The sequence below is a fragment of the Anser anser genome (genome assembly GCF_964211835.1).
Source record: "Anser anser genome assembly, chromosome: 8".
NCBI classification, from domain to species: domain Eukaryota; kingdom Metazoa; phylum Chordata; class Aves; order Anseriformes; family Anatidae; genus Anser; species Anser anser.
The window spans coordinates 19,123,960-19,196,048 of record NC_139728.1 but is presented as its reverse complement, the minus strand read 5'-3'; the positions used below and the strand labels follow the sequence as shown (position 1 = coordinate 19,196,048).

At 35.8% G+C, this 72,089-nt stretch overlaps 2 long non-coding RNA genes across 6 annotated transcripts; one reads left to right on the top strand and one right to left on the bottom strand.

The window, feature by feature from the left end:
- Window positions 1–15,479: 15,479 nt before the first annotated feature.
- LOC310903192 lies at window positions 15,480–28,170 on the bottom strand. Of its 5 annotated transcripts, XR_014587349.1 has the most exons (5): window positions 28,070–28,128; window positions 27,443–27,478; window positions 26,933–27,004; window positions 19,818–19,915; window positions 15,480–18,618 (listed from the first exon to the last, which is right to left on the bottom strand). It is a non-coding gene; the product is annotated as an uncharacterized lncRNA (long non-coding RNA). The 5 variants fall into 5 exon arrangements; XR_014587348.1 differs by lacking the exons at window positions 27,443–27,478; window positions 28,070–28,128 and adding an exon at window positions 28,139–28,166; XR_014587350.1 differs by lacking the exons at window positions 27,443–27,478; window positions 28,070–28,128 and adding an exon at window positions 27,120–27,434.
- A 21,300-nt stretch (window positions 28,171–49,470) lies between these two features.
- On the top strand, window positions 49,471–68,197 carry LOC310903177. The gene is made up of 3 exons (XR_014587334.1): window positions 49,471–50,889; window positions 54,812–54,902; window positions 66,196–68,197. It is a non-coding gene; the product is annotated as an uncharacterized lncRNA (long non-coding RNA).
- The last annotated feature ends 3,892 nt before the right edge of the window (window positions 68,198–72,089 follow it).

Here is a 72,089-nt window from a genome sequence, read left to right as displayed (position 1 = left end):
AATTGTATCCTACTTTGTTACCTTCAATGTGGAAAGAAAAATTTTAAAATAAAATTGCTTTAGCAAATTTCAATATAAGACCACAGAGAACAGAATGTCTGATTGTTTCCTTGACGTAGACCAAGACAGGAGCTGTCAGACTTTAGAAGAACCTGGAAGAGAAATTTTAATAGGGACTGCCCTGGGGGAACTTGCTAACTTGTCTAAAAGGGGTAAACTAACTTAAGCTTGTTCAGCTCTTCATTATTTCCCAAACACCTTGAGGGAAAAAAAAAAAAAAAAAGAAAAAAAAGACTGAAGAAGAGGAGAGGGGGACCATTGGCAGGACATGCTTTGCAGCACAACCTGATCCCCAGAGTTTGGCCTCTGTTATCTTCTTGATCCACAGATCCTTCCTATGCAGCCTGAGCAGCAGTGCTACCTCACAATTTCATGTAAAGGCAGACACAACTAGAGAACACCATGTTGCAGGAGCAATGAAGAATTCCCAGGTCTGAAAAGGCAGCCCCACTTTTTATGTACAAAGGAAGAGTTCCCGGGTCTGACAATACATCCTAGTTTTTTTATGTACAAGCCACTGTTATGATAAAATATAACATTTTATTTAATGAATAATTATTTACATTTCTATGAAACATATTCTAAGTGTCTTTAAAGGAATCTACGTTAACATTAGGGTAAATTTTACCACCATTTCTATGTTTTATAAGGTGGTAATATAATCCAGTGTAGTTTCTGAGTCCCCTCTGAGCTTCACCAGAAGATACAACCTCAAGTACTTACGTCTCCTTAATGTTTTTTGGTTTACAGCCCTTACACAGGGCTCATAAGACCTCTTATGACCATTAGAAATTCTACACAGAAATCTTGCATAGATTTAAGTGACTTATAATGTACGCAGTAAAAATACAAAGGCACATTTTATTCCTCCAGAAAATGAATCCATAAGTTGTTGCTGACTTTAGCTGACCTTCACACAAGTGTTTCATGATCAGTATGGAATGTGGGATGTCTACGTCCGTAAAATGTTTTGTTTGAAAATACAGTCCAATAACATTGATTTATGGTGATGTCTACTCTCTAAACCCTTATGGATACTGCATTTAGAATGAATGAAATAGTGACAGTACATCACTCTGTGTGAGGTGAGTGCTCTTGAAGCATGAATCACACTTACACATGTCTAAGTGGAATCATTTTAGAGACATTAAAGTTCAGAAATGCAGTTTACACTTCAGAATTTCTTTGTAAACAAATGGTTTATTACTGGTTTAACATTTAAATCTCCTGCTTGTGTATTCAGTGCTGTAAAAATGTAAAAAATAAAGAGAAGTTATATGATGACCAGAGATTCAAAAATAACAGTTAAAATTAAAGATTTTATTATTTACAGTTATGCATTTTATTAATACAACCTGCATTAATTGCAGGTTAACTGCAGTATCCTGATGCTGCATCCTGATCCTGATGACAAATCTGGGAGTTAAAATTGAGATTTATATAATGGCAGGTCATTGTTATTTCTCTGCATATGTATGTCTCTGATATTTTGTATTGGAATTCTTTATAAAAAAAAAAAAGACACAGCTATAAGTTCACCTAGTTTTCACAGCAGGCATCAACAGGATGAAATCCTAATAACTGATGAATAGCTCTCCACTATATGTCCCAAGAGAAGGAACAGGAAAAAATAAAAAATAAAAAAAATAACACTAGTGTTACACTGCTGTCTGAAGACCATTTAAAAGCAGCTTGTTAGCTGAACTGAGCAGTAGAAGAGCTTGCAGTTAAACAGCTTTGCTAGCAGGTGTTCCCACTACAGTGGTAAACTCCTAAGTGGTTTAACTCATAACAGACATTACAAAACGTGATGATACAAAAAGACCATTTTTTTTCAGGAGTTACCTATTAGATTGAGATTTTACAAATACACTAATGTATGTATAATAGCAGTATTTTATTTGTGGAGGATATGTTAAGTCGAGAGATTCAAAACGTGATATCATACAAACACACCATAAACAAAGCCAATCCTGCAAAATCTTGCACACATAGTTAGCCTTGCTGAGAACGCATATAATGAAGTCAATCCAAAAGTCTAAAGTTAAGGTGTTTCTGTTCAATTTTTCAGTCCGAATAGAGAGAGAACAAACAACCAAACAAAAAGTTCATAATTGGTGCTACCAAGATATACACAGACTATATAATTTGCAAGAATCTGTCAACATTGTCTCAGAAATTGTCCTTCTAGCTGTGTGGATAAAAGAACTAAAAATGGGCAGAGTCAACACAGGCTTCCCAAGGCCATCTAATGTTTTGCCCCATCTGAGAAGAAGAGTACATTGTATGATTAATCACTTCTTAGATTTTAGCTCATGTTTTTGAGCTTTTCTATGTAGTCCATAGTCTATTTTCTACCCATTCTATATAAAATACCAGCAGACAGCTACTAGGAACCAGACATGAATGCCCTGTCTGAGAGTAAATTACAGTTCCCAACTGCTATGCCACTTCAGGTTCTTTCTTTGAAATATGTTGTAGGTGACTCTAGATTGATGTGGAATTCAATGTCATTATATAATAAAATAGGGACTCTGAAGATATTATATGTCATTTAGTATGAAATTCTTACTCAATCTTCTAGAGAGCTACTTTTTTTCTTTCTTTTTTTCTTTCTTTTTTTTTTTTTCCAGACTCCAGGCCACAGCATTTAGTAGAATTTGTAATGTACTGCTCAATGAAAATCCTAGTTATCTGGTATAATATGAGAAAACCAGAGTAAGAAAAGTACAATACCAGTAACAAATAAGTGACCTAGTGACTCCCTTTACTAAAGGTGGAGCATGAATTTTGTGAACTCTGTCTCTGCAAGCAAGTTTTAACATGTTTTGAATCTTTGGACCACAAGTATTTTGACACTTTTTTTTTTTTTTTTCCAGGAATGACCTAATGACCTTCTTGGCTAGAGGACAGAATTACATAAAAAATTGGGATAATTTATCACAGAGGACATTCTTTTCTTCCAAACATATTCTTCCCTTTCCTCTTTCTCACATGAACTCTCTTAATGCTTTGTATAAGATCATTAACTAAATACACAAAGCATGCTCTCCTGTTTTCTGTACTATATTTTATTTATTTACTATATATATATTTATTGTATTTTATTTTACATATGGTGTAAGATGAAGATCAGGTTTGCTTGACATGGTCTTGCAGTCTGTTGAAAGGCAAAGGTTGCTTTGTCGCTTTTGATTTATCAGGGATAAATCATTCCTAATGGGTAAGTTTTAGCAGAATGTGTTTCTCTAAGTTGTGTCACAGCCACTTGCTCTGCCTGCAGAGCCAGGGTTGTTCTGACCATTCACAGCCCACTCCCTATATGTTGCAGTTGTAGGACTGTGTCACTGGGAACCCCAAAGAACAAGCCAATGATCAAGCGGAAAGTGCAGCCCACTTGAAAAGATGTGCTTGCATTGCTCCTGGAACTATAATAGACCTTTCTTTTCTGAACATTTGTGTAAATATATCAAGCAAATTTTTCAATACCAAAAATATCTCCAGGCCTATACCCAATGAATGACGTCATTTTATTGCAGTAAAAGGATATAGTAGCAGCTAAACTGATGATAAGCAAACCTACCCAATTATAGACTGAGCTGTATGGTAGTTTAAAAAACATTGAGCCACTCTGTACAGCCATGAACTATGATTCACTAATCACCCTCCTTTATACTCTAATCAAAGCAAATATAGCCATCTCAGCTTGTTTTATCCAAACACTTAAAGATTTTCTTCCAGTTATAACCTCCTTACACAATAATTTAACAATTATTTCTCACAAGTATCCCAGTCATCAGTTATTTCAGTGCATTAATAACCCAAATAGAGTTTTCTGTTAGCATAGTAAGAACCATAACCCAGCTTAATAAACCCTTTTGGGGGAGTTACTTAGCTCAGAACATGGTTATTACTTCATCTATTTTTCCACTGAGTAAATCCATATATCTACCTCATTAACAGCACCATTTAGAGTTTGTTCACATCAACATGTGAAAAAAGTCTGTTTCATTAATGTCAGAGGGATGTAATAGACAAGAAATTATATTATTATTATACAAAAAAAAAAAAAAAAAGCATTTGCCTTTGTAGGTTGACTTTCATGACCTAACATTTGCTTTACAAAGTCTGATGGATACCATCAATTCTGCAGGGCAACAGAGGCTGAACAATCCTCTGAAGGTCACACAGGGAGGAGATGACAGAACCAATGTTCCTAGATGTTGTAACTCATGTTTCTTGGCTTTACCCATTAGGCACTGTTTCACATTATAATTTGCTATTCTCTCTTAATACTATCTGGATTAATCATAAATTAGTGGATAAAACAGAACAATGAAAACCTGGTTATTTCTTATCTAGTAATTATGATTTTACTCCATGAACTAGTATGTTAATCAGTTTCCTTTCCCCCAGCTACTTTTTCTTTCATAATTATGCTTGTGCTGGAAAATGGTTGGGTTCTCAAATTACTTGAGTTTCCCTACCTTGGGAAGATAGAGTTAGTTATTTATAGGCACTGAGTCTGGCACCATGCTTCTGAATGACTACTTCCATAACAAGTCTGAGGTCATCATCAGACACAAATGTCGGGACAGAGAATACAGTAAAAATATTCTGTTTCAAACACAGGTCTACCTTAAACTGCTGTGTAATTATGAACTATTTTTTATTATTTTTTATTTTTAGTATCTATCTACAGGAATTTTTTGATAGGTGCTGTTCATTTGAGATTAAAAATAAGGTTAACTTTTATTTTAATATCATGAAAATTATAATTCAATAATCTGAATTGTATGAAGTTCCAAAAGGTTCCAGTTCTATATTATGTTGAGACACATATCTGTCCCAACAGTAGATAGCCCTAAACAGGAATTGGCATGTACTGCAGTAGTAACTGTAGCTATTGCAATAATTAATTAACAAAGACTTTCACAAATAATATTTTATTTCTGTGGTGTACCCAGTTTCATTAATTTAGATTCTTTATTGAGATGGCCATGGGAGCCCTAGGTAAAGTTCTCTTAACATACATAGAAAGTTGGAACACCAGTTGTGACTTTTTGTCATTCTGTAGACTGGTGTTTCTAATTACAACTGTCCTCCAATAATTATATTTTAAGAAAGATAGTGTTGGTTTTTAAGTTATACTGCAAATAAATCATAAATGTTTGTTTAAACAGTGTCATGGCTAAAGAGCTTCATTCTGTGATACTGTCATTAGGTCAGAAGCTAAAAAGGAGGATCTACAAGGCCAATGAACACTGGTATACATAATCCAACACATACCACTACTTACTAACTGATTCGAGAAACAAAAGCAAATATAGTAACACTGTTTGTTAGTGGACAGTAACACCATCTTGGTGTCTTCTGGTTTTTCAGTTAAGATATGTAACAAGTATGTAATTACTTAGTTTTACTAAACAAGAAACAGCTCTACTATTTTGGCCCTAATGTCCTGGATATAGTGAAGGTCTTTATAGCTTTGTGCAGAAGCCTAAATCAGTGATTCAAAATAAAGACAGTCATTCGCATCTACTGTCCTAACCTATTATGCTGCATACTTCAAAATGCTTACTGCAATTTCATTCCCAAAGCAGCTGCCGTTTGCTTAATTTTAAACACAAAGAAACTTTGAGCCTTTGGATAATGACTTCACTAGAGATACTTGAATAGGGAAAACAGCCTATTAATTTGCTGTAGCATCCTCAATTCTCCAAAGACCATAGCTAAAGAACTATTCATTGCAATCTCAATCATTTTAGTAATGTGTGAAGACCAGCAGTTTTATGAAACTGCATATTTTTATGGCAAGGCCTGTTAACGGCTGTCTCCAAACATGACATTGATTATTCATGGAACTTCTTATTCAAAGATATGTTAAACTCTTTTTTTTATTATTTTATTACTTTTTTTTTCTTTCAAGCTAACAGGGAACATCCATCTGATTATCTTTTATTTTAAAACAGTGCCATTAAAAGTTCAGAGTAACCTAACCTGTGGAGTAAGTCTCAAATAGTTAAAGTTTTAATTAAGTTTAGCTAATATAAAAGCATATGTTATATATAAGGTTTTTAACAACTATATAGGAACCCATACTTGGCATTCCTGAGAGAAATGATATGATATTATTATAGCATTATTAAAATATTTTGATATTTTAATATATAATATTTAAAAATCATGATTTTGTTAGTGTGCGTACAGAAAATGCTTTTTACAAAGAATAAGGAGGTGGAAAATAAATAAAGCATGTTGCTTCCCAATAAAATAAAATTAATATGTACAATTTATTAAAACAGGATTTAACCAGATGTTTACTTAGATTTTTGAACAAATTTATATAAGTGTAATATATTGAATTATTCCTATATTTTGGTTTCAGAAAGCCTCAAAATTATCATATTTTCTATGTGGCTGAAGTATTTATCAAGATCTAGCTGCAATATTCCATGGCATTTGCAGGCCAAATGAGAAATTAGTTTTACACAAAATTAGAAACTTCAGACTTCTCCATCCCCCCCCCCAAAAAAAAAAAACAAACAACAAAAAAGCACAACTTGTTGAATGTTCTATGAGTACCCAGATGCTCTCCAAAATATCTAGAAATTATGATAACTCTCACCACCCTTTATTTCTTCAGACTTCAATCCTACAACATTTGTAACAGGTTTCTTCCAAGGATGATTTATTTACCAGACAGATCTTCTAAGGGCTTTCTAAATGCTTACATTGATGATACAGCCTTTGAGTGGAGGAAGGAGGAAAAGAATAGTCTATAGTGCCTATATCCGTATCTCTGGGCAAAGTTAATGCTCTCCTCTTTCAATTTTGGAATTTTTTGGAAGGAGAGTTACATTTATGGAAAAATTTATTGCCAAAATCCAGGAGACCAAAAATGCTTCCTTGTGAAAAACATGCCTTTCAAACAAATTAGAACTTTTGCTGCTTTTAATGCTAGCTATGAAAAGAATGGTACAACTCCTGTTTGCATTTACACAAGAAACAGATTTTCCATTGTTCTGTGAGAAACGAATAAATAAACAAATAAATAAATTTTTAAAAAGGTCCACAAGTTTCAGATAATTGGAGTTTCATATAACCGAGTTTTATTATGAATGGTATTTATTAAGAAGTCTTTTACCCATATATCACCAAAGAAGAGGATAGGAGCAATGGCAAGTGTGTCAAAACCAGGCATGTTTGCATTAAAAGAAGCAGGAAAGCATTAGGGGTGGTGACATCAGGAAAAAAGAAGGAAGATCTGTGAGGAGTGAAAGAAAAGAGACAGGCATAAAACACAAAGCAAAGCAGCAGGCTGAGGTGAAAAAGTGAAAGGGAGGCCTGAGGTAAAAGGTGACAGAGGATCAGAAATTTTAGAAAAAAAGAAGACCCTCATCCCCTCAAGTGTTTCAAAGGAAAGGGGAAACTAGAAAAAAAGGAGCAATAGACTAGTCTAGGAGAGGGAGCATCATATCACAGGGACATATTTTAATACCTGGTGTTGGATTTTACTGCTTGCAAAATTGCCTTTTCAGATAACACACATGAATGGAATTTATAGTGTTTCATTCTTTAATACAAACCATGCTTTCTGCTTTTATCAGTTCCATCCTGCATCTGTTGCAATATTCAGCTCATTTCCCTCTCAGCACATTCATTGCTAAGGCTTTTTGGACAGGAAGAGTAGAGGGGGAAATATTTTAAATGGCTGCAATACTAGTGTCTGGTACAGCTCTGAAAATTGTAGAACACTGCTCCAAAGAACTTCTCTTTTTGCTGCAGCTTTCTATTACAGAGTTAACTACACTCCACTCACTGGATGGAGCACTCCCATCAGTTTGTTCTCTAAATGAGACAGCACTGACAATATTAATAACCCATTAAAATTGAGACTTTGGTATAACCTTCCACCTTCATATAAAGTAAGCTATAACAAACCTGTGAAATCAAATCTTTCCTCCCAATAGGAGACTTAAATTGCAGCCCAAAGAAGATCAGTATTATCCACCCTTTCAGATTTTCCTTACACTAAAGACTTCATAGGAAATTTCCACTCTTAAAGTTCAACAGAGCACATTGATCTGCTGTAGAATAACATACACATATATGGGTGCACACTTTCATATACCCCTTTCTATAGCAATCATAATTAGTATCTTTTCTGACCGTTCCCTGTTAACTGCTCCCTAGAGATACAGGAAATTCTCTCTCTTTGGTATAAAGGAAGCCACAGGAGAATTAAATCTTCAGCAGTATTAATCCAGGTACTTTTAAGTTTATATGGAATTCCCCAAGCAGCAAATGCCTGTCTCTAAGTTCAGTGTTTTTCTGAGCACAATGATGATTCTTTCAAAACTTCTCATGAAAAAATTTTTTGTTCTATATTTTTCTCTGATTTGGAGGCTCGGCTTCAATAGAAAACAAAATTTCAAATTAAAGTTCATTAAAAAAACCTTGGCAAACATTTCAGTTGAAAAGTGTCAAAACAAAATTTTCTGACCTTAACAGAACGTCTTTTTCCTCCTGAAATAAAATTGTCAATTTTGTCAGGTTTCTGTAAAGCATTTTTCTTGGATGCACCGGCATTTTCTAATCTCTGATAAAATGTTCTGTCAAAGTATTCCCAACTGGCCCTGTAATAAGGCAGTAGAGATTTCAACCAGTTGAAGGCAGGTTTGTTTGTTTGTTTGTTTGTTCAGATATAGCCATTATAAGGAGAAAAATGTACATACATAAGCACAGTTTTCTATGTAGACCTTTGTTTTTGTTACTCTTTCCTATGGTTTTCTCCTGGATTAAAAATGAAAGATCAGGATGGGAATGTTCTCTGTTTTGTTTTGTTTTGTTTTGTTTCTTCCAAGTAATCAGTTTAAGTTACTCTGTGAAAACACTAGGAATTAAAAAAAAAAAAAAAAAGTACTACTAGTTGTTCAGGGCCAACCTTTTTGGAGAAGATCTTTGTGGGGTTTTTTTGTGCTTTTTTTTTATTTTATTTTTCCACAGAATAACATGTTATAAAATTGTATGCCATAAACAATAGGAATGTGCTGCAAAATAACTGCTCACAGTACTGGTAGATATTATTGTTATGAACACAGCAATCTACAAATTTAATCATGTTAAAATGAAAAGAAAAAGAAAAGAAAATGTTAAAACATGGTTTGTTTTCTAAAACAAAGCAAAACAAAGCAAAACAAACAAACAAACAAAAACTTCATTTGGCCTATTAACATCCCACATTTCAGCTGTATTTAAAATTTTGACATACATAGGCCAATACCATTTACATGGAAGAAACCCTTTAATGACTGCTCCACTGGTGCTATCCATGTCATGCCTTCCTGGGTCCTCTTTTGAAACTGGTACGCTGAAGTCCCATCTGGTTCTGACGTCAGAGGACTCCAGTGGAGACTGGCATTTTTCCTCTTTGATCTGTAAAGATTTTATTTTTGCTTCATGGATTTTTAAACTGTGCAGTGAAACTGATGAGCAGACCACAAATTCATGCTACCATAAGAGAGAAAATTGGCAAAAGATGACAAAAGACAGTAAGGAAATGAGTAAACAGAACTGGGCTAAGGAATTAAAGTCTCTTCCCATAAAGCATTTTTTTTTTTCCTCTAAAGCTCTCTGTGTAATATTGGCTTTAGTGTCCATTTTAGGCTTCAGTTCAGGATGGATTTATTGAGAGAAGGACAGGAAGGCTGGCATTTCCAAGGCAGTGCAGCAGGATGAGGAGCAGCTGTAGAACCCATCATCCTTAGAGCTGCAGCATCTTGCCCTGGCCAAATCCTGGAAGGGCCAAGGCCTTTCTGCTGTTCATATTTATCCTCAGTGCATCAGAAGCCATTAATGGCCAGCATTGATTTTGTTGCATGCAGATTCTGAACAAATAAAAGTAATTAAAAACATCATTTGAAGAGAATGTTTATGCAGATCTTATCAACAAGAAATGATGCTAGCAAATTAATATAATAGGAATCTGTTAAATAAACTTGTTTGAAAACTTATATGCAGCCCTACTCATTTATCTGAGACTGGAAAATTTTGTTTGCTGTTCTGAATTCAATTCATAATATCTTTTTTTGAGTGTTTAGGTCTGGAAATAGTTTTATGATATGCTCTTCCGTATTTTCAATGTATGCTGTATTACATCACAGCTATTGAACATGATTTGCCTGAAATGCTACTTTCCTGGTTAGTGTCCAACTGATGCTGTTAAACTCCTTTAGATGGTGGACAAGTGAGACAGATGTGGCTGAAAGACCAGGTCAAAACTACCACACCTGCCTTAAGACATATCTGGAGATGTCAGTGCAACTCAAGCTGGACAGATTGTAAATTCATCCTTCTTTTTTTTTTTCTTCCTGCTTTGCCAGAGTGATTCACAGCTTCTTCTCATTTGTTGCAGTAAGTTTATTTTCAGTGAAGTCCAAAGAATTAAAACAAAAACAAAACCAAAAGCACCTACCCAAAAGAGCATGGTGTGGGCAGCCAAGCACTTGTGAAGGAGGGAAAAAAACAATGAAAATTACGTCCAGAAACATCAAGGCCAGAGATTTAGGCTGGTAGGAGGCGTAAGTTACATACATATTTTCTGTGCATGCTAAGACATAAAGCCCATGTACAAGGAAGATAACTGCATTCAAGAAAAAAGATATGCCTTCCTCTTACAGTGTAGTAGATTTTCTCATGTGTAGTAGTGCTTTCTATGAATTTAAAAGTCTCAGAAAATACAGAATGAGGTTTCTAGACTTGTAGTAAAATCAAATTAGAAACACTGTTTCTACCAGGAGCAGCCAGCCTGAAGTAGAAGGAAACGTGACAACTCTTCCCACCCAAGCTTTTTATCTTCCTGAAGACAGCTAAATACAGTCATAAGCAGGGATTCTTTTTTTTTTTTTTCTTTTTGTTTCCTTCTTTCACCTCATGCAATTCTTTTAAAAACTCTTTGCTTTCAACATGGTATTGTTCCAAATCTGAAAGAAGTTTTCAAAATGACTATTTTTTTTCTTTAAGAGGAATTGTGATATGCATTTAATTTCATAAACTTAGATGACATGGGAACAATAGAACAGCTTAAAATTACTTCAAGCATTTCTATCACAGAAAGTGTATGCTGAATAAAACATATAATTTTCAAATTTAATCTCTTGAACTCATATGATTTATAATACTGAGTTTACTCATTGAAAATTAGATACTGTCTGATGGGAAAAAAAAAACACACCCAGAACTTTATGAAATCATAAATGGGAAATTTCCCCCACTTCTTAGTGAAACTCATTCTTATAAATAAGTCATTTAAACATCTGAGGAATATTGTTGAGGTATACAATGAGTAGAGTGACAAGTGTAATCAACTAAGAAGGAACATGAAGACTGGAATATCTGTTCCACCTTACATTCCTCTGTCCAGATACCCACCCTTGCTTGGCTGTGAGATTGGGGTGATGCGTCAGTGACAGATGAAGTTGGTAAGAGGTTATTTTTCTAAGCTGGTGGATAGCGGCTTATTCCTTTATTACTTTTTGCTCAGTATATTCACCTTCAAATATCATCTCTCTTCCTCTTTTTACAGAGGCTTTGCTCCAAGAGAACAAAGCAACTACTACAGATTGTTTTTTTTCTTCCTAAAAGGAAGAAGTTCTTTCTTTCCTTCACTCCATTAACTCAAAAATTCTAGAGTATTAATTGTGTGCATCTTAATGTTATTGCATAGCAAATCTTCCTCATTGATGTCCACTGACCAACTGATGTTTAATAATTTATTACTTCTATGGAATTAAGTATAGACCAGCATCCAATTTTCTATTAATTTGGACCTTATTTGAGAGCTGCTAACTGGAAGTACCAGAATGTACTGCACAGACACTGAATTAGACAAAAACACGTACCTCAAACCAGAAAAGAACAAACCCAAGCGAAGTTAGCATTTGTTTAGAATTAGCTTTTAGCATGTAAACTTTGTGTTTTCACATGATGCAGGCATTCTAAATTTCACTTTATGATAGCTGCAGTTGAAGCACCTAGTAAAAACAAATTACAGCTGGAGATAGTTATTGTCTCATCTGCCTTCTTTATTATCATGTTATCTGCTGGATTTTCCTTCCCACATACTGCAAATAATCCTCAGTACTACACTGTACTTTCCCTATTACCCAGACATCTTAATTCTACAAACTAGTCCTATCTGTCATGATAGGAAGCAGCATTATAGCATAATGAATACTCTTATTTCCTCTAATTTTTAATAAAAAGTTTAAGCAGTTAAACTGTGCAATCCACTGGTGTTCATTAATGACACTGCATATTTTAGTGGTGTATTTATTATGCAGCCATGCAGACAGAGCAGAAAAGATTTTCTGAGGATATTTTTTTAGTCTCCAGTTTCAAATGCTGTAGCCAAAATGTAAAAAGACCTTCTTTACATAGAGGTAGTTTTCAGGGAATTTCCAGATTTACTTTTTTGTACAATTGATGATACCTCTTTTGCTACTTGGAAATGTCTTCCAGAAACATGGACAAATAGATATTTGAGCTTTCTGTTGGTAGAACATGACAATGTTGGGAAACAGTCCCTGTTTTAGGTCTTGGCTGCAGTAGCTCTGAGCAGCAGTGGACCGGAACACAATCCCATTTCCTCTGCCAATGAAGTACTGAAGGGATTGACCTGACCACCATCTTTGATACCCTGGTGATCACCTCCTGTTGAATATATTGGTCAATTATATCAACCTGTATACTTTGGGAACTGCAGATTGGATCTGAGGTGGCCCTTGCACTGTTGGTTATGTCAGCTCTCCCAGCTAATGTGGCTCCACTATATTCATCCTCTACACTTTGCATAACCTTGGTTAGTGTTGCAAAAAGGAATGCACGATTAGCCCTGAAAAACAATTTAGTTTCCACAGTGATTTAATGATAGGCGTCTCTGAGGAAACTTTCCAAAGGTGCCCACAAGAGCTGTTAAATTATTCATTGTGAATAATATTTATTTCAAATACTTTTTGCTGGTTGAAAGTGACTCCTGAGCCAGGCCCTATTGTTTTTCAGGATTATCTCACAAAGAGATAAGATCTCAGGCCCTAGTTTAGTGACAAGTAGTCCACTCAAGCATTTGTCCCCTCCTGTTGAGTACCTGTTGTGTGTGATTTTGCGCATGACACCAGTCAGGACAAATAATCAGATAGAAAGCCAGAAAGAAATAGACATTTAAAAACAGACAAAGAGGAAATGGTGAAAGTATGCAATGCACATTCACACTGAAATTTTAGACCATCATTATTTTTGTTGGAAAAGCTTTTATTCATGTTTTAGGCTCTCCAAATTCTGGCAAATTATATGCCACAAGTAACAAGTGAACTTGCTGTTTCTGTTCCTGCAAATTGTCACATTTCATCAGCATTTTTATTCATTCAGCAAGAGAGTACACTATGATAGTGATGTTTGCAACAAAGATATTTGCCTGTAAGGAGAGCCTGCTCCTTTTCCACTGACTATGCTGGTTACAACTTATAGAGTGGTAATGACTTTCAGTCACTTCCAATCTTGCTAATAAAACTCAACCCAATAATTTAGATATGAAAAACTATCATGTCATTATTACAAAATTCCCGAGCTCCTGCTCCCTCCTGGGACTACTCAAAAATAGGTGTATTTTTGGTACCACAAAATGATAAATTGCAGAATATTTCTAGAGTTTAAATATTTCTGAGGGAGCAATTCTTCACTCCCTGCTGTTTACAAGGGAAATACTGTCTACAAATAATACATTACATTAGCCGTCCTCTTTATCATAAAGCCATGTTGAATACTTGTAACATTTATAAAAAGACACCAACTGATTGCAAGATGAGCGTTACCCTTGAGCAAATTATGAACACATTTATTTCAGTCTTATGCGTTTGAAACTAATTTTCTGGTAATATCAAAAGTGTTCATAGAATTAATTTCCTGTCAGTTCAGCAGTATTCAAGTGAATATTTTATGATTTTGCATTAGCTGTATTTGTCTAGAGTTGTGACATGATCGAGTCATTCTCTGAGGGAAACACATTAATAATTAAACTCTGTCCAATGTGGAGTGCTAAAGATGACAGCATAATTGTACATTTCAGAGACCGTTTCAGAAAGCAGAGAATGAGAATTGCCCTGCCACCATTTAAATGTCAGTTTAGAATTTCTTGCTAAAATTAAAAGACTGTTGCAGAAAACAAAAAGAAAGGATAGAAAGACTGACTGATGTCAAATTTAGCACCTTGTCCCCTTTTTTGCTTTCCCTTTCTTTTAAAAGGTGAGCTAAACATAAATGGCTTTCCAAGAAGTAAAGGAGAAGAGAGAAGGCAGATAAATGATCATCTCTAAGATTTTTCCCCTTTCTTTTGGCGATATAATATCATCACCAGTTGTAGTACTAGAACTGTTTAGATGATAAATGCAATGTGCATAGATTAGCTCCAGAGAAAATAATGCTGCTTAACACTGAAAGCTTTGATTGGTTTCAGCCCTTGCATTTGACTCTTTTTTACCCTGATAACTTCAGCAGTATTTTAAGATTTTAATATACTTTCTAGTCAAAAACCCATGGATAGATCACTGTGTTATTTCTTATTTATGTTTCTTTTTCCGCTTCTGAAGGTACAACATTATTGGGATTAGCTAGGATTTCTCCAAAATTTCTGATGCATATATTTTGGAATCAATGAGAGCTTCCCCCACGAGAAGTGCCTGTACTGTCTTGCAGGAACAGGTGAACCACATTTACAGATTGTGCTTGCAGACCACTTAATGAAAATGTGTCCTTACAAAATTCATAAAGGAGAGACATATCAATGTTTCCATAATTTATTTTTTTCCTGCCACTGCCTGTGACTGACACAGTGCCAAAGAATCCCCATTTTGACTAGAACCCAGGTGACGTTTCCCCCATTCACTGCATCTATTACCATGCTCTCCCTACAGCTTTAGAAATAAGCCCAAATGAGTAAAAATAGCCAGATGGTCTTGGGCAATTAGGAATAACTGAAAGAACAATCTCTTTACAGTCCCTTTGCTTCAGGTCTCTGCCATGCTGCCTCTGTCTTACATTTCCTCTACTCTTGCCTCACTCTCTTGACTCAAGAGCTCATTTACTTTGCTTGCATGTTCTTTTCAGTTGATCCTCTCCTGATAAATCCTTAATTTCTTTTCATATAAAAACATTTAGCAAATCATATCCACTTCCTACCATCTCTGTGTTCACTTTTTTTATACTAAATCTTTTCCTTCACTCATATTTTCCAACTCATCCATTTAGATTATAAGCAGTTTAGGAAAACCATTTGCTCCTCTGCCTCTGTACCTCATCTAGCTATTTGCTATTATTTGTTTATTATGTGTATTATTTGTTATGTGTATTATTATTTAGTTGCTATTTGGCTACTACTGTATGAAACATGATTGATCATAATAATTCATTTCATATCATTCTACCCAGTTACATCCCTATGGTATAATTCAAGAACTATTCAGGGCAAACAGAAGCATTTAACAGACACTATCCCAGTGTTTTAAGGGGCATATTTCAGATTCTTTGTCATACAAGTGAGGGAAAAAAAAAAAAAAAGAAAAAAAATTGATCTAAACTGCGTGCCGAACTCAACATTTGAATCTATTTTATGAACCAGTTGATTGAAAAGAAAGTGAGCAGAAGAGAAATTTCTGTGATGATAAAGGTGATTGATACCCTTTATTATTGTTTATGCAGGCTTATAGCTGGGATCTCTTTAGAAATGCAGTTCTGAAGTACTACTTAATTTTGCATTTGCTAAGGATGGAGTGCACAGCAAACTTAGAATTTTTAACATTATTTTAAAATATTTAAGGAACAGTACAAAAGAACATTTGAATATGAAATACACATGTAAAAAGCTAGTAATTTTGTGCACTTCAATTTGTGCCTGTAGTTACAAAAAAGAGTACCTATACATTACTAAAGACAGTGAATGCTGATGGTGTATTCAGATACATGAAAGACCATAAAAACATGACAATAAAGACTACTTATAAAGCTCTACCATGTGAAACCATGAGTAGGTTAGCCCAGCATCTAGTAATGTGAATAAACACATTTTTTCATGTTAGATAAATAAAATATAATTGTTTCAAATAAGAATCCAAATCTGATTGTATACGATGGCAGTTAAATAACCCATAATGTGTTAAATAACCTATAACAGGTGGTTCATTTTTTTCCTGACATCTGTTTATTTCAGTACAGTACTTGTTTCAGCCATCTATGCTATGTAAATTCAAGTAGACATTAAACCAATTATAAAATCTATGAATCTAGGTACAGTAATAGATGTTAATTCTATGGAATAATTATATCTCACATTTAAAAAAAAATGTTATTTCAGTTTGCAATTAACTTACTTCAGTAAAGAACCCTTAATCTAGAAAAGCATTATTTGACCAGATAAGAAAGCACAACTGACCAGTGCTCCACCAGACCTTTCATTATTTCATTATTTCTGAATGCACTTTCATCACACTTCACAACAATGGATGTCTCTCTCATATTTAGATATTGGAGCTTATGAGAATACTCAATTGCCTTTTTTTTCTTCTTCTTTTTAAATATCTAATTTTATATAATGTGTTAGAATAGATGAAAATGTTTCCAACTGTCATTCTTTGAAATGTGTGTAAATAGGATCACACTTCCTGATCCACTCTGTTAGGAAGCTGATAAATTGTTCAATTTTAAATTTCAAGTGCAGCTAATATTAAGGAAGGTAATAGGCTTCATCAGATATGTTTTTTGCTTAGAAAGAATTTTAAATTGCTCTTCCAGAACCTACTTTGTGGTAATTTTCTTTGATTCTAGTACTCTGAAAGGGTGGGATAACATGATCTTATTGGCATGTGACATGTAGCACTTAAAATTATGCACTTTGTGAACAAAGAACACTACTCACACCTGGGAAACACTTAGTCACTAGGTCTCTTCAATCAAGCTGTGGCCCAGTGAGAACATAGAACACTGAAAACGTGAATCTAGTTTAATAAATATTTATAGACCATAAGTATTCATCAGTAATTAAAATGTTAATGCTATAACAAACTCAAGTATTATGCATGCACACCCTGGGATTAATGCACTATAAAACCTTTCTCTGCAGTAAAAAGGACAGCGAGTGGACTCTTGGTTTCCAGTCAAGTTCAGTGTTTTTAACTAAGGGAAGGTCCATCATAAACTCAGAAGGGGACTTTGTGAGACTCCACAGTATATTTGTAGAAGCAAATATTTGTGAGTTCTGTGATCTATGAATTTTCAGATTGGAAATAAAACCTCTATGCAAACAATGTAGTCCTTTGGGAAGAATAGGAATTGACCATGTCCTAAGTCAAAGTCAGCTCTGAATAAAAAATACTCCCCTCCTTAAAGTAAGAAAAAAAAGGAAATGCCATGTCAGAAAACTCCAAACTCAAAATTATGCTTTGTAACACTTGCAAGGTAATACACAGATCACTGAGCCAGTAGTATCAGCATGAATCTCAGCATGGTTTTCTCTTTTTCAGTCAGGTTCTTCCCCATAATAGCTGTTTACTTCTGTTTTTAGGATTGTTGCAATCCAGTCTAGAGGAGAATCCTTTACTTGATGCACATGGAAGAGCTTATTTGAAGTACAGTGAGTCCTGGAACGAGCAATCTTAGAAATGTAGTATTCTATCTTTTGTGTAACTGAAACATCTATTAAAATGTCAGTTTTATTATGCAATGTCAATGTTGTAGATTTTTTTTTTTTTAGCTCTATTGACATTTTCCTCCTTTTGTTTTACTATACCTGAGAACTTAGTATTGAACATTTGCTTGCACTACAGTCTATGTATATTGTTGCTACAGTTTTCACCCATAAAATTTGTCCTTGTATGCATAGCTAGAACTTCATTAATGCAAAGGGGAACACTTGCATCTGCTATTATTAGTAACATCTAACACACATTGAAGATCTCCTCAAAACCAAAGACAGAACAGCTTCCCTAAACAGCAATTCAAGGCACTCAGGATTTTACTTTTCTTCAGTCACTATGCAAGTATTAAGAAGTTCAGTGGCAACAAATAAGTGTTCCATTCCCTAAACTAGGAGTTTATTACACAAAAATATTAAAAATACCAGTTTATACATACCATTTTTGCATGGAGAAACTATGACTTTTTGGGATAAAAAAGGGATAAAAAACACCTATTCTAGTTAAATACCCTGAAACAGCTTCATTTTGCTTCCTCTAAGTACATCAGGAAGCCTTATAAAACCAACACATTGCCTATCCAAAACATTGGCTATTTAGCTGAAATGAGTCCTGTAGGAATTCATTCTGGATCTTATTTTTCTGCTAATGATGATGATTATGATGAATAACTGTCTTTTGATGTTGCTTTTTCTGCTGATTCCTCAGTTCTTGATAGACATATTCTTGCTATACTTATTGCTGCTGGTCCAACCGCATAATGTGAGGAGAATCCATAGAGATACAAACAAGCTTTTCAGCAACCAAGTGAAGAAACCTGCAATTTTACAAACAGGAAGAAAAATTGCTAGCAATCGCCAAATATTGCAGGATTTATACCATAACAGGCCACTGAAAAACATCCCAAACAAGATATACTTCAACCTGGAACTGGTTCTGTGTTGTAACACTTTAAAGAAATTTGAAGCCATAAGTTTTTTGAAGTTAATTGAAATAGCCGTATACTTTCTAAAGAAACAACAAAGACCTGAAACAAACAAAAAAAAACACACACACAATTGAGGCAGGATCTTTGCTTTATTGGTATTGCTGACCCAAATGTAATTGATGTTGATAACACAAATGGTCACTATTAAAGACAATCTGTGTCATGTCTATTGCTATTATCTTACAGTAGGCAATTCCCAGACATATTTAGATTGCAAGACTTTTGTAAATACTCCAGCTTTTTTGCAATGTGTTTTACAGCAATTAACATTATATTGCTCTCTTTCATGAACAGGACTATCCTAAAATACCTTGAGCACGAAGCAAATGCAAGATAGATGAACATATTAAAAAAATATATAAAATCTTATAAGCAATCACTTTTGATCTAACTAAAATTTTTTTCTAGCTACAAATGTTATTTCTGATCAACTGAAGGAACTAAAAAGATATCAAATGTTTAAATTAGGACTTGTAGTGTCTCATTTATAGGCATCCTAATATCATAAAGATCTAATGACTAGCAAGACACTACATGATAGCAGTATTCCATTAATTTCTTAATAGACTTGTCCTGCAGCACAAAAAGTCCATAATTAGTGCAGCTGATATTTGTGATAATTTAGGAACTTTAGGGAATTAAAGAACTAATGACACATACTTAGAACTTTACAGTATGTCTGCAAGCACGTGCAACTATGTATTTGACCTTGTGGACAAGACTCCTAGTAAATCTCAGATTTGAGCACAGATCTGCTACTCAATCTTAATAGAAGTCTATAATAACTGAAACAGCTTTGGACAGGATGTATCCTGTTCAGGAGAACTGATTTTCTCACCCTTGTCTGCAGGAGGTTTAGTGTCTTTCCACATGCCAATTTCCAGAGACAGAAAAAAAAACACTAGTCGTTTTGGTAAGGAAATACATAAACTCTAAGAATTTTTATTTTTTTTTTTAATGTGGCAGAATTTAGAATTTGGAAATGTAGAAGACAAATGATCATTTTGCTTTCACAGAAGGAATTTTACCTGTTGAACCAGGGTCAGAAATTAAAAGCTTCAATGTTCAGAAATGCAAGCTAAGATGCACAAAAAAGGTCCATGAAGTCTTATGTCCAAATAATATCCTGTAGCAATCAGAAAAAAATGAGAGGATTTTTGTTCTCTTTTTTGATTTTTCAGACACACAAAGACCAATTACTTTATCTGAAAATACATACAGGGACCAATTAAGTGTGACAGCTGAAATGGTAAAATTGAAGGTTTATACCAGAGGTGAGCACAGAATGTTTGGAGACACCATTGTAATACCAGGATACATTTTTTGTTACTCTGAAGACAGCTAGTGGGTTCAGCCTGTTGCAGCATTCTGGCAAGTATGTACTGTGGAAAGCTCAACAGAATTCATAGGATTAACATGCAAAACTGCTGACATTTTTAAAATCTCTAAGGAGTCCAGGTAAATTCAGTAGTTAAATACTGAAGGATATAAATTATTAAATCAATTAAATCAAGGAAATCTAAAATATCTTTGATCTAAGGTAAACAGAAATGAAAAAGAGGATGTGCCTTTTCAGAATAGTATTAGACAATTTATCCTTAAATGGCTGCATACTTCTCCTATTAAAATGACTTGTTTGTACATGTGGAATGAAAGTTAACAAGTGCATGAAAAAAAAATTTTCAATGTAAGAAACAGGCTGCCTGGTCCCCTGCCCTGACCTGGCATGCTCCAATTCTTTGTAAAGAAACAGTTTGCACTGGAGGCCTCCCATGGGCTGGCACATAAATCTTAAAATTATCTTCGAAGCCCATCTGCTGCAGTGCTTCATTTTTAATGAAAATGGAAGGTGCCAGCCATAAGTAGTTTTGATACACCAAGTCTCTCCCATAATGCCAACCTGTTACATCTCATAGGAGTCAATTTAAACAGGCAAATATTTCCGGGACTTATTTATGAACTTAAGATTAAATGATCTTAGATATGAAGTAAAAAGCAAACTACAGACAAAACCCAATTAATAGGCCATTTTGACAATCAGGCAGACAATGTAAGATTGTTAGCTTAGATATGTTCTCATGAGTTTGGTCTATTTTGTTTACCACAGATTTTGTACAGTACCTGTATTTAGATATAAACATATTTCCAAAAAATAACTTTCATTTTTTCTCTTTTCTTTTCAGAAGGCACATGACTTTGTTTCCTAACCAGGTCCAACCCAATACAGACATGACAAACAGTGATGGATGTTAATGTCCAAGAGATTTATTTTTTTTTGTGGGGTTTTATACCTTTCAGACAGTGTAGTAAAGAAGTCAGCATAGAATAAGTAGGAATTAATACTTCTAATATTGCACCAGACATGCCTGTCAGAGTTAACATTTATTATACTTTTTAGTAACAGCCCTTAAAAAGCACTGAAAAGTTTTTCTATAAACGTTTTACCCAGTCATGTGAAAAGTAAAATAAAAATATCCAGATGGTTGGGAGATTGGTCACCATTATGTGATCATTATGTACAGTGTGACAAAAATAATCGTAAGAAAAACTCTAGAAAATATTTGGAATCACATTTCAGAAATTCAGATTTTACTTTCCCCACATTGCAGACCCTGAGAATAGGAGTTTATGTAACCTCTTGCCTCAGAGAAGCAAGGAAATAATAAGGAGGTTAAATCTCAAATATTTAAATAAAGTTTTAAAATCCCAGAAGTAAAGTAAATCCAGGTATTATTGACACATTAGCTGGGTCACTGAACTTACAATTCTGTGGAAATAGAGGTACTAAAGAACTCTGGAACTTGGATTGTTTCTTCAATACTGCCACAGAAGCATTACATATTTATTACACTATCTGGAGTATGATTATTCTATAATCATTTGTATTCCTCCTATAAATCTGAGAAAAGCTCTCTATACAAATGATTAGGGGATTAACTTTCCTTGTGAGTAGGTTCACATTATGCATGGTCAAAGTCATATCACAGACACACATGGAAAGAAACATTTCAAGGGTTATAATTACATTCACATGTTGGCTAATTGGGCCCTCAGGGGCCCAGCTCCTAATTATAAGAGGGTAGGCAGGAAAATACCAGCAAAAAAAAAAAAAAAGTATGTATAGAATGAGTATGAGATTAAATGGGCTATGCTGGCTGTATAAAAGCCGTAAAACTTGATAGGAAAGGAATGCAGTTACTTGCCAAGTATCTCTAAACCATAAAGATATTTTTTTTAATGTCATTATCAGAAAAAGATGGGAGGAGGCTGTGTTGTTTTAGAGGAAGTCTGCAAACATCTATTGTAGCCTCAAGAAGAATTTCTTCCTAATTGTAAGTGTATCAAGTAATGATTGAGTCAGATGAGAAAGAAGGGGGGGGAAGAGTAACTTCTTACAGTGACTTTGATATCCAAAGAAGGTGAAAGAAACTTAAAGGAAAAGATGAGGATGATAGTTGAATGCTCATGTGCACGTCACTGAGACCTACTAATCAGAAATGAAATGCTCTAAAAAGTTTAGATAATCATTAATTAAAATTGTATAAGCTTTAATGGCTCTATTTATTAGTTTAGCTAAGGGCAGTGTTTTTATCTCCCATAACTGAAAACTATAGTTTATTACCTTGGTTATACACAAGTAAAAAATATAGGCTTTACTTTTGTTCCATGTCTCTCAGGGGGGAATGCATATAAAAGTATAAATTATAGAACTTTTACAAGGTTGTAATTCATTTTATTTCACAAATGGTATCCTTTTGACATATCTATAAAAGTCTCACTGTTTATAGTATATGTGTAGGTATTACATTACGCCTCATAACAGATACTAGCAAGAACCCTGAAGCTGAATAAGAACAAGATTGTCTGTATCTCTTAAACCTGTCACTTTAATTTTCCACTCTAGACAGTGCCATACAAGTAGCCTGACGTAAGTTCCTGGTTGCTGTTAGACCACAGTCTTGTAACATTTTGAATTTAGTACCTAATCAAATTGTTTTGCTTTCAGTACTATTATCTTGATTTATAAAAATGGGTATATGGTACCTTTGCTAAGTATACCCAAAGGAAGAGTATTTTACAGCATTCTAAATGCAAATCCTGTTTTCTTATTTATGCTGTGGCCCATGTAACACCAGCATTAAAAAGAATTTAAAATGAAATGCAGAAAAATTGAAATGACAATTTTAACAGTCTAATGTCTTGAACCAACCTGATGCTCCACAAGTTCTGAAAGCATGAAAGTTCTGTGAAATAAGACCTCATATGCCAATCTGGTCTTTGGGAAGTTGAAATTAAATGCTCACCTTAAAAAAAAAATATATATATATATATATATAAATAATAATTAAAAAATTATTGTGTCTTGTTTAGAATTTGTCTGTAACTTCCAGAGTTGAAATCATATAATACTGTAGTTTAAAGTATTTATAAGACTGCTTTTTAAACTTGGATCTCACTTTCACTGTGCATTTCAATCACATTTGACATGTACATTTAAGTACCTTGATTTGGTATTCATTATACCTTTGATTTTACTATGCAGTATTGACTGAATTTTTGTCTGGCCACAGGTATATAAGCATGTTGAAGATACAGGGGGAAAAAAAAGGTATTGGTGCAAGAGTTAAATAGTCCAGCTGAATGAGCTAGCCACTGTAATGGGTAGATGTGAGGGGTGAGGAAGATAGGGGAATAATAATTGATACCTTAGCAATAAAACATTTCATTAGTCACATTCCTCCTATCTTACGCTATCAAGTTTCTGTATAAGGACATGAATATTGACAGGGTGTCCACAGTGACACAGAAGTCTACACAAAAGCATCCCTCAACACAAGTGTAAGAGTGAAGCTGTCAGCATGGGATGCTGGGACAAGGAACAGTATTTCTCATTTAATCAGATAGGGCAGACTGTTTTGCTGGTGTAGAAATCTCAACATTGTTAATAGTTTTGCCAACTTTAGATTTCTGACCTAACCTATCTGAGATGACTCAGATCTGAAATCAGAGTCATTATTTTAGGCCATTTTTACATTCAGGAAAAAACAAAACAAAAAAAAACCCAAACACTTCATTGTTATCCAGTGCTTTCAACTTAACATTTTCATCATATGCACAATTGACAGAGATATAGTACGTTTACAAGTTTGCAAATAACTGGTAAAAAGACAAGATTGCCACCTGATCATAAACTGGGGGAAATCAGCACTGTTTCCAGCTTCCCTTCTAAGAAGGTGTGGAGATAACAGCTGACATGATGCATAAAGTCAGGAATATTGTTGAAGCTAGGACTGTTTTTCTTTCAAGAGGAAAAAAGTGTTTGAGTAGGATTGTTGATATTACTCACATTTGTTTGCAACATATAACAGATACTGTGTTTGCTCACAAATTTCCTGAAGAAATTCAGAGGGTCAGAATTCCAAACTGAAGGAGATAATTATGAGGAACTGTAGGAAATAACTGTGGGAAAATTAGGCTTCAGAAGAAAGGGTGGTGAAATCTGAAGTGTTATTAATAAACAACCAAGGCAGAAAAAAAATGATGACAGTTGTTCAGAGTTTTTTTCTGAGTATAGCTCCCTGCAAGAGGATTCAGTAGAGTACTATTAAAAAGAATTATAGATATTGACCAAGAAAACACATCAATAAATAATCAAAACAGAATCAAATTTACATATGCACTGTGAAACAATATATAATTCTTAATTTTTAGCTATGGTACCTGAAGCACAGAATTCTGATTCTATTACAACATGTTTAAGTTATCTATGGAGAAAATTCATAACTTGAAAAAAAAAAAAAAAAGAAACGAGGAGTCCTTTGTAAAACAAGAAGTCAGGAGATAAGTAGACCAGAAAAGTTCCACTAAAGTTTGGTGGTTACTTGATGAGCAGTTCAGAACTACTACTCCAGCATTGTATCTTGGAAGGATATGTAAGAACACACACTGAGTAAGTCACAACAGTATTAAAAACCTCACATCTACACATTTTTTTGCAAGTTATTTCACAAATCATGAACTACCACAAGGTAACAGGATGTCATGGTTTCAGGAGTTGTTTTGTTTTTCTTTGCTCTTCACAGGGCCCTGGAGATCAAAATTCACTTACTGAAGACCTACTAGCTATCAAGAAGTGAAGCCAGCAGAAAACAGACACTTGGAGACAAGCATCCCATCAAATTCCACCAGTTTCAAAAACAGAACAGTGAGGTCACTGAGAGAGGTAGTCAAGGAAAAAGTGTCATCTTTTAGATGAGGTGTTCAGGTGATAAAAAAAACTATTTTTCAGTTTGCTAACTGTGCAATAGGCATAACATTTTTTTTTCCTTCTCCCAGCTTTTCTTTCATTTTTTTACACTGCAGGATTTCCACAACCGTCTCTTACTGCATGGCTGTACAGTTTCAAATGCTTATAGCGCAAACATAATAAATTACGGATTTTCTGATAACCCTTTGTAATCAGCCAAATACCTATTTTGTTTTCACAGTATCACCTACATTACTATCTGAAAGTATAAGGCAGTTGTATGGCCAAGCACTCTTCACCTCCAATGCATTTCTTCTCCTGGTGGCCAGAAGAATCAACAGAAAATTATTCCAATAGTACAGCGTAGATATCTTTTGTATAGTTATATTTGTCTACTGTAATTTAAAGGGCTATATTCCTTTGCAGTGATGGATAGCAAGTCATGAAAGAATTCAGTACTGGTATTTCTACATATAACCCTCCTAATCTGAATGTTGTGTTCACAGAAAAAATAAAAGGAGATGAATAGGCAGAGCGGAGAGGCAGGCACAGATCTCTCCTCTCTTGTCACTAGTGGGGACAGCATGGGGACAGCGGGGACTAAGGGAACAGCATGAAATTGCAACAGGGAAGGTTCAGGCTGGATATCAGTAAAAGGTTCTTCACCGAGAAGGTGATCAGGAATTGGAACAGGTTAGCCAGGAAAGTGGTCATGGCACCCAGCCTGCCTGAGTTCAAGAAGCATTTGGACAATGCTCTCAGACACATGGTCTGATTTTTGGGTGGTCCTTTGGGAACCCAGGAGTTAGACTCAATGATCCTTGTGGGTACCTGCCAACTCAGATATTCTATGGTTCTATAAATATGGGACCACTTGGTCAAGTCTGTTCAGAATAGCTATGTTTTCAGGGATGGTTAAGACAACATAGGTACAGGGAAGAGTAGTCTATTCTCAAGAACAGACAAGTGCACCATCAATAGCCAAGAAGACTAATTTTCACAATAATTATTGTGAAATATTTTTCACCTCACAATAAATTCCTTAGTTATCTTTTCTTGAACTACCTTAATAAGAAGTTGGACACCTTAATTAACAAATGCACTCTTGTACGTTGGGACAAGAAAAAAAAAAATACAAGAAAATGTTAATGAAGGAAAACAAATAGCTATTTTTCAGGCAAATTGTTTAGTTGAAAATGAAAGTAATATACCATGACAGCAATCCACACTAATCCTGAAGGGGCAGAAATTTGTTAACTACCTAAACCAGGTATAAAGTTTTAACTATTGCAAAGGAAAATTGGAAACTGTTACTGCCTTTAAATTTGTAATACAGACATCATATTTAGAATTTCCAGCTGCGTTTGCCTGACTCCTTTTGTCATCCACAAACTCATTCACCCAAATAAACTAAGTAGTTAGTTGTAATTGATTACATTAAAAGATATTTGTGTCTTTTCAATAATGTCAGTAGTGTGCATACTGAAGCTCTCTGAATATTGATAGTATGGATGTAGTCCCCTGTTGAATAAAGATATATGTTGGACTTAACTTCCAAACTTTTGGTGAGATAAAGTAAAGTAATTAAGAGTTTAATCTACTGCATAGCTGGGTCAGTTATCCATTTCTTATTCAGTCTGTTTGCCATTTGTTGTTGTTATTGTTCACCCCTTTCTAAAGACCGTTTCAGCTTCACTAATTGAAAAACAAGGTACGCATCTCCCTCTTATCAATGCTCGCTAGGGACAGGAGCCTCATGGAGGGATTTGTTCCATTACACAGAGTTTGCCATCCACTGCAGGCCTTGCAGAAAGTGCAAGTTCACAATTGTAAATTAATACTTATGTATCAAAAGGCAGATTTATAGCCTTTACTGTGAAATATTGTATTTCTTACCTTAAAAGACTTTCACTAAATGTGCTGATGTAGCTTGAATGCAGTCTGAGTGTCACCACTGAATATGCAGTTCTATGAAACAAAACCACATCAGCAAATGCTCAGTAAATAACAGGCCTGAAATATCACAGTCCTGAATTATATTCATAAGCAATTTCCACTCTATTTGCTCAGTTTTTCAGAATACCTTAATACAATACATTGAACAGTCAGGCAATATGGAGCTTTAGGATACAAAAAATTTGTCCATCTCTGGGTTGAAAATAGAGGTAATGCCATTCTTCTGTTTTCATAACCCAAGTGATTAAGACTAGTTCTATCAGTTCAGATGCAAAGCTATGGTTAATTTTAAATATTTTGCTGATGTCAGGTTACTCTTTTTTTTTTTTTTTTTCCTCTGGCCCTATCTGCAGAGGCCAAGTTACTGTTCTGGTCTAGTTTACAACATGACATTAGTTTTTACAGGCCTGATAGGACAGCTAGGACAGCATTCAGACAAGGGATATTTACAGCGTTATTTACTAGATGTCAGTTGGTTGTCCAACCCTGTGAAAACATAATGCAGTACAACTATGAGAAATATAATGAAATATTGGAGTTTCAGAAACCTAGCTGGAAACAAGCCTTATTTTATATTGTTTATATTAACAAGATCTTATTTTCTGGAGGAAGAACTAAACACTTGAAACCCTAGCTTTCATAGCAGTGACTTTTTTTTTCCCCAAAAAAAGAGTCTTGAAGGAGCCTTTAATAGGCCCTATAGGATTTATTTTATTTCTTTTTGTCCCTTCTAGGTTATTTTAGTCTGGTTCTAAGCTACATATACTATAACTAAAAAATCAAGTCAAATTTTAACACCAAAATAAGTGTTCATTTATACATAGAGAAGGTTAGAGGAAAGACCTAGAAACCTAATTCTCTTTAAAAGAGTTATGTTCCTTACAAAGAAAAGGAAGTCTAGCATAAACACTTAAAGAAGAAAACTTTCATCTCAAAAGCCTCATGAGAAAAGTAGAACTAGTCACTTATAAGAAGGGCAAAGAGAACATGAGTTCCTGTTTACAACAGACAATAATTCATATAATCCCTAATGACAACATCAACGCTCTAAGTGTTAATTTTCAGCAACAGATATACCATAGATTATGCTATACAAGAAAAAGCCCTAAAATTTTCATAAAAGTTATAAGGCAGCAACACCAACACCTGTATTTTGGGAGAGACAAGATTTATATTCTCTATACACACAACTCACAGCTGACCCAAGCCCTTTTATTACTCCATCCTCAATTAGCCTCAACAAGGTGCTTCATAAAGCTGGGCTCAAGTAAATTTTTCTCTTTTGGTTTCAAAAGTACTATGAGATTGTTCAGTGCTTTACTCTTTCAGCCTTAATGCTATGTTTTCAACATAAAGTAATGCTTCTATGCCTTTCTTTATTGGAATTTCTCATTTATATGTTTTTGTGGGCATTTTTTTCCAAAATAACAGAACATGACACGTAACTAATAATTGTAACTTAAATTCTAGTAGAACATTATGTACTGTGTCTTAATGATCAGTGTTCAGCAATTATCACCTGTAATTCAAGTTTTCTTATTTTTTTCTAGGTAAAAATTGAAGTAGATCATTAGGTTCAAAGAGATGTTGTTCAGTATCTATTATGTCTGTGTTTTTTTTCTGTGTAGGAAATATATATTTTTTTTAAGGTGTATGTATGCTCTTTAAGCTGTTCTTTATATCTGCTTCTAGTAGTAGTAGGGATTTTTCTTTATATTAATGCAAAAAATATCTAGTTGAGTACTGTTTTTTCAGTTTGTGAATATTTCTAAAAGATGTATAGATTGTATTTTGATGGGAAAATATGGGTAAAATAGCTGAAAATACCAGACTGGTGTAGATTAAATCTATCCATTGAATACCAGAATTACATTTAGAGTATTTTTTTTCTCTTGTACAAGGTGGGGGGGAGTGGGGGAACAGGTCAGAGAGTACATGTCTCACACACTCTTCTAAAAGCTGTAAATACTAAGAAGCCTAGTGATGGCTTTTGGTAATGGTTTTATCCTTTCAAGTACTGGAGTAATGTTTTTCATAAATGGTCTGTGCTTAAGCTTCCCTTTTCCTAGAGACTCTGTATAATACCTGCCCTTGAAGAAAGGTATATGATGTCTCCTGGGCTAATGGGTATGAGGAAATAGATACATTGAGGATGTTGTTCTTTAACCACAGTACACAAAGCTGTTTTTGCTTTTAAAACAAGGCTTTGATGGTATGATGTTTTCAACCTAATTTTAAAAACAATAAAATTAGTTCCAAAATGTGAAGGATTCAATCTACTATAAACTTGGCCTAAGAACATATTAGTACAGGTGGTCCTATCATTTTCTTAAAATGCAAAAGTCAGATATAGAAAGATGCAAGTAATTCTCTTTCTCTTAGCAGAAATATTCAAAGTGCGAAGGTAGCTTGATATGGAGGAAATCTCTTCTGCCCTTGGGGGGCTCTGCACAGTGACCCTTCCTGCCCAATGAGATCTGACAATGTGAAGTCCTGATTCCTGCCCTTATCAGGAGCAGTGGGGAAGCAAACCAATATCTTAAGGGAGTGCTAGCTTGTGCTTGCTACCCTCCAGTGTGCTCAGTGACTGCAACAGCTGCAGCAGAGCTGGTATAATTAACATACTTCCCCTCTGAGGTGTGATGCTGAAACAGGAACAATGAGGCAAGAAGTATGGTATGATTAATGAACAAAACAAGCTGTAGAATTAGTCAATGTGGCTCTTCATAGGGTTGCATTATTAAATCCATATGTGTGTGAAAATATACATTTTATATGTGTAGTATACTTTCAATTCTTATAGTATGTTATTCATATCATATTTAACACTGATTCTGGTGGATTTTTTTTTTTTTATTCAGCTTGCTTCTTATGCAGGTATCATTACTTTTTAACTAGTAGGAAACCAACCATCTGACATTTCAATTTAAATCAGATCTGCCATTCATTTTTAATAACATTTATGAATCTCTGAGGTAGAAGAAATTTATACACATTTTTAGAAAAACAAAATCAGCAGGAATTAGGAAATGTTTAGTGATACTTTGAGCTTCTTAGTGAAAAAGAGTGCTAACATTTTTTCTGTTTACTTACATGTTCACAAGCATTACAGATTTAGGAGGTCTTCTAAGGAAGAAACATCTTTCTAAAACCCTTAGGCTTTCAAAAATGAGTTGTGACTTGTGATCTTGGCATTTCTCAATTTCACTATATCTGTCTGTCCATCTCTCAGTTCAACCGGAAAAATTAGCGTGTAGGTGATATAAAATTATTCAGTTCCTTATCCTTTCTGAGGAGACTCAGAAACAGCTTAATTGGAATTCATTATATACAGGTGATAAATTTAAATAAAGGAGCTGAAGGTTTTGAAGTCCTATGCATTTCTTCTCTTGCTTAGCTCTTTACTCTGATGCCCTAAACAGATATCAAAGTATTATAGGATCCATCCAAGTAAAACTTAATGAGATTTTCTGTTGCTTTGCAAAGAGAATAGTAACTTTATTTTCTTGCATTATATCAATTTTTATTTAAAAAATATTTTAATTTAATTTTTAAGTTCATTTTGCTTTCCCAAAGTAAGTGTCTCTCCAGTTTTGCTTGAGAAGAATCTTTACTGCAAATGAGGATCTGTGGCAGTGGTGCTATTCTCAATGTTCCCTTAAAATGGCTACCTTTCTTAATATTCCTTGCTTCAAAATACCTATTTGCCAACCCACCATCATCTGTAATTGCACACCCTTCTTAAAAACTTATTCAGTAGCATGGGAAAGTGGGTAAGTAGCAATTAAGAGTGGATTGTAGCAGATGTATCAAATCCTGCCCAAGTAATTACATAATCATTTCAGTGGTGGCCTTGACACTACTTGAACTGTTGGCTTTCAAGAAATTTCTACATAGCGATTTTTTGCTTGTGTATGATTATCCTTTCTCTTTCAGTTGGTTACTCGATGCAATATTTCCTTTTGCAGAAAAAAGTTTGCCTGTTCTATTTTTAAAATTCTTAGATTGTCTATTTCCTTATGTTTTTATCAGTCAGGGACAAAGTCAGTTCTTCAAATACATTGCATAAGAAAAATCTTTCATTCCTTGTATTGCCTTCACTTCTGCAATACTTTCATCTGCCTTTCTGGGGCCTTTGGAGCTATTTTTTTTTTATTTTTATTTTTTAATACACTTTCCTCATGTGAAATCACTAATGGGACATTTAGGTACTACAATCACTGTTAATGTAATACTGTGGCAAGTTGACTGCAGTTAAACTACGACACAAATGGACATCTTAGTAATACAAAAAAAAAAGATCAAACACACCTTATGGAGTTTAGCTATAATTACTATTTCTTACACGTATTCTGATAACTAAATATTGAAGATGTGTGCATACTCTTCAAAATTTTGTATTGGAGCTAATTTTAATAAGAAATTCAAAGCCTGGGGGCTATTCACCCAGTTTTTTTACAGCCTTTAAATTCTCAGCTGTTCCAGAAACACACAAGTTTCAACCAGTTTACTCCAGTCATATATTGTGCTTTTTCTAGGTATCTTTTTCACAGTTAACATGAGACTTACTTGAATCATGTATCAAGTATATGTAGTATTTCCAATTATTTTGCTTGGAAACACGGAAAGAACCTCAGGAGCTCAAATCAAATTTGATCAATGTAAGCATTATGGGGGGATGCATTACCTCAGTATCTTCACCTTCAATTTTATTAAAGATCTGTGAATAAGCACTTCTGGATTACTGGAAAATGATGGGAAATCACAGAATTTTCTGTGATTTTTGTTGTTGTTGCTTAGGGTGTCATTTAAATTCAGTAGATATCTGTAGAAACATCATGTAAACAGGTATAGGTTAGAAATCTTTCTCCAGAGATCTTACAGTTTCATTGGGTGAGACTTATATAGAGGTTAAAAAAAAAAAAAGTAAACCTCTCTCTTGCTTTTACAAGGAAAACAGGTCAAGACAAACTACTATAAAATGCTGACCTACTACAATGTTTTGAACAGAAAGGAAGAAAAATATGCATAATATATAAACAACCTTTTGGTATTATATACAAAAGATAATCTGTTTTCTTTCATATATGATTTACAGAATTGTGTGGACTTTTGTGAACAAAATATTTTTTAAATAATTTTGGATGAAACCTACTTACTGAAGGTCCAGGCAGTTTTGTAAAGAATGTATTTGTTCTCAGGATGTTCAGAGGAAGGAACAGATCAGATCAATATTTGGTATAGACAAAGTATAACTGGGACCTATTATATTGTGTTTTCCCTTACTAAATATTAGGCCTTTTTTTTGAATACCAGCTACAGAATAACAAAATAGTATTAAATAGTAAGGAGACTTCAGTAGTGGTGTTTATCACGCTTTAGGGTAAAGATTCAGTAGATTGTTTTAAGCTATTGATCTTTTCTTTTTTGTCTCCACAAATGTATGGCAGCATAGTGCATTGCAAAGAATGTACTGGAATAAGGGTTATAAACACTGAGCCTGTGGGCCATGTTTGCCAGATAACATTTGCTGCGTTGAGTTACTTTCTGCTTCAGCAAGATTGTCTACACCAAGGGCCTATCATTCTCCTCTAGTCTTTAAAATTTCAAAAGAGCAGATACAGTGGACAATAAATCTAGACTAAAAGATGTATTTAAGTGAAGTATTTACATCTCTAGTGTGCTGCATTTGCCAGCTTCATCCCGTTAGTGGAAAAGTAGCATAGACCACAATAGTGATTTCTAAACAGCTGCAGTAGCAATGTCTCTCGTTAGAACTCTGATCTAGCTGTTCAGTTAAAGCTATTGTAGTTGAACTGCAAAGATCTAGTAGATATATAAGACCATCTCTCAGTAAGTATATCCTAATTATAGAGGAAGAAGCATGTATATATATGATGCTACATATGATATTAACTGAAAAGTCTGGAGACTTGACCTTCAGTGAAAAATTGCATTACCTCTTCTGCTCAGAGAATCAAGCAGAGAAAACAATCATAAATATGCTTTTTAACTCATTCTATTTTCTCTGAAAATAAACTTTGTTACAGTCATATTAAACAATATAATTATTTTTCAAAGTTGACTGCCTATTTGTGCACATATATCTATATTCTTTGTAAATACTGAACTTTTTTGAAGAGTAGTTTCACACCAGGAGAAAGGCATTTCATACTTTGGCTGCACAATTTTGAAAAATACAGGTTTTAATTCTTGTCTAACATGGCTGAATAGCATTTGTGCAAAGAGACTCAAAAGAGACTCAGAAGCTAATTGAGCTTAAAAATGAGCTTAAAATGAAGTTTCTGTTAGGTAGACTGTGTGGGTCAACAGAAACAATGGGCTTGTGCTATTACTGTGCAGCCAACTCCCTCTGGTCTTCCCTCACAGATGTGTAGATGGTTTGCTCAGTGGGTGGTAGGAAAATAGTAAGAGAGTAAGTATGGCCTCACCAACTACTAGTATATTGAATAACTATGGAGTGGATGCAGGTTAGCTCAGTACTTCACTGTTCTACAATCCAAAAAACTGAAATACCACTTTTACACCTTTCTTAATTGTCTGAGAGTTATTAGGTTGGGATTTGGGGGCATATTTGGTTTGTGTATGCCCTGGTTTGCCCTTGTCACTAACAACATTTTTTCATGCATCAGAGTGCACAGTGTTTGCACACAGGGGAACAGAGAAACCTGGGATCAACAATAATAAATAAAAATAAGAAAACAAAAATATCTGGAACCTTGGCTTTCAGCCCATCCTGGAAGGCATGAGAACATGGTCATAATTAGGTATGAAAAATAGAGTGAAAATGAAAGGGAATTACAATGCCAGCATTACAGTAGAAGATTTCAAATGTCTTTTAAAATCTGATAAAATGATTTTTAGTGTACTGCTCTGTCTGCATTACATTTACTACAAGATTTACTAGACATACCTGTTACCACAGTAAAAGACACAAATGAATGGCATCTCCCAGTACCTTAAAGTCCTTCAATGCAGCGTGTCATTATGTGTCTAGAAAGATATAGAAATCAAATCAAAAAATGTACAGCAAAACACAAGGGACTATTACATACAGTTATTTCAATGTTTGTTTTTTTCAGAGATCTGTACTGACCAATAGCATTCAGGTTTCAGTGGCTGGCAAGAGCCACACTGGGCTCTCAGGCCAGTGAAAAAAAAATCCAAAGAAACTTGGAGCTACAAAACATTGGATTGTCTGTCTTAACCAGACATGCAGACAAAAGCCTAATATCTGGGCTGAGCCAAAACATTCAGGGAAACCGTATGTTCTTCTCATCAGTGAGACTGTATTAAATTAGAGGCAGAACTGCTGTGTTGTCAGCAGAAACGTATCTATGTACATAAGAGCTCCGTGCTTGCTAATATAACTGACAGTGTATTGCAGCGAACTTCATGTGATATCAGCACATTTGTCTGCTCTAGTATCTCAGTGTCACTTTCTGGCTCACCAATCACCTGCATGAAGATGTGGCTCAATTACAAGCTCTTATAAATAAATAACGTCATGACAACTCACTAACTGATTGAGATAAAAAATATGTTGAGCGTTGTGAATTTATAATCCGAAATACAAAGTATGATATGTTACAATGATAAATATTGATAAAACACCTAAATTGCTTTCCACACATTCTAATCTATATTTACAATACCTTTAAAATATATCTAAATTGAATTACTCAGAGTATATTAAAACAAAGTGGAATAAATTTAATGTATCCAATTGCTCTAAAAAAAAAAAAATTAACTGTTGTTTCTAGCTATATGGAATGCCTTCTTTTTTTTTTTTTTTTTTTTTTGTCTGTTTGTTTTTTGAGGGAGAAGAACAGCTTTTCTTAGATGGATAGGGTGCTCCCAGCAAATATTGTGTGGGAAGAAATGGTTTGCACAACCCTGTTACAGGACTTTCAGTCTCAGTTTGGTTAGCATTAGCCACAGACTCCTCTGTGAACTGAAGGGTGCAACTCCTTTCTGTCACCCCTGATGGCACCTTGCTTTATATTTGCAACAGTAGTACTTGAGCTACAAAATTAAGGCCTTTAAAAATCACGCTCCAGGATTTAAAATGTTACATGGCTCTAGCTGATTCCAACTAAGCGCACAAAGTATTTTTAACTCTGATCGTTACACATGTTCTATATATACATAACCGTGTTCCTTGGAATTTGATAGTTTCTTTGTATGGGAAGAATTAATTCACTTTGGCTCTAAGCTATCAAGGACTGGATATCACAAGAGAAAATACTTGAAATCTCCTAATCCCTAAGAGGAGTTATGGTAGAAAGTATTGGATCAACTTCATTTCTAAAGGGTCAATACCACTTATAGCAAGGACAAGTGGTACAGCCGAATGAATGTTTGAAGCCCCTTATGTAATTAATGGTTTCAAGTGCTACCTTCTGTGTTTTTTCCTCTTAGTTTTATTAACTTTGAAAAAAAAAAATCTTTCCCTACTTTTGCATTTAAATAATATTTGTAATCAAAATTTTCCTAAGTATAATTTCTATTTTAAAGAATCTTTCTTCACAGCAATACCCAATCTGTATTTTATAAACAGAAATCTGACCATCCACTGCAAATGGAAAGCGAATTGAAGAACCCTTCCAAATACAGGCTAAAAATACGTAAGTAAATAATTCTGGAAGGGACCTTGACAGGTCACCTCCTCCATTCCCTCTGCCCCAAGGCAGACTCAGCTATACCTAAACCATTCTTGCCAGATGTTTGTCTAACCTGTTTTTTAAAACCTTCTATGACAGAGATCCCACGTCCTCCCCAAGCAATCTATCCTAATGCTTAACTTTCCTTCTAGTTGGAAAGGTTGTGGGTTTTTTGTTTGTTGTTGTTTGTTTGTTTGTTTTTGGTTCTACTTTTGTCTTTTTCTATATTACCTAATTTAAATCTTCATTGCTATAATTTAAGCTCATTATTTTTTCTCCTGTCCACTGCAGATATGGGGAAGAAATTATTCCCTTGCTCTTTGCAACAGACTTTTGCATTCTTGAAAACTGTGGCAGGAGGGGAGAAGTTAGGAAGATTAAAAATAGTCTCCAGCACTGTAAGTGACCAGTAGGGGAAAAATGGATACAAACATGGAATGCATTGGAACAGAGCCCAAGCAGGCAAGTGAGCCATAATGATCTGATAATTTGGCTAGATAGAAGGGAACTTGAATAAAAATTTCACATATGTGGCTCATATTGGATACCCACAAAAGATATGCATGATTTCTGGCATGGTGTATTACAAGTTATTTAGCTTAGCAGTAATTAGTTATAAACACTGGTGCAAAAGTTTTAAGGATAAGATTTGTTCTAGAGTTTCTTTTGGAATGTTGCTTCAGTGTTTAAAAGGATGGGAAGAAAAATGTTCCCCGATTGCCAAGAATTATACAAACTAAAAACAAGTAAAGCTAAAAATGTATAAGCTTGAGGCAAAAGGTGGAAATTAAAGTGTCTCTAAATTCTAAAGGAAGGTAGGTCAGTCAGTTGAAATTCAGTCAAATAATACCTTCAGAGAAACAATATTAAAAGTAAGGAACTGTTCTGCAAAAGTGGATTTGATTGCATCCTAAGGACAAGAATAAATAAATAAAAACTTCAGGAAAATACCCACAAACCCACAGCTTCTTCAATAATATAAGAATAAATATACAGTGTAAAAATAAAAATAAATAAATAAATAACAGAGGTACAGTATATACAAAAGAGTCTCAAAGGCTTTCCAAACTTTTAACCCAAGCATTAGATTCAAGATGAGGCTTGACAGTTGAGCCGGGCTCAACTGGTCTTCAATAAACGAGCTTTTTGGCAGAACCATAGTATGTAAAGCTTGAGAGATACTTTCAGAACATGGGAAAGTGTGTCTGAAATACAACCTATGTTGTTTTGTGCTAATGCAGATAAACTAACAGGAAACTAGTGCAAATAAAAACCATCATGTTTTCAAATGGTGATTCAGTTAAATATCTTGATTATACTTCAGAGACACCAGCTTTTAATAAAAGCTCCTATGACAAGGTTATGTTATAATCTTAAAGTCAACTCTCTCCTATTAATTTTGCATACTACAATAATCATTCTAATTGGAGTGAAGAATATTTTTTTGTAACAACACTTTCTTAATTACTGATCATTTTTCTACTTTTTATTGTTAGTAATTAAAAACATGCTCTATCTTCTTGCAAGGTGAATAAAAATTAAATATTCATTTAAATAATCCCCATACATATCTTATACTATCCAAATCTAAAATATGGTTTATGCGTTAAATTATCAAACATAAATTACAAGGCTAAAGCTTTCAACTTGTAGAGGTTGCCAGGGTAAGTCATTGCATTGTTAGCTGTTAATTCATTTTTGCAAACAAAATCTAAATATGTTTTGACTAAATATATACACATGTAAGGTATCTATATGAGAGAAGAAGACCTTAAGCTGCAAGCAATCTTACAATTTTTTTTCTTCTTGAACCTAAATTTCATTCAATAAAGATAAATTCCTATCAGCAACCTTTCTTTGCCATAGCAGAGTGTGATGTTTGATGTTTTTAATCTTCAGCATATTCTCTTTATTCTCCATGAGTTTCATATGAGAGGATTTAGAAGAAGAATTTGGATGGATCCAGCTTGTAGTGTCCTGTGGTTCTTGTGTGCAGGATCCAGCTGAGTCTGCTAGAAGGGAAAAGGGGCCTCACTGCCTTCCCATGCATCTCTGCAGAAGGCTATGCAGAGGCCTTGATTATCCTGCCTTCCTGTAGATATGCTGAATTTTCATTGAAAATGTGTCACTTTCATGATGTTCACAGGGACCTGCATGTTTCTGTGTGTCATATTAGCATCTTCTCTGTAATAGAGCTGGCCAGATACTAAGAAAATATATGTATAATATAATTTGCAGTAAAAAGAGCTCTCAGACATAGGCCTGGGTATTTGTAAGTAAACTTACAAGTCATAAGTTAACTGTAAAGGCTGAAGACAAAATATGGAATAAATCACTATGAGAAACAAGTATAACAAATAAAATATTACTTTAACTAATTCTGGTGTGTATTTCCTTCTCCAATCCGTATGGTAATAAGATTTAAAAATACATATCAAGCCAAGAACAGATAAATTTATTGATATATCTGATGCCATCGAGTACAAAAGCATTATAGAGTATAGTGAATATAAAATACAGAGAGAGATAAAAGAGCTATTACAATAAGAAAACTGATAGCAAAGGACAAACAGGAAAAACAGTGCTTCTCCATCATGCTTTAATGGGATGACTGCATTCACCAGCTTTTCTAAATGCTGACTTTCACTTACGGAAAGCCTTGGGGGTATTCGTCAAAAAGTGTTTCCAGTAATTAGAACTTTGAGAAGAATTAAGAGATTGACAGTACTGAGTAGCAATGAAAACAAAATTCTAAGGTTCATTCATGAGTGTTTACAAGCTGAAATATGAACTCAACAAACAGTTGTCTCTTTGGCAATGTCTCAACACATGCTACTTTAATAAATCATTGCATTGGAAAATGCAAATGTATTCCTCTTAAGTGATCAAAAAGATTCCTGTTTAATTTATGATTTGAATATATTTTTCTATCAAAATATTCTATTTTCAAGATGTTTTCCTAGTAAACTTCACATACCCGTATACACAAATATAGAGAAGAAAAAGAAATATGAGGATTTTGACACTTTACAATTTTACAGTGTAAGGTGAAGTCTACTGCCTGTGTGTAGCATGAAAATTCATTTTATTGTACACATATCTCTCTTTTGAACAATAGAATAAAGCTAACAATCCTCATCTGTTGCTGTATAGCAAACGCTCTTTGAGAAATGGGATTGACTTTTTTTTTTTTTTTTTAACTTCCCACTGTTAAATTTTTGGATTCGGGGGATGGGAACTATTGATTTGTTCTGACAGAAAGGTAAACCCCTACAAACAGCATGCATAAATGGATTTACTGAAAGATATGTGGGTTAGGTAAAACATTCTTCAGATAGGGAACCTTTATTTATTTTTTGGTAATCTGATGATTTGGCATTTTCTAAATCTATCTGAGATTTCACATGTTATTGATAGAATGGACTGAACTAAACAAGAAAACAAAGGGTTTTGGTAGGAAAATAACAAAGTAGAAACAACAACAACAAATCATACTATATTCTAACAATTTAGAGAGTTTACTAATACTGAAAATGGTAATTTGTGATTATAAACATGCAAACAATTCAATTTATCTATCCACAGTTCTTTATTTTCCTACAGCATCTGTAAAGTTGATTGGGGAAGGAAGAAGTTAAAAAAGCCTGCCTGGTTACCTGGGTCAAGCTAGTACAACTTTTGTTGTGTGAGTTTTAGGATCAATGACTGTTTTCCATCTCCTTTTTCCATTGATTCACTTCTCTGATTTACCTTGACCCAAACTGTTTGGTTTTCTTTTCTGAGAGCATCTGGAAGGTCATGTGAGGTGTTTCATTCTGCAGTGTCCAGTGCTCCACATTTCATGCTGCTGGCAGTCCACAGTGACATGCAAGCAGGTTCTGACAAGAAGGAACAGAACTTGGGAACACTGGCAGGTTCAGCATTTTCTAGGCTTGCTAAGCTATCTACCATATAACTGTTTTTTAGATGTTGTGTGAAATAGTAATATAATAAAAATCAAACTTTTCTGAGCATCCTGTTCCCAGCGTCATTCTCAAACCATCGCTAATCTCCCTAGGAGACTCGGGGCAGAGAAATGCATGAAATAAAGATGGGGAGAAGCAAGCAGTTGAAAAGGGGAGGATACTTGCATGTTCAACCTTGCCCTTGCAGAGCACAGGGGTCTCTGGGAGAAGTGCAAGTATCCAACAGTCAGTCCTGCACAGGCTATCAATGCATTTATTTGTCTTCCATGTGAGGTTGCGTGGAATGATGTAAGAGATGTCAAAAGTGGGATCCCAGGCTGGGAGGACACCTTGTGAAGGCTGCAGAGCTGTCCATGGACAAGGTGGGTGACACCTGTGTAGCTTCAGGTGGCGTCTCCCAGGTGCAGCATGATGGGGTGCACAGTCAGGTATAAAATCAGAGAAATGTTCAGCTGCCTCCAAGCCAACACAGTGATAACGTGGTTTTACTATTTGGTAGCATCTCTCTTTTAAAGGGCAAACATTGTCTTTAACATGTGCTGTACTATTTTATATGGTACCTCTTTTGCAGGTGAGTAGAGAAAAAATACACTACACCCTGTCAAATCATGGGATAGGAAAGAAGAAAGGGGAGATCAGTTGCTGATGGTAGCTACAAGAAGCAACAAACTGCTAAGGTTGTCCATGCTTTTACAGATCGCATTCACAAGCTTATTCTAAATCAGGATTTCAGCAGGTTTAATGAGCAGTTTGTGCTTCATGCCAGATAGATGATATGGATTGTAGATTTCCCTCTCTTCACTAGATTAATGGGCTTTAAACTTTTGGTGAAATGTGTTCCATCAGGGTGCTTATACCAAAAAAAATAGCTGTAACTATTATTTCAAGCACTATTAATCCTACAGGCTGTTAGGTCTTCTTCGATCCTTCATCCTAGTAATGAAGATAACCCACCTCTCTTGTGGCACTTGGATTAGATCTTTCCAGTGTTTATAAAAGATAACAGAGGTCTCCTTAGGACCCTCTCAAAAGCTCAGAAACATTAACAACAGTATCTCTATTTCAGTGCTCTTAGAAGCTTATGGTTTGAAGTCAGCTGAGGCAAAGTGGCAGACCCTAACCAGTTTTCAGTTGGCATCAATTCTACTTTGGCAATGTTTGTTAAACAAAAGGTTCAAAAAAGAAATTTGCATATTTACTGAAATTGCCTTCACTTCTTCTTGCTGTGATTGAAAATGACTGACAATCTGGAGGGACAAGCTGCCCTGACTTAAACATTCCTGTTTAATACAATGCTATTAGAAATGTACTTGTTATGAATCTGTTCTTATAAATTGCACTTACTAATTTATGTGCTGATGTGTTTTGGAGCTTGGAAGTCATGACTGTTTCAGCACTATCGTGTGATGGACAGGAAATAAATGCTCTGCTTTATGCTGATGGATTCTGAGAGTTGGAGCCGGACAGATTTAAATCAATTTGTGATAAAGACATTGTATACCAACACATGATCTGGAGTATGCATAAATATAGAAGAGAAACAATTAAGGACCAGCTGGGGATACAGACACAAAGAGTTCTAAAGTAGTAGGCTTTTAAGCCATCAAAACTGCAGGATTAGTGGGTTAGGGATGAATATGAATCCTTGTGGGTTATATTTGAGCTCTTGGGAACCATTTCTATTCCAAATAGTTTACATCTTTTATAAAAATATATAAAATAATATACTACACTTCACACATGTGTGCACTGATGAGGGCACAAGGGAGACTTCCTTCTTCAGGTAAAAATAAGAGAGTCCGGGAAGGCTCTGAGCTAGCACATTTGCAGTGAACTTCAAAACAAAGCAGGAAAGGGATTAGAAAGGAAACGGCACCAAGCCCAATATCTGTGCTAATCCACAAAACAGCTAAGCAAACAGTAAGAGAGGACAACTGCACCCCAGAGTGCAGGAGCTCCTTGTGCCTAGATGTTTCAGGGACTTTCTTTGCTGTGTGGTTTCAGAAAGTTTGCCAACTTTATTACAGAAAATAAGTTTATAATATTCAAAAGAGTAAAACAACAAATATTCACTATGGGTCATTTTAAGGAACATGTAAGTTCCTGTTTTGGGATCCTATAATTTGTCTGGCCCACAGCACCAGAACCATATGCAATAGAATTTTGTCTTTGTAACAGATACTCAGGTTTGTTGGGATATGTATCCCGTGGTGTCTCCAGATACTACTCCAGTCTGGAGCAAATTTTTCTCAACCGTACCATCTGTGGTTGCTCCTTCAGGGGCAGTAACAGTAGTTAGAAACACTCTAATTCTACTCACAGAGATACTCAGCCTGCTTTGTGGAGGCCAGCATATCTACTTGGTGCAGCGGTAGGAAGGCATGAGTTTTTAGGGCCTCAGATGTTGTTGGACACACAAGATTTGGGGGAGCTTGGTTGCAAGACAAACAACACAAATCCTGCAGAGCAACCTTTGCTTTTCACAGCCATTTCCTATTCCACAGAGGGGAAGAGACCTAAGTGTGCTGACTTTTATTGGCTGGAGAAGCATCATGTGGCTACCTCTCATGACAACTGAAGTATCTGGAGTATTTCCTGTTGTGTAAATGGTGAAACTCCTGCTTCTTCTGAGTCAGACGTGTCCCAGCTAAACACAGGGCCTACATGGATGTGGCATCCAGCCTGATTCAAGCTTGCCTTTCTCTAGTGCTGTTTTAACTTTCTCTTTTTTCCCTTCCACACCCAGGCTTCTCTGTTTACTTCTGAAATCTAGCCATCCTTTTGTCACATGCGTATTCATTACTATGGGTGAAGGTTTATTACTAGCTGTAGACTGCTTCACATTCCAAGATTTCTATCAGTTTTTCAACACATATCTTCTTTTTTCAACACATATCTTCTTTTAACAACTTACATAGACACTGATGCAGTATAACTAGCAACTAAATTAGGCCCAATTACTCTGGGACAGAATCTGATCTCTGTTATTTCTCTACAAATCTGGAGGAGATTTGTGTATTAAACAGAATTTTTCTCTGCTTTAACCAAAACCAGAATCTGGCCCTTTATGCTCCACCAAACAGATACAATTACACTATGCCTTTTTTTACCTTTTACATGTATTTATATTTAAGGATATCAGTGGAGAATACTATCAGCGGATACATTCCGGCTGATTCCTAAAAGCATGCAGTAATATAAAATATTTATTTTAGAGAGTGAGATACTTAATTGTACTCAGACACCTCTGGAATCCACTCTCATTCATTTCTGTATGAAAAGCAAACAGACAAAAGTCTAGCTGACAGCTTGCCAACACACTAATTAACTTTCAGCTGCAGCTTTCTCAGTCAGACTTCGCTCAAAACCTATACACCCTGCCAGGAAGCACAGCAATGAAATGCAACTTTAAAATGTAGAACTAGACAGAAAATAGAGGAGGGCTTCATAGGAAATGAAAATGTTCTGCAAGTGAACATGGGTTGTATCTTTTTATTATTTATTTAGGGAAGACCTTTGTGTAGCTCACTAACTCAACTGTGTAGCTCAGTAACTCAACTTTCATATCTCCTCTTTAATTCTGTAAATTCAAAGATACTTTTGCTGTCCACATATGCAAGTCTCCCTTTCATTGTTTTGCTAATGCCTGTCTTCCCACATGTGTACCTTCAGCAGCTGAATACCATATAGATGGAAAAATTCAGTTTCCAGTATTTTAGAGACAAAACCTTATGCTGGAGAAACTTACAGAACACTCCACTTTCAAATGCTTGGACAAGTGACATTGACGTTATTTTGCTCTCTCACTTATGCTATGTGGGTTATTCAAACTTTCCTCTAGTGTAAGACGCAAAAAGTGTGTTTATGGGAAAAAGAAGCTTCTAAATGTAAATTACAAATTTAATTCATATTTGTCCTCCTTTGTCTTTAACCAAAATTAGCCCCCTCCCACCCCCACATCTGCTCTTTCTCTGGTCTCTTTCCCCCTCCCATCTGCTTCTGCTCTCTCTTCCCTCCTCCCCCATCTGCTTGAACATCACTAACCCTCCAGGGATCCCTTTTCCTCTGTTTGACTCCCTGCTTATCTCCCAGCTGGGCTTTCCTCTGCTGTCTGAAAACAAAATGATAAAAACAAATGTTTGTGATGGAGAAAGCAACATGCGTACTACTGTAAATGAATTCCTTCGCATTCCTTTTTTTGTGTGTACTCTGTAGCGAATTACAGAAAATACCTCCTTGAATGCTTAAGCACAATCATATCCTGCCATATCTGTCTTTGAGAGTTAGCTCTCTGTTAATGGATTCTGTTGAGACAAGCACCCCAAATGTTTCAATCAGAGTGGGAAGCTTTATTCTTTTGTCTCATTACTATGTCCATCATCAGCAGTGGCAACTATCAAAAGCAGCTCCCCAGTACTAGGTCAGACAACTTTTTCTCCATCACTTCTGGGAACTGAAAACCTGACTGAACTGCCTTTAATGGCTGCAGGTTCAAGCAATGATGAAGCTTCAACTGACATCAAGTTGCAAAGGTCTTTGAAAACACCAGATTTTCCACACTATCCATTTTACTGGGATCTGTTGACTACTCTGCAGTTACACTGGCATGAAAGCAACACGGCAGAATAGAGGATAGAGCCCCAAAAACCAGAGAACTAATTCTCAGTTATTTCATTGCTATAGATTTTTTTCCTATGCATATTGTAGTTGTTGTAGTGTGCACCTCAATTGTTTGGAACTTGCAAAGGTAAATTTTGTGAAGCATTGCAGTATGTTTCCATGGAGCACATTTTGGCAAAAAAATTTCAGGAAACTCTTGTTTGTTTTCCACCTTAAAATAATATTTCATTTTGACCAGTGTACTGGGTTTACATGGCAGGGGTTTTGTAGCAGGGAGGTTACAGGGGTGGCCTCTTTGAGCAGAGCCCAGCAGTTGACCCATGTCAGATCAGGGTCAGCTCCAGCCAGCTACAAAAGGGAGCTGCTGCTGGCCAGAGCTGAGTCAGTGAGTGATATTGGTTGAGCCTCTGCTGGGAGAGCAGACTGAAGAAAGGGATAAAATGGCTGCACAACAGCAGCTGGGAGAGAGGGGTGAGAGCCAGTCCTGCAGACCCCAAGGTCAGTGCAGAAGGAGGGCAGGAGGTGCTCCAGCCGCGCAGCAGCAGTTCCCCTGCAGCCTGTAGAGAGGCCCCTGGTGGAGCAGGCTGTCCCCCTGCAGCCCATGGGTCCCACACGGAGCAGATCTCCACGCTGCAGCCCGTGGAGGAGCCCCCGGTGGAGCAGGTGGATGTGGCCTGGAGGAGGCTGCGGCCCATGGAGAGCCCCCGCAGGAGCAGGCCCTGGGCCGGAGCTGCAGCCTGTGGAGAGGAGCCCACGCAGGAGCAGGGGGTCTGGGAGGAGCTGCCGCCCGTGGGGGACCCGTGCTGGAGGAGTTTGCTCCTGACGGATGGACCCCATGGTATGGAGCTATGTGGGAGCAGTTCTTGAAAGGCTGCTGGCTGTTGGCAGCCCATGTAGGATCAGTTTGGGAAGGACAGCATCCCATGGGAGGGACCCCACATGGAGCAGGGGCAGAGAGTGACTGTAAAGGAGCTGTGGAGACGAAGCGTCAGAGACTGACCGCAACCCCCATTCCCTGCTCCCCTGTGCTGCCTGGGGGGAGGGCATAGAAGAGGGTGGTTGGAGGGAAGGAGTGTTTAGCTTGCTTTTAATTTCTCACTGCTCTAGTCTGTTAGTGATAGGTAACAACTTCTATTACTCTCCTTACATTGAGTCTTCTTAACCCATGATTGTCATGGGCTTTTCCATCATATTTTCTCCCCCTCTTCCTTCAAGGATGGTGAGTGAGAAAGCAGTTGTGGTGGAGTTTAGCTGCCCGTCAGGGTGAAAACACCACTACCAATCTTTCCATGGATGCATGAATATACCGTAAGCCTTAGGAAACCTTTATGAGGAGTTACTGTACTGTATTGAAGAAATCAGCCTTGAATTGCTTTGCCTGGAGACATGTCAGCTTTATTTAACAGAGATATATATATATATATGTATGTATGTATGTATTTATGTATACAGTTAGGGATATCTAGCTCCAGAGCAACTGCCTCATTTACCAACCCAAAGTTAGGTCAGTGGAAATACTTTTAAAAGCATGACGAATTGAACAAATTGGCACCAAACATACTTGAAGCAAAAATGAAAGGGCTGAAAAAAGTTGCCATGGGACTGTGACCCATTTTATGACAACTTCGTAGTTTGAATATTAAAGAGGTTTTCAAATCTCATTACAGTATCTTCCTGTGTCACTTTAAAGGTAGTATACATTAAAAATAAATAGATTGTTTGGGTAAAGCTTATTTGATTGATTAATTTTATATAAGTTTGAGGGTGTCAAATCTATTTCTGGCTAGCTAAGTTTTAAAAGATAAGTGTGAACTGAGAAGAAATGTGTGGTTTTTGCACAGTCTCCTATGGTCATGACGTACCTTGGTAGATAAGCCAAAGAACTACTTTTCTGGGGAAAAGATGGGCCTGCTCAGTCCATGACAACTTCCATAAATGCAAGTGTACATTTTCAGAGAATGTATACTAAATAGATAGCAGGTAGAAAATATTTCTTAGTAAAAAGTATACTGATTTTTTCCTTTATAAAATGGATATCATTTCCCCTGATATATATATATATGTATGTATGTATGTATCTCTTAGAATCACTAGTCCATGAGTAATTATTATTTTTCAACTTCCTGTTTCTCTAGCAAAAACAGGGAATATGCAATCCCTACAGGCTTAACAAGCTTTATGTATTTTTCTTCTTTAGAGAACAGGATTATAGAACACCAGCAATGTTTTCAAGTTTTATCACAAATTCAACTGCCTGTCTTGTCATCTGTATTTACAAGCTCTTTATGAATATTTGAAGGGGCATCTTATCCATAATATGATTGGGGAAAAAAATATTGTGTATTAATTATTAAAATCACCCCTATAATATTTTTGTATCTTAAGAATCCTTTAACAATTTAAAATATTTAAGGAATGTTTATAACTTACCTCTCTGTCAACATTTTTTCCTCATTTTATATGTGCCAGTAAAAGATATGCTGATTAAGTCCCCCAGGAAGTGTTCCATCTCTCATTTAATCAGATTGGGCCTGAATGGATACAGGTGATTGCACAGAAAATCTGTGGCAGAACAGGAAACGGGTCCCAGTTTACACAATTATTAGTCCTATACTTTTATATAAGACTAGTCTTCAACAGGATTTTCTTCTTAAGATGAATACCATTATGGTGAAATATCATGAGGTAGATTTTCAGAATAGAATTCAATCTGGCCTTCAAAGAGGAAACTACTTTTAATCTCAATTCCAGAAATTAATCTAATGTATTTATTTGTTTATTTATTGGATAGATAATGAGTCCAATAACTCTACACTAGCTAAAATATATGCAATTTTAAAAAAGGTATAAAAAAGAAAAAAAGTAAAATGAACATAATACTGTACAAAACCCTAATGAGGATATTATGTGTGGGTCTTTTTCCACTTTTTTTTTATTTATTTTATTTTATTAGTTTTTTTTTGCTTGAATAAACAAAAATAAAGTTTTCTGAGGATAAAAAAGCTAAAGACAATAATCTAAATACAATCACATGTGACTGGAAAGATTTTTTCTGTATGGCTTCTACTCCAGATGGTTGGTAGTTTTTATTCCTACATCATTTAGAACATCCTGTTAAGATTCTAAAGCCTTAGCCAGAACTATAGAAACGTTATTTTTTGTTTTTCTGTATTGAATCAATTTCAGTATTTTGTACTGCTGAATTCTAGCACCCATGTTATTATCACCATGTAAAGTTAACAGTGGTCATTTGAATATATTCTCTATTTTCAAACATTTTCAATGTCTTCATGTATATATGTTGGTACTGCCTGATTTGCTCATATTTTCACTTCATAATTTTCTAGCAAAAAATATTTCTATTTAACTTAGTAATTAGAATCCCCAGGCAGTGGGAGGGTTGCTTATTAAGTCCTGAACAATAAGCAAATTTTGGCCTTAACTCTAGAATTTTGTGACAACAAATGTTAAATGTTGATTCATAGCTCCATATCTTGTCACAGGATATCCGTTTGACACTTATAGAAAAGATTCATCAATTTTAATAAAGTGTTGCCTCTCTGTAGAGTTAAACAATCCGTAAAATTTTCTGTAGGAGAAAGAAGTAATGATGCTCGATAATTACTATTTTAGAACCATATCTAAATGCCATAAGATTCAGTTTAGTACTTCTGGTATAAGAAAGCCAAGAGATTAATCCTGCATATATTTTTGTATGCAGCGGTTAAATAGGTAAGTAGAGCTCATTTACTAGCATAACCAGAATAGCTTTTGTCTATTTACCAACAGCAATATAATCACTGGGGCGGAGAGCTGAGTGCAGGCTCAAAATCCAGCTGGGAACATGGGCAGGTCTTTTTGATCCACTATGCTTGTTCATATTCATGCAAGGTGAAACATTGTTTTTGACAACTGTGTAGATATATCTAAATGTTGGAAAACTTAAGATAAATTCAATCATGTCAAGGAAATGAGATGCCCATTGTCTACAGCGGATATTGCTGGATTCAGCAGTAAGATAATTTTTGTCTAAACTTGGTCTTACTATAGATGCTACACAAGCAAATAATAAACTGATCATTGTGCACTACACGACCAACCACGCATCACAACAGAGCTGCTAGTCAAAACTTCACACCAGTGAATGTAATAGAAAGATGCTTTTATTTTAGTTTGCTTTAAAGAATGGAATAGTAGCTGCTTTGTATATTAGAAGACTTTGTCTCTTGTTCCTTCTCACAACACTGGCACAAAGACATTTAAATGAATCAAATAAAAATGTAGATTTACTTTCTAAAGAAAGCTTATGGACATTGGCAGGATGTGAGGTATACTAAGGGAGTACAAAATTTAAACCTTGTACCAGTTCAGTGATTAATTGTGCAGTTAAGTGCATCATTGTCTGAAGAGGAAATATTTCTTTCCTGAAGCTCCTTAATTTTGCATAATAGATGAGAGAGAAAAAATCCACCCTCCCTTATTTTTTAAATCTACTTTTAATGACAATTGTTCCTCTTTTTTTTTTTCTTTTCTTTTTTTTTTGATTTATTGAAGAATCAGGAAAAAAAAAGATCTTATGCAATAAATTGTACTTTAGCTCTATGACTAATTTTTTATTGTGGAAAATCAGACAGTAAAACTTTGATGTGTACAGTTAAAAATAACATATATTAAGTATTTCTGAATAAATAAAATTCAAAGAATCTGCTCATTGACAATGCAGAACTCAAAACAAGGTTTGAGTGTGAATTCAGTGTGAATTATTTGTTCAGCTCTCTTCATTATACCTTTGGTTTGCTTGATTACTACTAAACAGACTTTCATGGAATATGATATTTTCAAGGACTGAACCAAGAGTACAAAGGAGACCTGAGCTGACACCATCAAATTTAGGAGGCCTTGAATTATGAATCCTTAATCCTCTATCTCTTTGGAAAGACCGTAAACTACTTTTTTTCTTTTCTGAAAAAAATGCCTATTTTCTTTTTTCCTTTTTTTTTTTTAATATATCACTTATATAAACTTATGTCAGCAGTCAGCAATCATAAGGAACTGTAAAATAAAAAATCAGTAAGTGCAAACAGTATTTGAGAAAAAACATCTTTTAAGAAAAAAAAAACAGTTTTAACTTTCAGTGAGTAACATAAACTGTAACAGGTAAGTAAAAACCTCCTGTTTTATGAAATTAAAATTCTTTTTAACTCTTAATTTTCTGAGTGCAAAATAAATGTTTCAACATTTTAAAATACTGAATATAATAACGTTTTACTGTTTAGCTGAAAGTACATATTAGGTGACTGGCACAAGAGGCAGAATATTTGGTGCTTTGGAGGTTGTTGTGGAATTTGATTGCACAATACCCTTATTTCTCACTTTTTAAGGAATAGTTCTTTTTTATGCAGAAAAGGACCATGTTGCTTCTAATTTACTGTGCATTTTAGAAGAGAACTGGAGGTTTTCTTTGAAAGGGGCATAAATGTCTTGAAAATGAAAACCTGCAGCAGCTGGTGGCACCTTTAAAGTGGCTGCCTTTTCAACCCGAGGCCAGCCCTGCTTGATAAACTTGAGGCTGATATAGTTTGTGCATAAGCCAAACTCTTTTTGTTGTTTTAAAAAGTCAGCTGTTTTACCTCTGTCCTGAAAGATCCTTCCTGTGTGTATATAAATATAACAGGAGAAGACATTCAGAAGATGACTCTAGATAGGGATTAAAAAACTTTTTTTTTTATAATATCATTATTTTTTGAAGATAAGTGCAGTTATATCAATTTCTTAGAGTCGGCTAGAAGATATGGAGTTGATATGATTTAGCGAGCCACTGCAATGATGTCTACTGCATGTTGTCTACAACACTTTATGGAATGGAGAGAAAGACAGACATCAATCCTGAATTCTGTGTCTGTTTAAATATGTACTTACTGAGGAAAGCATAGATAAAAGAAACAATTAGAACAAGAAAGAGCAACGGGAGGTGGGTCGTGGGTGGGGGTATGTTTTGTTCAAGGTTCCAAGTCTTCATGCCCTTTTGATCTTTATATTAAAGGAATATTATACGATCACATAAGAGCTAGGAGCTTGATTTCTGCTTATAGATTTATTTTTAAAGCACTAGTAATAGAGAGTTAATTGTTTAGTAGTTGAATAAATATGTATATTAACAACTGTTCCTGTTGTTTACAGTTTACTTTTGATCACTGTTGATCCTATAACTGATACAGACGTTTCAAATGGGACACTAACCCAGCTTGAATGCACTGGAGGAGAAAGTGGTTTCCTGAGCTGAGACAGGGACAGGATGAGATTCCCTCTGTCATACAGCCACCACCTGAAAAAGATAAGTTGAAGGATTAGTAAAACAAGTGTGTTTGCTGAGCTTCTTTGGCAGGTGCTGTTGATCAGCATTAACTTAATCATGGCTGTTTCTTGAGGGCTGCTGGAGTTGTTCTGTTCCTTCCTGAGCCTGAAACCTGCAAAGATTGACTCAGCTGCTGTGGGGGGCTGGCTGTACTCTTGCCTTCTGCTCTGGGCAATGCAGTCTGCAGCACTACCCCTGCTAATCAAGTGAAATATTTTGTCACTTTGGCTTCTCAGTAATCAAGAAAAAATGTGCATGAATTTTTTGCCTCAGGTATGTACAGCATGAGAATATGTGTTCATGTTGTTCACTAAGATGGCTTGAGTTATTTAAAAAAATATATATTCATCTTCTGGTTCTAGGTTATGGGTATTTTTTTTGTGTCTTTGTTGTTGTTGTTTGTTTGTTTGTTTTGATTTTTTTTCCCTGATAAAGATTTTTTAGAAGTGTTTTAAAAAATAAAAAAGCTGCTGTCAACTACTGACTGATTCTGTGTTTTTACATTCTGTTTCCAACTTGGCATAAATCCTAAAATTAATAAAATGATGTGGTACTCCTCTTGGTAATTAAAGCAAGATGATTATTCTACAATAATAATCCTCTTAAATAGTGAGGCATATAAACAATGGAAAGATAATTCTTTGCTCAGCAATGTAATATATTGGTAAATAAAAAATAGATTACTTTTGAATTGATAAACAGGTAATCCTGTTTCAGTCAGAATAATGAATCTTCATTTGGGTAACAAATGAGCATTTGGTTTGTGACCCTGAAGATATAGAGTAGAATGCAGATAGTCCATGTGTTCAGAAATAACTGTTTTATCAGCTTGCTGATTCCGAGCCTAAAGCATGGATTGTAGCTAAGGATAACAATCTGTTCTATCCTTCTGACTTCAAATATTCTGATAAATACTAAACAAATAAAGGTATAAAGGGTATTTCACCTGTTTGTTTTTTTTTTTTTCTTTTGAAACCGTAAACTTGTCTATGCTCTAAATGCTATGCGGATCATGGATAGTTTTCTGCAAATGTATATTTGATGCTTTTTCTAATCTTAGGTGAGCAGAATTGGCTCCTTAACACAAAGCAAAATTACCTCTAGTGCAGAGGCAATCAGCTTTAGGTATGAATACTTCTCAAAGGTAAACAGCTCTCTGACAGAAGGGGCTGGAGCAGCCGTTGTGGGATGTGGGTACAGACATCTTGTAGTGTTAGCTGGGGAGAGTGTGATGGAGAGAGAAATAAAGGGCTCAGTCCCTTATGCGTTATCTTATGCGTTTCACAATGGTTAGGCTGGTCACTATAGGTACATTCAGAAATTTCAAAGCTGTATCTAACATATAGTGCAGATTGACTGCACAGACCAGGTGAAGCAAGTCCAAGTTTTTCTAAGTAGCTGTGTAAGCAGAAAGCCGGATATATCCTATAAGCCTAGTTGTCATGGGCACAATACAGAACAGAAATCACAGGACCTGTATTCCTTACCTGTGTTGATATTTTGGATTTTGATATTTAAATGCTTGTGATATTATCTGTTATGTTTATGTTAATCTGACCAAATAAATGGAAATACAAAATAATGTTATAATATAGCATATAAATAAAATTTTCTTCATGTCTTACACTGATGTAAATCAGAGCAGAATTCATCCCCTAAATCTTTGCTTCATCTGTAAACAGGATTGCTAAAGTTAAATAAATAAAACTGATGGGTAATGGTTATATGTTTCTTGGAAACAACAGTTGTGTTGTAATTGCTAGTAGTACTGGGATATAGTTGAAAGAATGATTCATGCTGAAGCTAATGTAGCAGGGAGCTCTACTATGAAACTAAAGAGAATAAGTTTAGCCCTAGCTATGAACTCTCTTTAGGCCTCAACGTTTTCCACCCTTCAAAGTAAATAAGTACAAATCACAGCTAATTTCTTGCAATCCTTTGATTGAAAAAGTAAAAAACATTGCAGTGGGAGGGAGCCAAAACAAATTGTCACCTGGAAATCTCCGGTTACATATTTATCTTTTTTTGTGTTTGTGCAAAATTCTTTGTCCTTTGTCACTCTATCACAGATTACTGGTTTTGGAGCAAATGAATATGTTTGTCATATCCATTCTCATATGAAAATAACAGCTAAGGTTTTATTCATACCACTCCAGAATATGTTGGGGTTTTATGCGTATGTTATTTGAAGAAGTATGTTCAAGTTTATGTAAAGCAAGAAGAGATCTACCCTGGGAAAGCTCCTGAGCTATGTTCCTGTATGCTGAAAGACATTATAATAATTCCTCATTCTCTGCCTCTTCTGGAATAGAGGCTTCTCTGACAACGTGTGTGTTGAATGTAGAAATGGACATACTGTCTCTCAACAGGACTTATTTAATCCAATTTCTGATGCTATTATCACTGACAGCTTTTAGGGGAGCAGCTGTAGTTTTGATTTATGTCCTCAAAGAATTTATTCTGTCAAGGAACATTTCCAAATACGTCGGGACACATAAGCCCTTCTCAAAAGGGATCCCTTATGAAGTATAAAATGATAGGATCAAGGGATTACAAGTGTTTGAAATGTTTCTGGTTTAAAACAACGTATAACCCTTTGGGTTCTTAACTACATTTTGTCTATTCCAATCAGTCTTAATGCAAAAACCCTTGAAGACGTTGTTAAGAGTGGTAAGTAGGGGCAACTTCTTGGGTGAACCTCTCAGGGAACAATTAGATTGATCAATTTTATATAACAAACTTGGTTCTGTATCTGGAACCTGTCAAAGAATATAGGGAGTTTAAATGTTTCCATGAAAGCTTCTACTATATGATCTAAAGACTGAGAAACTACTGTTTACGTCTTTAAGTATGTAAACTTGACAACTATATTGAAAATTCTAGTGCATCAACGGCAACCATAAAAATGGAGTAGCCCTAATAGGCTGTATCACTCATTTCTGTATGACTGCTTGGTATGCAGCTCTTGCAACAAACTAGTCATGAACTTGGTATGGTTGTGTGACTTATGGCTCAGTGATTGGAGGCCTTGAAAATAAATTATCTGTAAAAGTCCTTCTAAGAATATGGTGTTACTACTACATTGTAGTAAGTCAAAACTGAAATTTTGCGAAGATTTGTTGTAAAGATTTTTATTGTGTAGAGGTTAAAGATTTACATGTGTTTTACGTTAGCATATTAATGAGACCAGACGATATTTATAAGAGTAAATACCAATAAATCTTTCCATTAGCAAATAGCATGAACTAATAGGAGCAGAGAGCAAAACTGGTAACGTGTATTTACACTAGATATGTTTGTGATATCTTTACTTTGGGCTACCTCTCTGCTCATCTGCAACTAGAGTACCTTGGAGCTGTTTCTGCAGTACATCTCCTGGCAGAGTTTCTTTTTGTAGAAACCCAGTTCATGTGCTCTGAAATGTCAAGGCTAACTGACTTTTTTCCTTTTCTGAAGACATCTGGAAAGACTGCTTCAGAAGTGTACTCCTGATCCAGATTAATGTGCTAATGATGATGTACCTTTTGTGTTTGCAGAATGAACAGTAAGACTGAACACTATGCTACCTGCGTTTTCCAGTGTTTTGCGTTACTGATATTTGAGATTCCAAATGGAGAGCCCTCATAGCGAAGGGTTCAGTAATACTATCATTATTGATTCATTTCAATTCTTAGTGGCTTTTTTATTCTATTAAAGATTATGTGAATCATATACTCAATGTGTTAAGCAATAATTCCATTTATCATGAGTATTCATGTGAGTGGAACATGATTTGTGGAAACCAAGTCCAAAACAGAAGAATGAACACAATCCCTGGGATTAATTATTAAGAAAAGGAGAAAATTCCTGTGATATTGAAGCAGCCCTAAAATAGTTCTTGGTACTATCTTTAGCGAGCAGAGCTGCTCAAACTAGACCAGAGGTGAAAAGATAGGATACCTATTCAAATACAACTAGCATAATACTATAGGTATGTTACCAAAATGTCTGAGGAGAGTAGCTGGGGGATGCTTGTGGGGAGCATATGTATGAGCTTGAAGAAGCATATGTATGAAGTGAATTTTATTTCAGAACAGATGTCAAATATGTTGAACTGTGATACAATGTAGATCACTTTATTGGCTTCCTTGTAAGAGACAATTTTTAAAAGAATACTGACTAATATCTTTTACTTTCTTGTACACTGTCATGGGAGAGATAAGTCGGTGACCAACTTCTTGAAGGGATGAAGAACTCCTTTGAGGTGAAGGAGGCCAAGAGAAAAAGGACACTTTCCTTGAGGCAAGGTAACAAGATGTTGGGCATCCAATGGTGGGTTTGGGAGACTTTTTTTTTTTTTGAGCTCTTGACAAAGGGGCCCTTGACATTTCTCTCTTTCCTTTCTGAGGCCTTCCCTCCCGGGGGGGGGGGCGGGGGGGGAGAGGATGAAAAAGCTCATAGGAAATGTAAGTGATCTTTATTGACCTGTGACTTTTGTGTAACCATGGCCTCTGGCATGTGACTCAATGTGCATTTCTTGTCAAAACAGGTAAGGGAATTGTGCACTGCCCTGAAGGAATGTATAGTGTGTGTGTCTGTACAGTGCTGAAAGGCATGAGATAGATGTGAGGGCTGAGGTGAGAAGAGGAGGATACAGAAAAATGTGAGAGGGAAGAATCATTGTGAAATGAATTATTTCTTTTTCCCTCAGTGCTGATGGAGGATTCTCAGTTATTTACTCTTTTCTCTATTATTACTCTTTTCTCAAAACTTCGTATTTATTTTTATTCACGAACTATATAGTTGTTTGTTTTTTTCTAAATTTGATGATGTTTCATAGATTTAATTACTATTTCCATCCATTCCTTAATTGTATACAATAATTACTGCATATAAACAGCCTATCAGGAAAAACCTGACAGGCTATGTATTGCTAGTTAGCTTTACCTGTGACAGTTGAAACACTTCATACCACTGATATGAACTGGAGGAAGAAAAAAATGTCCAGCAAACATGTACCCTTCCTGGAAAAGGAAGGTTTCGTATTCTTTCTAAAGATTAGGTCAGCAATTAAACACAGGAGTTAAGGTTCCCATCAAATATCCATGTGAAGAGGTGGAACTTGAAAAAGAACAAGAAAACTCTTTCAGAAAGCATTGTAAGTGGCTAACTTAGTACTAGATTTACTTTGGACTTCCTACCAGGCAAGAGTGCTGTGTCAGAAGTACGGGGATATCCAGAAGTGCTGAAAATGTGTAGGGTCATCTTGGGGTTCTGCCATTCCACCCATGGTTTAAAAAGCGAGGCAAAAATATGGTCTTTTTTAAGGCATGAGATGAAAGAATTGTCTCTTATATGGCCTCTGTTTTGTAGGGAAAACAAAGTATGTGAGGTACAATAGACTTGTACAGAAAACCTACAGCTAAATCTGACAAATCTGTAAGAGGTACAGGCAACTTATTCCAGTTTTGGGGTCAAAAGACATGTCAAACGATGTATCTTTCTACTTCACTGGAGGCCTGATTCCCGTCTTAGGAATGAATTTTTAGATAGCAAAAACAAAATACACCAAGGCATTTGGCAGTTTCTAGCGAGGAAAATTTGGGCCCTCTGCTCCCTGTGTTGCCAGGAAACTTTTTTGAAACTGGAATGAATTTTATTAAGGAACAGTCATGGGATTGTTTTTCTCAGGTGGGAGATTGTGAGAAGTGATGGAGCTGTCAGCAACTTATTCAGTCTCCGCAGACTTGGACTAACTCAAAATGGTTCTTCAATATCTTGTCTGTGGGAGTCAAACTTTAGTAAGGCAGTTCTGGTCAGCAGTTGTAAGAAAAATGACAGAATAGATTGCGGACAACTTTGGAATATGACCTCAAAACACCTAAAATAAGGAATGATTTATTGAACAAGACTGCAGTCATTTAAGGAGTTAAAGGAAGCGCTCTCAAAAAAAAAAAAATCATTTGCCATAAATTCTGCTGCAGTTATGTGAAAAGTTGATTGGATTCTTTCAGTACCACAAGATTGAAAGAATTGAGCAAAAATGCTTGATACAAAAATTATTTTTTTTTCTGGAAAGAAGGGTCAAAAATATGAGAATTTGAGACTTTATGAAACTCGTCTCAGGTCACATAGAGGGACTGGAATTTAGGCTTCCTAAAATGACTGGATCAGGACTCACTGCAGGGCATGCATACCTGTGAATTAATTGATGGCTGGACTTGAACTAAAGAAAATGCATTGGTAAAAGTAAGTCTCAAAACACATTTTTTTCCTCTGCTCACTGCATTATATATTTTCACTGGGCCAGTAGTCCATTCAAATTGCATAAGTGATCAAGTGTACTCTCTTCTTATTTTAAATACCCGAGTTATGATGTACTTTTTGGCTTGGGGAAAGAATGAGAAAAAACATTCAAAGGAGGATTTAGGAAATAGGCTGAAGAAAATAAAGCATGTGAATAATATTAACACAAAAGAGTTATATAGACCTTTTGACGTTTTTGAATGAGTCTTCTGTGCGCTACTTTGAGATTAGTTGAGATATTTACAGATCTTGTCAAAGAGAAAAGGAAAGGATGAAAGTTATTGGGGGGGGCCAGGACAGCTCACTGGTACCTACTGTAAAGCTATCATCCAATCCCTGTGTGATTACTTTTTCTGGTCTCACTTCATAGAAATATTTCATAGGAAAAGACAACTTCTCCTTGTGCTTTAAGCTGACTTCTGATCACTTGCATCAGATTTACCTAACTGTTTCATCCTGGGAGCAGCGAGATCTGACCTGAGAGTTCATGTCAGCAGCAACAGTCTCTCTGCTAGATGCACCTATGGGGCAAACAACAAAGTGTTTGCAAGCTTGCAGGGGTTTGTTTTCCACAGCTCAAAAACATCCACTCCTGAACAGCTGACAGTAGCAGCTCTACTAAAGGGTCCCACAGAACAATCAATTTGAACTGTAAAATATCCCATAAGACAGCTTTGCTCCCACTGTTACTGCCTCCTGCCCCAGAATTCAAACCTAATTTGAGGAACATTTTGAGGAAGGAAAATTCAAAGGAGTGTTCAGTGCAAATATATTGAAGACTGACTTATAAATCACAAATGATTTGGGGGTTTGGCTGCCCTGTTTCTGTGCTTCATGAGCATCAATCCACCTTGCAGAGTCAGGCACTATGGCTTCAGCGTCTGTATGCTTTATGAGTGCATGCTGTGTTAGGTGCCTGGAGATAAGGTATGCAGAAGGCAAGGAATTGAAAGAGAAGTTATAAGAAATGCCTAAAAAGAGGGCTCAGGCCTGAGCATCGCACCTGTAAGTCTGCAATCCCCTTTCCTCCAGGTAAGATTTGCAACTGATAGCCATCTCCTGAAGTTTGGTGTATAAACCACATTATTCCCTCTTCACAAAAAGCATAGTGAATACTTTAGGGGTTGTTCTTTGCTTCACAAAGTTAGAATGGGCTTCTGTCTGTCCCACAAGGCAGGTTTGATTCCCTGGTTTGAAACTGGGATTTGATGGTAGATCTCCCACTTCTCAGTTAAGTGTACTTAGTATTGGTTTACTGGGAATTGTCTCTCAGAATTTGTCCCCGATTAAAACTGTTCCACTTCATGTAAACAATTAAATATTAATTAAGCTGGGGGAAAAAGAAGGGAGGTGAGATTGACTCTATAGCCTGGTGGTTAGGGCAATCATGTGGGAAAGTCAGATTCACGTCCTTCTTCACTTAATTATTTATACCAAATGGAATAGTGTCAGCTGTAGGGAGTGAAAGATTTACCTCGGACAGTGCTGTAGCCTAATGGTTACAGTAGGCTCTCAGGAGGGTGACAAACTAGACTTAAATCCCTTTGTCAGACCAAAACAGGGATGCTTATGAACTCAGATCCACAGAAGCTAGCTACTGAGCTGGGGGTGGGGGGGGAGGACGGGAAGGGGGGGGACTTTTTTTTTTCTCCAGTAGTTCCTGATGTTTTAGGATTATTTATTGGGTTAATTCAGTAGGTGTTCTTATATGTAAGATAACCAGAGGAATGCTTGGGCATGGGGGGGGGGGGGGGGGGGGGGGGAATGTGGGGTGTTATTGTTTATTTTGTTGTTGTTGTTACTGTTTTTATTTTAATGTAGTTGTTGTCTATGAGGTCTCACTATCAGGAGTTTAGACATTATATAATAGTTTAACCAGGATGTTTTGATCCAGGAGATATGCTTTGAAGCAGGTAAGTTCAGAGAAAAGAGTAAATACACTTGAGAATAGCTAATAATAGTCTGGTAGGGAGGTACTTTGCAAAACAGTATTCTTTACCCAGCAACATCTATGTATTTTATAGCAGAAGACAATTAGGGAATTTAAATGCTTCCAGAGGAGGGAGTTCCAAAGAAGACACACAGAGGTCTGGATTTTGGCCTTGGTCACTAAAATTACAGTGATACATGACTCCATTTGTGAATATAGGATTTGAGAATTTTTAACAACTTGTACTGAAATGTCCTAGTAAACTTTGTCATGAACCTGGAATCTGCAGCACCAAAAAGACTTGAAAAACTCATCTGAAGGAAATGCTGGCTGGGATACTCTTGGTAGAATTTGGGGAGCAAATTTTCTTGTATAGTTTGAACTGAATATAAAGAACATTTTACATCACGTAAAGTTATTGCATGATAGGTCTTATTTCTTAGAAAGATACTTTTAAAAACTAGTGTCCATTTTAATTAGCATAATAGAAAAATGCTATATGACCTTATGTAATGCTGACTTTTGACCTTCAAAGTACTACTTTCTCCCCCAAAATACTGGACCTTTAGAGTTCATGGCTTCATTCTGTTTCTCAGCACATGAGGTTGTATTGTTGGATCATCTAGCACTGTAATAGTAATTCATAACTGTAAGTATTTGGGACCTTTACTCATACGGCAACTACCCTATTTATCTATTTGTTTATATTTTAAGAAAAAATGACATGAGAATTTTTATGCATCAAGTATTATGAGAAAAATAACTGTGAGCTGTACTGGCACTCACCACCCTTCAGGGAATGGGTGTCCTTCAGATAGCCAGCTACTCCTCTGACTTCCAAAGATCTCTTCAGGCTAATTCATCCACTGTCTGTGACTCCACTTTCAATATTTCATGTTTATGTAACATCAATAACTTATAAGGGAATTGATGGGCAGGTAGATTAAAAAAAAAAGTTAGGCCTACTTTGTGTACTTAAAAGTTGATGGTGTTGTTTTGGCCAGAACTTTCAATAATTTTCAATTTTAACTGTGAAGTCTTATTCTGAAGAGTAAAGTCATAAGGAGAACAATAACAACGTCAGGGATTGGATGGGACTTTGAAAGATCATCTAGTCCAGTCCCCCTGCCAGAGCAGGAATACCTAAGTCACATTACACAGGAACATGTCCAGGTGGGTTTTGAATGTCTCCAGAGAATAAGACTTTCCCATGCATTACTGTCAGGCCTGGTGTCTTATAAAACCAGTTATTATCAAAGAACCCGAAGCCCTGCCTGTAGCACTGGTCACATAGCCAATCATTTATGGACTGTATCCTTCTATTCCATCCCACGTCATCACCCCAGGATGAAAGGAGGGAAGAGAAAATGACTTGCACCCCAGAGTCTTTCATCAACTGTCCTAAGGCCTTCAAGTCTTTTTTCATTCCCCTCAGACTACGGGATACAGCTTCCTCCCCATCTATCTGGAAGATCAGTACTGGGTAGTAGTCTGTTGAGCGCACCAGGTTGGGGAGTGTCCTGGTGATACCCCTGATCTGGGCTTCAGGTAGACTACAGACTTCCCTTTGAGGGTCAATTCTGCATATCAAGCCCCCTGTTCCTCTCAGAGGAGAATCTCCTACTACAATTACCCTTCTTTCTTTCTTTTTGGAGGCAGTCTTGAGGCATGGTGTCAACTACCTCTTCCTGCATGACTTCATAGGTGGACCTTCCACCACATCCTCACCTACCTTTCCTTCAAGATCTGGGGTCTCAAACCTATTATGGAGGGGCACCTGGGGAAATGAAGTAGGTAGGGAGGGTGGTTGTCCATGGTGCCAAACTGGGACTCACTTCCAACCCTCCTCATCTTTTTGGTCCTCTCCCTCTGCACAACAGCGACAGGGCAGGGGCTCTGTCATTCTCTGGGGTGCATCCCCCTGGCACCCATCTCTCTGGCACACCAGGGAGTTATGCCACCAGTCCATCTCCTGCTCACACACCCTGATGCTCCTTAGTCTCCACCTCCTACCTGAGCTCAGCCACCATGGCAAGCAGACCTTTTGCCTGAGAACAGGCAGTCTCCCCGCTGCCTTCCCCTGGCAGCGGCAGGCTCAGGCACTCCCTGCAGCCAGAGGCCTAACAGCTGTGTCTGCGGGCAGGCCCTGTGTCTGGGTTGCCACAGACATTTTGGATTGAGCTCTCTGCCTAGTGGACACCATGGTAGGTCTGTGATCTCTCAGACTGCCACTACTTGGTGCAGAGGCCCTGGGCCCTGCCACACCAGCTGCGCACCTGTGCGCATGAGCTGCTGCCCCTCACTGCTCGGGGTGGGCATGGTGTGTTGCTGGCCTCCCGGAGGCTTTTTCTTGGTAAAGGGTCAGGGCCCAGTCACCATTGCCATGGCAATGCCCAATTCCTGCCAGCCTCTGGAGAGCTGGCAGCTGCGGCCTGGTCACCCTGCTGTCCTGGGCCAGCCCTGTCAAGGCAATGGCCCCAGATCTCCCTGCAACTCGCAGTCAGGTGCTGTGGCTGTGCCGGCTCTAAGGTGGCTGACCTCAACTACAATAAAGTGCTCTATTACCATAGCTAAGATTATTATAACACCACTAAATATCACAGTATAAATTTTACCTTGCTGGGCTTCTTGAGATAATTTTATAGTTCATCTCAGATACCATGCTTTCACTTCACATCTGCCTGTGGCAAAGCAGAGGTATTCTCTTTGCAAACATGGTAGAAATTAGTCTTAAAAATAAAATACACCAGAATAGGCTGAGCTTTACCAATATGGTTTACATTTGTGATGGCTTAGCTTCCACATCTGATGAGGAAAAGCACCGGGCAAAATTGAGTTCTAAGGAAGTAATCAAAGATGCTTTGCTTTTGTAAGACTGGGGAGAAATGTCTGCAGGCTTTGTCAGGAATTGCATGCACATTGTAAAAATGGATCTGGAACTGTGAATGAGAGGATTTGAAGCAGAGCACTGAAAAACAACATCCTTGGGACTACATATTCTGGCTGCACTAGATACCAGTGAGATTTTTAGGAGTCGCAAGTATAGAATAGAGAACTCACAAGAGTAGAAATAAGTAGAAATATTACACATGCTTCCTTGAAAATTGAAATACTCCTCCAGAAATTAATGCCTGAAGTGTCTTCTACTGACTTCTACTTCGCTAGCAAGAATCTAGCCTGATCATCAAATTAGACTGGATTAAATATATTTAGGCATCTTATTTTATTATTCCTCTGAATGTACTAACATTGTAAATTATATTGCATGTTTGAATTAAACTCGTTGAAAATTAATTAGTTTTGTCTACATATCACTTCTGAAAGCTTATGTCTTTAAGTTGCCCTGGGAACAAAGCCTGTGTCATCTTTAGAAAGATGTTCGAGGTATTGTATTAACCTAGGCTTTTAAAGCTAAAGTAAGGAACTGAAGACAGAATCTGCTTTCACCAAAGAAGAAATGTATATTGGATGTCAAATGCCTGCATATCAAAAGTTCTGAGAATGTTGCCTTCACAAGGAAGGAATGAACTACTGACATAAAGACTTATAAGTGCACAGGCTCACAAATCCCACCTGAGCAAAGCATACTATTCTACTTTGTACTTTTATGGTATTTTCCCATTCAGGATTTAAGAATGATTCACACATTTTAATGGTGGAAAAAAACAGGAATGCATGTAAACAGAAATCAAACACGTTCAGTTCATGCCTTCCTAAAATCGACTGGAAGATCAAGTGCAGAGAAACCAAGGAACAGAGATTCTTGAATAGCAATTTCCTGTCAACACATAATGATAAATGTCAAATATTGTCTACCCTGTTCTCCCACTTTGCTTGTGAAGAGGGTAGTCATACTGGAGACAAACTGATGGCCTGCTCCAAAGTGTATTCAAGTCAGTCAATCTTCAGTTTGCTTGTGTGCACTTTAGGTGAGGCAGTGACAAGTGTACTGCTATTTTACAGAGTATCTTCTAGAGTGGGATCAGTGGATTTATATGTTTTCCTCTGTGTAAGTGGGAATCAGTATTTGTTTATATTTATTATGTGTTCCTTTTTTCTATGTGGATATGGATTTCCACTTCAAGATTTCAGTCTTAGGCTGATAGAAATAGAATATTAAAGTATGCTTCTTTCTTATAAAGCATAACTTTAAAAATAATAATTGTTTACATATATATATATATACAATCTTCAGACAAACAAACGCTACTGTTAATTACTCACCTCTACAGACAGTAGAAAAGCAAATAGAATGACGATCTCCATGTTAGCAACTTCTTATTTGGTAGAAAGGTTCTTTAAAGAATGAAAATGTGACCATGACTTGAAGTAGCACACAATGAATCATACAACTCTTGTAAATGGGTTAGGTTCCTCCATTTCTGTGCATAGTATCACTGTCTTGCTTACGTTTGGGGGGCTGTCTATGGCATCGTGACGTGTTCTCAGAGCACTGATTCAATAGAATGACCATGGTATATGGTCAGGCAATGATTCAAGTACACAAGCATGTGTTGTGCCCCATCTGAAGACAATTTTTGCTGTTTCTAGGAGAAAAATGAGGAAGAATAAATAAAGCAAGAAGCTGAACTTCAAAAACAAATAGCAGTGATTTGCAGAAGGAATAAAAGGGAAAATATGACCATCTGAAAGATAAATAGGCTTAAAAGCATTATCCTCAAATACAGTTACATTCTGATCTTACAGGGGCTAAAGAAAGGGATGTTGGTGCCAATTAGAGCATCCCCAGATTTCTAAATGTCTGCGTTTCCAGATGTACCTGGAATTCAACTTCAGCCTTACAACAAGATTTGCTATTTTGTATTTGATGGTTTTCTTTTTTTGCGAAAATTAAGATACTCCTCCAAGGTCCATAGCTGCCGTGTTGCCAGATTTCACAGATTTGGTGTTTCAACGGTTGTCCTAGATGAACATAATTGTAAATGTGTATTAATAATACTTAGTACAGGGAACTTTTTGCAACCAGCTCTTGATAACATGTCAGTAGTAATTAATACAATTGGAACTGAAGGACGGTAACAAAAATATGTGATGTATAAGTATTGGCTTGTAATAGGAGATGCATTGAGATTGTGGAGAAACATCTACAGAAAAGTGAAAAATCAATTAAGCTATTTTAGAAGTAAAGATTTTTTCAAGGTTATGAAGATATATGCAAGCAATCTAACTGTTGTTAATCATGCACTTTAACAATATATAGTACTGTGGTTTTGGTCCTAGCTAGTGAAATCTAACTGGTGTGCAAAATTTTGGTGGAATTTAGATAGTTCCAAAAGCAAAAAAGGTTTTCTTCTTTTTGAACAGTTATGTCATTGGTGAAAGACAAATTGAGGTAGAATCAACTATTCATTTACATGTTGCACTTACAGTAGTTTTGCACAGATTTTAGAGAAGATGCAACCTTGGCCACGTTTTATAAAGAAACAAACACAGACAATATGTTGGTGGCAGTAGCCCCCATAGGAGCTCTGCATTGCACAGCTCCTCTTCCGATTGCCTTGCCCTCCAATCCTCAGACTCTGCCTGGTACCTTATGAAGCTCCTCTGCCCTCCAGCTGTGTCATATACTGAGGCAAGCAGTAAAGTGCTGTCTTCTCTATGTGACTGCTTTTATACAGCATGGAAGCATCAGCTCTCTTGATCCACCTCCATTGTATTTCTGATCAAATACCTACACCATCACAAAACAAACAAACAAACAAACAAACAAAAACTATGCAGCTTACCTTTGCATGTATTTTCAGAGCACTATAGTGAAAATATGTATCTTATGTCCCTACAAAAACTCTGTCCCTTTTCACCTGGTGGGGAGGTAAGAGCCCTGGATATATTTGCAGAGGAAAAGTGTTCCCGGTTTTCTTAATACCACACCTCTTAATTTGCCAAAGTCAAAGAGAACCTCTCTGAAGTCTGATCTCTGAAACTGTTTGTATGGCCTTTCCCACTTGAGTAAAACGACTCGTAACTACTGATACAGCCTTGTAAATAAATGTAAACCTAAAGAGGTTCACTATAGCTTCTTCTTTTCTTTCCCTTTCTCCATGTAATGTTTCTCCAAAGAAAGATAGTTTGGTTGCCATGGAGTATATTGACCTGACCTTCTTCTAAACTTCCCTAATAATCCAGTGTTAGCATAAGCTTTGTTCCTCTTTGCAATTGTGAGTGAGGACATGTTTGTACATTGTCTACAAGGATAATATGAAAATACTATATTTTTGGATAACACAAATAGAAAAGCTTTGAAATCTGCCAGTATTGGTTGAGATATTTTAATCTTGTGATATTAATATAAAAATTAAAATACATTTTATTACTCCATTTCAACATACAGCTTTTATTTTACCATGTAACTAAAAATGCAATTAAAAAAAAAATTTAGTTACCATGTAACTAAAAATGGCTTTAGACCTCTGCCTTCATTATTAAGCCAAGGAATTTAAATTTAGGCATCACCTACATTATTTAGAGTTTGTTTTAGTGTACAAAACATTGTTTTAAGTTTATCTTAACATTATAATATTAATCACAATGTGTCTCTTTCAAGTAAGGTAATTTATTAGTTCCAATTCATGGTTTTTGTGTGTTGTGTTGAGAACAGAGCTACACAGACATATTTACTGATTTTTGTTGTTGTTGTTTTGTTTTTTGTTGTTGTTTTTTTTTCTTATTCAATTCAGTCATGTTATTTTTTTTTTTTTTTTTGGTTCACTCATAGAATAGATTATTTTCAGCTCACTGAAAGGAACTGAGATGCCCTAAAAATAAAGTGGTTCTACCAGACCTTTAGCAAACTGAAAGGCTTTTGACCATAAAGGCCTGAAGACTAACACATAACAAAATTACCTGCAAATATAGGACAATTTTCAACTTCGTCAGGTTCACAGGACAATGCAATGAACACCTCACTGTTTTTTTCTTGACCTGAATGCTAATTTAGAGGTCCAGAAAGCCAATGTTGTCATGGATGAAAAGTACAGTCACTGATATCCTACAGAGAAAACAGATATATAATTTAAATTTTAGAAAATTTACAGATAACCAGCGAAGAAACTCTGAGAAAGCAAGTTAGGATAGGTGTTACCTCTTTTGCCCATGAAGTCAAAACAAAATACTTTCCAACACTACGGAAATATTGAAAAAAATGTATATATACCCAAGAATTTGAATGTTTAAATCATCTGAGAAGGGTCACAAATCCAAGTATTCTTTTGGTTATTTCAAACACTATTGAATCTAGACAAAGAGAAAATATGTCAAAAATAATCAGATGGGTATCTTCCACTTTAAATTGATTTGTCATTAAAAATATATATATCCTTTTTTGGTTTCCATGTCTTATTTAGTTAAAGCAAGGAGAAAATGGAGGATTGGGTGCAGCATAAGCTATCAAAACTCCTTGCTCCTGTTTTCTGGACACTAAAAGTCTGCAACGAATTTGCTGGATGAGATCAATGCAGAACATAAACACAGAAGATCAGCTTGACTTGGACATTGATTTGACATAAACCTTCACTTTTGACATTCTTTTTTCATGATCTGTACAGTTCTTAAAATTCTGCACTTCAATCCTGTTTAAACTTTACTTACATGTTTCTTTTTGAAAGCTGTTTGTGTTTCTGTCTGTCCTATAATATTAAATTTATGTATTTCTTTAGTTGCTTCTGCTTTTTATTTGTGTATATTAGTATAATAATCTCACAGCTGGAGCAATTTAAGAGGTTTGATATGGGAAATACTTTTGTATGTCTACTTTTTATGGCCATCTTAATTTGGTTTCACATTGAACACACTGCTTTCTTATTAAAATAAATAAATAAAAAAAAAATTAGCTTGATATACAATGGGCAAAAACAATTAAAAACAAGATTTGTGGCCAAGCAACAGGAATCTGGCACTAGGAATGCAGGAAAACTGATTCCCAGAAGAGTAGACTTGTTTTCTGTAACTGACTTGGTCAATACAATACAAAATACAAACTGCACAACACTTAGGAAAGTAGTAGTAAAGAGCTTGTCTCAGCTGATGTTAACATGTCTTCTGGTAGTAAAATTCTCTTAATGAGCACAAAGTGATATATAGATCTTATGTGGCTGTGCAGCTGCGTCAGATGTTTTCTTAGCAAAATGAATGCTGAATGGAAAGTTGTAGTAAGGAGACTTCGTGTCTTCAGGCAGAGTTATGACAAATGTTGACATAGCCCACCAGGTCTGTGTGATCTTAACTGCGTTCTGCTCAGTTCATTAAGGACTAACTTGATAGGAAACCCCAAAACCCTCATTCTTTTTATGTCTTTGAGGATGTAACCTTCACTCTTGCCTTTTCTCTAGACTGTTAATAGAATCTTAGTTTAAGTACTCTCTCTTGTTTGCACCTTCATTTGACTCGTTTCTACACTAGTCATTTTCTTTCATCTATAAAGTCAAGTCAGAAGCAGTATGCATAAGGAAACAGAGACCTAAGGCTGCCAATTGGTTGATATTCAAAGCAACTACAGAACTGAAGTATCATCAAAAGTCAGTCCAAATGACGGACTGATTATCCAGATCTACATCTTCCCTCTCACATGTAACTTATTTCAGTTGTCTGCAAGTCACCAGAACTCTCAGCCTTGACTCAACATAAAATGGATCTCTTAATAGAAAAAAAACATCTCAAAATCTTTGCTAGATTATCCTATCTGCAGGTATTCACCAGTGAACATTTTTTTTTTCATTTATATCTAAGCTACAGTTTTTCAGTAGCTTTACTAAATTCAGTTAGTTTACCTGAAATAATACCAAGACCACAACTTCACTCAATTTTCAAGTACTTGGATAATGAAAACCTGTATGTAAGTATTAAGAATGACTTAGTGAAAACAAACAAACAACAACAAAACACCAAAAAACTGTTACAACACATTTATATATAATTTTTAAAAATATGAGTAGATGGGGTGAATAATGCTTCATTAATGTATTTTTTTCATTATAAGGTTGATTTTGGTAGGAGGGACCAATGGCATTGAAATCATGAGTGTAATTCCACTTAAAAATCTGAAATCAAATTCCTCTCCCTATGCAAGCATATTTATTTTATCATTGAAGTACAACGAATGAAAAGTGATTCAGAAATTACATAATATTTTAATGTTATTGTCGTTAGCTTAGCTTTGCTTTTTATCAATTATCAATGATAAAATTTGAGAGTATGAGCAAAAACATTCTCTGCTTAGGAAGAAGGTTCACCTCTATTGTTATGCTATATCAGCTTTTTAAAAAGAAATGCAGAACAAAATAATTGATCACAATCATTAAGTCGTTCACTGAAGAACAGTGCTATAACTGATGCAATTAAAATATTAAAATAAAGGAAAAATATACATTTATATTCAGATTTTTTTTGTACTTAGTTTAAAATTGTGCCATAGTAAAAATTCATGAATTCCATGTGTTTCTGGATTCCCTTGCAAATTTTCACATGAGGAATAAAAAGTTCCCCAAAGGGCAGATATATTTAGTACCTCATGTTCAAAAATCTTGTTATATCTTTTGTAAACATTACCTGCACAGCTTCTCAAAAGACAGGGTTTTGACATTTCTAGTAACCATCATAGCTGGCATGAATGTGTTCAAATGCAAAGCTTAAACATAATTTTATAATTCGTTGTAGAAATGGTCATCATAAAACTGTTTTGAACTCCGATTTCAGACTTAATATTTACCGTTAGCCAAATGAGTTCTTAAAACTGAAAGCAAAATTTATATGTGACGGTTGGTATCTCTGTGTGTGAATTTACATCAGTTATTGATTTCTCTTTTCTAGCACAAGTTCTACTTCAATTGTGACATGAACAATGATTTGAAAGAATACAACTCCACCTTTAAAAAATGTATAAGCAAAACTTTGATTTGTCATTAAAAATAAATCCTATACAATTCAGTAATTTTCAAATATATCAGGATTACCAGCTCTCTTTCCATTAGTATGAGGATGAGACAAAATAATTATCAAGTACAAGTAAAAAGCTCAGCTGAACTGCAGTGGTCCCATTTTTAACAAAATGGAAAAAGGTCTTGAATTTGGATGTCAGAAGACCAGTCAAGGAAACAGAAGAAGCTTTTTCTATCATGCAAAGCTTGCCAGCACACAAATGAACTCACGTACCTAGTACACCCGTTTTTTTCATAGTCAGGAGTTTGCACATTAAAAGCCAAAGTTTGCCAAATGTTTCTGTGAAGAGCTCAAAAACAATATTATCAATCATTTCTAACTTGCAGGAGCACTTCAAACCTTGGGATTTTTGCCCTGCCAAAGAAATTTTTCACAAAGATCTATTCAGTGATTTAAGGAACTTGCATTTCCATTAGCTGTTCTGCTATTACGTTCCCAGGCCGGTCAGTCTGCCACCCTCCACAAATTACGTTTGTGAATTTAAAAACAAGAGTAATTCCTGCTCATTTCTTTTGCTGTCTGGGATACTATTATTAATCCCAGATATTATGCTGATTATTTCCATTACAGTAGTCAAAACAGTGATGAGGTATTTCCCTTCAAAGATTGCATCTCATTGAAAACAAATGTAACCCTTATGTATTGAAGCACTTGCACAGACTTTTAACTGTTGGAATTTTATGCCTGTTAATATTTCAAGCAGTTACATTCCATTGCAACAGTGTAACCTGGAAATTCCAATGCAACTGAATAATCTGTTATCTGCTGAAAACAGCTTAATTTTAATATGCTGCAGTTGACTTAAAGGTTAAGCGACCTCTTAAAAGAATGTGAACTTGTGAATAAGGGAGTTCTTATACTCTCAGGTGGCATTTTATTCAGCACAAGAAGTAACTGCTAATGAGCTCCCTAGCTAGCAAAAGCTAGATGTAAAATATGTAAAACTTGAAATGTCTAGTGTTTCTGAAAAAAAAAAAAAAAAAACCTGTGAGCTTAGTTTTTTAGATAAATTATAATAGATCAAAGAAGGAAAGGGTAAAACCAGGTGTCAAAAGCTGAGAATGACCAGCCAATTTATTTTCTGTTATTTCATGGTCTACCCTTATTAAAGTATTTGGTTAATACAATTTGCAAATAAAAGATTACTTTGTCTAAAAAGTGTGTTGGATTAGCATACATAAAAAAAAAAAAATGATGGCTCAATATGCCAAAGAACAGGCCTATTATGTAGGAACCAACTTAGTTCTTTTTTGCTGTTCAAATCAATCTTAAGCAAAGTGAAGAGTTCTGGTTTGGAGCATATAGGCTAAATAAAATAAAATAAAATAAAAATAAAATAAAATACAAAATAGAAAAAGAGATCTTTCCTTTGAGAGTTCATCCCCAAGATAAGGGGAAAGGGAATTCTAATAAGAATCTCGGAACGTGCTCTAGCACACCACACTAGAAAGCTAAATCACTGACAAGTGCAAGAGAAAATCTCAAAGGACAAACTGCTTATAGGAGCAATGAGGTCTCATGCACTTGCGCATAGTAAGCAGTGCTATTCTGAACACTAATGCAATAATTGAGTACCTAATTTTGCAAAGCACTATAGCAAGTATGCAATTTCAAACCTATTCCACAAAGTATCCAGCCATGAGCAGAGCTTCTACTGGTTTCAGTAGAGACTTAAGCTGTTGGTTGTACAGCACCAATGTAAAGTCCTTGCTTAACTGTTTCAGTAGCCCTCCTCTGGACTTGCTCCAGGAGCTCCATGTCCCTGTCATACCGGGGAGCCCACAGCTGGACACAGCACTCCAGGCGAGGCTGAGCAGAGGGGGAGGACCTCTTTCGAACTGCTGCCAGCACGCTAGCAGAGGGGCAGGAAATCACCTCCCTCAACCTTCTGCCAGCACTCTTCCTAATGCAGCCCAGGACACCATCAGCCTTCTTGGCCACAAGAGCCCAGTGCTGGCTCATGGTCAACTTGGTGCCCACCGGGACCCACAGGTCCTACTCTGCAGAGCTGCTTTCCAGCAGGTCAGCCCCCAGCCTGTCCTGATGCATGGGGTTATTCCTTCCTAGGTGCAGGACCCTGCACTTCTGTCCAGTGTATTTCAAGAGGTTCATCTCTGCCCATCTCTTCAGACAGCTTGTCTCTGCCCATCTCTCCAGCCTGTCAAGATCCTTCTGAATGGCAGAATGCTTAGTCAGTTTGTCAGCAGTAAGGTTTCCTAGAGAAATAACTGTAGGTCATGAACTGTTGGAAGAACCTTTAAATTTCCTTGGCTGCTGGTGGTCCTTGACTGTCAATACAGACAACCTGGTTTAAATTTATTATATGCACAGTGTATCTCCTTATAGTGAACTAACACAGCCATGAATTAATTTCTGAAACATCTTGTCTCCAACATCAGTATGGTCAGAGACAACAGTACTGTCTTAGAACATGCAATGACCTTTGTCATAGTAGGCTTTTCAGTACTGCCTTGTACTATTTTTGTTGTTTTGTAATATGTCTTTGCTCTTTTAAAACTATTGAGCTCACATGAGTAATGTTTAATTTCATTGTTACCAAATAAAGCAAAAGTTATACTGTTAATTTTATTGATACTGAAAACAATCTATAATATATCACTTTGTTTTGTTTTGCGATTTATGGAAATAAATGAATCCGATTACTATTCTTAGGCTTATTTCTACATGTTTTTTCCTTCCTCTTATTAAGAAATGGCCTAATTGCTAATTTATCCTGTTGCAAGATGGCATATAACTAAGAGGCTTCCATTGCTTTATCTGTGAATATTCTATTTCAAAATGTTTTTACCATTTAAAAAAATGTTAACAGATAGTTGGGAGGAAAAAAAAGCACAATGAAAGACAATATAAAGTTAGCACATTTGTTGGTAAATCTCTGTTTTCAGTCAGCAACAGCTGCAGTTTAATTAAACTCAACTGTTTGCAGGTGTTCACAAGAGAATATTATATAGATATGTATGTACAGCAGCTGAAAACATTTAACTTTGTAAAAAAAAACATTGGCTTTCAACAGAGAATTTCTCTGTATTCTTATGATTAATGTTCAAGTTTCTTTCTGATATGTAAGGATGAGATATTATCAGAGAAAAATCCACAAGAAAGTGCCATAAAGCAATAAGGGAGGAACACCAGCTGTGCTCATAAATTTAGACAGTTAGTATAGCTGAAAAGCATTATCCATCCTAAGACTAGTATTATAGTTAGGTGAGTTTAGTGCATCAGACAATACAAAAGGATTTCATATGTATTAAAGAAAGAAAAGTAAATACATATATATATATAT